This window comes from Euphorbia lathyris, chromosome 8 (assembly GCF_963576675.1).
Source record: "Euphorbia lathyris chromosome 8, ddEupLath1.1, whole genome shotgun sequence".
Classification (NCBI taxonomy): Eukaryota; Viridiplantae; Streptophyta; class Magnoliopsida; order Malpighiales; family Euphorbiaceae; genus Euphorbia; species Euphorbia lathyris.
Window position 1 is genome coordinate 33666407 of NC_088917.1, and position 72089 is coordinate 33738495.

A 72089-nucleotide genomic window follows, 5' to 3' on the forward strand; every position below is an offset into this window, starting at 1 on the left:
ATTTATACTCAGCAAACAATAGATCATTCAGCATGTTAATTCACTCAGGCATGAGTCTATATTAAGAGCTGGAATTTACTGAAGAGGATTAAACATACCAATGGCTTCTCTCAGTATGCTGAACTGTTCACGAGCCAGTGGCTTTGTGAAGATATCCACAAGCTGCTCATCCGTTGGGACGTAGGTCAGCTTTATCTCACCCTTGAGTACATGGTCTCTGATGAAGTGATGTCTTATGCTGACATGCTTCATTCTGCTGTGTTGAATTGGGTTCTTTGATAGATCAATTGCACTTTTATTGTCGCATTTGACCTCAATTGTCTTTGTTTGAACACCATAGTCTTCAAGTTGTTGCTTAATCCATAGGACTTGAGCAACACAGTGACCAGCAGCAATATACTCAGCTTCAGTGGTAGACAAGGCTACTGACGCCTGCTTCTTGCTGAACCAGGATACAAGACAGCTTCCTAAGAAATGACATCCTCCAGAGGTGCTTTTCCATTCTAGCTTGTCTCGACCATAGTCAGCGTCAGTGTATCCAACGAGTGTAAAGCCATGAGTGTTGGGATACCATAAACCTGCGTTCACTGAGCTTTGCAAATATCTAAGGATTCTTTTTACAGCTATGTAATGAGATTCCTTAGGGTTAGATTGATATCTAGCACAGTAGCATACTGAGAACTGAATGTCCGGTCTACTTGCTGTTAAGTAAAGTAGAGAGCCTATCATACCTCAATACAATTTGCTGTCTACCGACTTAGCATTCTCGTCAGCGCAGAGGACAGTGTCAGTGCCCATAGGAGTGGATATTGGCTTGCAATTTTCAAGATCATATTTCTTCAATATCTCCTTGGCATATTTAGCTTGACTGATGAAGATGCCATTTTTGCCTTGTTTGATTTGAAGTCCAAGGAAGAAGTTGAGTTCTCCCATCATCGACATTTCAAACTCAGTCTGCATTTGCTTGCTAAATTCCTTGCACATTGATTCGTTAGTAGCACCGAAAATAATATCATCAACATATATTTGAGCCAGCAGGGTATTTTTACCCTTTCTCTTAATGAATAAGGTTGTATCAGCTTTGCCCCTGACATAGTTTCTAGTCAGCAGGAAACTGGTCAGCCTCTCATACCAAGCACGTGGTGCTTGCTTGAGGCCGTACAGAGCCTTTTTGAGTTTATAAACGTGGTTTGGAAATTTAGGATCCTCAAACCCTGGAGGTTGATTAACATAAACTTCCTCGTTTATAACTCCATTAAGGAATGCACTCTTAACATCCATTTGAAACAATTTAAAGTTCATATAGCTTGCATAAGCGCATAAAATCCTAATAGCCTCTAGCCTTGCCACTGGGGCAAAGGTCTCACCATAGTCAATACCTTCTTGCTGACTGTGGCCCTGAGCTACAAGCCTTGCTTTGTTCCTGACTACATTTTCTTGCTCATCCAGCTTGTTGCGGAAGACCCATCTTGTTCCAATGGTCTTCTGACTCCTTGGATGTGGCACTAGCTCCCATACATCGTTTCTTCTGAATTGGTCAAGTTCCTCTTGCATTGCGCTCATCCAGAATTCATCTTCCTCAGTATCAGCGAAGTTCTTAGGTTCCTGAACTGAGACGATGGCTACATTGCTGAGGTACCTCCTGAGTTGGTTTCTTGTCATCAGGGTATTCTCAGTGGCATTAAGGATTGCACTCTCTGAGTGCCCTCTTGGAATCCTTATCTCCTTGGGTAGATTGATGTCTTGTGCTGTCTGTGTTTCAACAATCTCTGCAGGTGAAGATTGGTCAGTGAAAAAAATGTTTGGTTCACTTTTACCTTTGGTCAGCCCTTGAGGGAATGACTCAGCGGCTGTATCTTGATCAGCGGGTGCTGAGTGTGGATCATCCTCGGTCAGCGGCAGATATCTTCCTGCAGGGTTAGTTTCGTCGAACTCAACATGTACTGACTCTTCTAAAACTTGAGTTCGTTTATTGAAAACTCTGTATCCTTTGCTGTTTGTTGAGTAGCCTAAAAAGATAGCTTCATCATCTTTTGAGTCAAATTTAGCTAGGCTATCTTTGGTGTTTAAAATAAAACATTTACAGCCAAAGGCACGAAAGTATCCAATGTTGGGCTTTCGTCCTTTCCAAAGCTCGCAGGGGGTTTTCTTTAGTATAGGTCTAACTAGAGCCCTATTAAGAATATAGCACGCTGTGTTAACAGCTTCTCCCCAAAAGTACTTTGGAAGCCTATGCTCACTCAGCATTGTCCTGGCTATTTCAACCAAGGTTCTGTTCTTCCTTTCAACAACCCCATTTTGTTGAGGCGTCCTAGGAGCATAAAAATTATGGTCAATGCCGATGGCTTCACTGAATTCAACAAACTGTTGGTTTTTGAATTCTCCACCATTATCACTTCGGATGTGAGCCAATTTTAGGTCTTTGTCATTTTCAAGTTTTCTAACCAAATTTGAAAATGTCTCAAAGGTCTCATCCTTGCTACTCAGCAAGATGACCCAAGTGTACCGAGAGAAGTCATCTACAATGACCAAGGAAAATCTTCTTCCACCCAGACTCAGCGGCTGGACTGGACCGAAGAGATCCAAGTGTAGTAATTCTAACGGACGCTTAGTTGAGACAATGTTTTTGCTATGAAAAGATTGTTTGGTTTGTTTTCCAGCTTGGCAAGCGTGGCATAGTTGATCTTTTTCAAATCTAAGTTCAGGCAGTCCCTCAACCAATTGCTTTCTTGCTAATTTGGCCAGGAGGTCTATGCTTACATGACCAAGTCTTCTGTGCCATAGCCAGGAATTTTCTTCCTTTGAAACTAAGCATACAGTTTTTGAAAACATTTTCTCTAAGTCTAGCATAAAGACATTATCAATCCGAGGGGCAGTTAAAATTAACTCATTTGTTTTTCCCTCGTATATTTTACATCCAGTAGCATCAAATATAACTTTTCTCCCATTGTCACATAGCTGAGCTACGCTGAGTAAGTTATATTTGAGTCCGCTGACTAGGGAGACTGACTCAATAGTAGGATTACCTCCGATGGTTCCTGACCCTACTATCTTACCCTTTTTGTTGTCTCCAAAACTTACGCTTCCTCCTCGTTTACGCTCAAACGTGATGAACTGAGTTTCATCACCAGTCATGTGCCTCGAGCATGCGCTGACCCATTGTCACATAGCTGAGCTACGCTGAGTAAGTTATATTTGAGTCCGCTGACTAGGGAGACTGACTCAATAGTAGGATTACCTCCGATGGTTCCTGACCCTACTATCTTACCCTTTTTGTTGTCTCCAAAACTTACACTTCCTCCTCGTTTACGCTCAAACGTGATGAACTGAGTTTCATCACCAGTCATGTGCCTCGAGCATGCGCTGTCAATATACCACATCTTTGACTTCTCAGCACACCTCAGGCTTACCTGCATTGTAACTAGTTACTTTTAGGTACCCAATTCTTTTTGGGTCCTTGCTTGTTAGGTTCAACAGGTAAAGCATCATATTTTATTTTATGGCAACATACATGGACAGTATGGCCATTCTTTCCACAGAAGTCACAGCTGACTTTTCGTTTAGGATTTTTCACTGACTGGTCAGCACGCCAGTGTTGAGCGTGCCAGCACACCTTTGTGGTGTGTCCTTTCTTCCCACAGAAGTCACACTAGACATTCCGCTGGGGATTCCATCTTTGCTGACCAGTACTTCGGTACTGAGCATTCAGAGGAATATTTCTTTTGTTTTGAACCTTTAGTTGGTTCTGGATATTTGTGACGTCCTTTCTCAGTTTCTTTTAATCTGATTGGACTTCAGAGACAGACTTATGTATGATCTCCATGTTATCATGCAAAGTTGAGTTGTCCTGAAGAAGGAATCTGAGGTCACTTAGCTTGACCTCTTCAACCTCGTCACAGCGCCTGCTGAGTGCCCTAATTTTCTTATTACACTTTTTGACAAGTGTATAGAGGTCACTCAGGGCATTACCCATTTCGTTTCTGAGCTGGGGAAGTGATATTACCTCATTTGATTGCTCCTCATCATCAGATGCAATGGAGGGGTCAGCATGCTCAGAGACGCACGGCTCATCAAGTTCGTCAGCCATGAAGCATATCTTTGCTGACTCGGTGGCCTTAGCTTCTGTTGATGAAGACTCATCACTGTCGCTCCATGTTGCCACCATTTCCTTTTTGTCATTCTTCTTTTCTTTCCTCGGCGTGGGGCAGCTTGACTTGATATGGCAAGTTTGATGACATTCAAAGCATGTAATGGGCTTTGAGTTGTCCTTCTTGTATTTGCTGTCGCTGGACTCAGCTTTATACTTATCAAACTTTCTGTAAGGCTTCTTAGAATATTTGTCATTCTTTCTGAACAGCCTTTTCATCTTCCTTGTGAACATAGCCATCTCCTCATCATCTGTTGAGCTCCCATCAGTGGAGTCAGCTTTCATGACAAGAGACTTCTGCTTCTTGTCTTCAGTCTTTTCCTTCACCTCGAAGTTTTTCATTGATATCTCATGGGTCAGCAGCGAGCCGATGAGCTCATCATATTTGTAGGTGGTTAAGTCCTGAGCTTCCTCAACATCGGTCTTCTTTGCTTGCCAGTCTTTAGGAAGACTTCTGAGAATCTTCTTGACTTGTTCTTCCTCAGTGAAGATCTTCCCAAGTCTCTTGAGCTCATTTATGATGTTTGTAAACCTTGCATTCATGTCAGATATTCCCTCATCATTGTTCATTTCGAACAGCTCGTACAGTCTCATCTGTTGGTTCACCTTGGACTCCTTTACTTTATTGGTTCCTTCGTAGGTGACCTCCAGCTTCTTCCAGATCTCTTGCGCCGACTCACAACCTGAAATTTTATTATATTCTGCAGCATCGAGCGCATAATGAAGCATGTTTATAGCCGAAGCATGATTTTGTAGCTTCTTGAGATCATCCTCTGTCCATTTGGCCTCAGCTTTAACAACTGTTTGGTCAGCCACAACTTCGACAAGTACAAATGGACCTTGGACTATGGATAGCCAGGCACTCATATTTGTAGCCTGAATGAAATTTTTCATCCTACTCTTCCAGAAGGTATAGTTAGACCCGAAGAATATGGGAGGCCGAGTAATGGACAACCCCTCAGGTAAGATCTGAGTTGTTTGGTTTCCTGGGAGAAACCGAGTGCTGTTTTCGCCCATAGTGGGGATCAGCTCAAGGTGGTTAAACCTTTTACAGTGAGCTTTTAGGCTCTGATACCACTTGTTGGTCCCTTATAAAGTTACAAGTATAGTTCCAAGGGGGGATTAGGAACTATTTAAAAAAATTTTGATTAGGGCAGACTTCTTTTTCGTGAGAAAAAGGTTTTAACAGCGGCGCTGAGTGAATAGCAAGATACTGGCTTAGTCAACTGGTGACTAGGTCAGTTTCTTTACTTGAGTCAGGAAATAGCACTTAGAGTCTATTCCTGAGCTCAGATATTCAATGCGCACAACTCAGCTTGACCTCCTTACTTGGTCAGTTTTTGTTTAAGCAAGCAATAAATAAATAAAGGAGTTTAAGGTTAGAAAGATATTACTCAGCAGATTTATCCAGGTTCGGCCTCTAAGCCTACGTCCTGTCCCCGGAACACGTTCCGAGATTTCGAATTCTCTACTGAGCTCTTTAACGGTAGAGCATCAAACCTTTTACAATCTTAGAAACTGAGTATAACAAGAGTACCTTCCTCTATACCTCTACTCAATCCTAATCTCTCGCTGAGTACTATAACCGAGTACTCAACCTCTCCTTTCTAATCTCTAGAAATGATAAGTGTTTGTCCTAAATAACGATTGCTAAGACACCTTAGATGATTGAATAATCACTCTAGACTTTTACACAAAAGATATGAAATTTAGTGTAAGATTGCTTTGCTTTTTCTTGCAGAACTTTGCGTAGGATTTTGGTCAGCGTAATGGCTTGATCAAGTTCTGTATCGAATGAAGCAACTGAAGGGCTCTATTTATAGAGACGTCTGAGGCATCGGTCATTTCGAATTTTGAAATAACCGTTGGAGGGAAACGGCTTCCTGTCGTTGTCATCCTGTCTTGCTCAGAGCTCTCGGCCAATCAGATTTGAGTATCTTCTGTCCTCGGTCAGCTTTTGGTCAGCTCGGCAGAATGTCTCTCCATTTATGGTAAGGTCAACTAGACAGCATTCTGTGTCTTCTGAACTTTGCCCAAAGTGGAAACACTTTGTCTGGAAGTTGTTCTTGCTCAGCTGTTGTCTTGTACTCTTTGTTGTATCAACTCAGCAGCTTCGTCCTGAAGTTGTTCCACGAAGGTCTTCTAGATCCTTCTTCCGCTGAGCTGCGTTTTGTACAAAACGACAGCGTTTTGACATACGCGGGCCGAGTTGCCTTAAACTGTTTGACTTGGGCTTTTGACTTCCGTATTGGGCTTTGGGCCTTTTAATCTTTGTGTCTTATAAACAATTTAACTCAACATTGAACAACCACATTAGTAGAATAAATCAAAGCATTTAAACTTAGTGTGTTTAGAATATGTTTTAATTACACTTAAACAATTTTGTCAAATCAAAATTATGTGGAAAGGTGTTTCAACAGAAGTTCTGTGAGAAAAGCAAAGCAAATCTTACACCAATTCCAATCTTGTGTAAAAGTCTAGAGTGATTTTATTCATCTAAAGTGCTTAGCAATTGTTGTTTAGGACAAACACTTATCATTTCTAGAAGTATAGAAAGGAGAAGCTGAGTACTCGGTTATAGTACTCAACGGTAGTAATAGGAGTGAGTAGAGGAATAGAGGAAGGTACTCTTGTATACTCAGCTTCTGTTGTAAAAGGTTTCGTGTTCTACCTTTAAAGAGCTCAGTAGAGGATTCAAAAAGCTCGAAACGAGTTCCGGGGACTGGACGTAGGCGGAGAGGCAGAACCAGGATATGTCTGCTGAGTAACATATTTCTAACCCTTAACTCCTTTATATATTGCTTGCTATAAAACTGACCAAGTAACGAACTCACGCTGAGTTAAGTGCATTGAGAATCTGAGTTCAGGAATAGACTCAAGTGCTATCTCCTGACTCAAGAAAAGAAACAAACGTAGTCACCAGTTGACTAAGCTTGTGTCTTAAACTACTCAGCACTGTTGTGTAAACCTTTTCTTAAAGAAAAGAAGTCAGCCTTAAGCGACAAAAATTTAGAATAGTTCCTATCCCCCCCCTTGGAACTAATCTTGTCACGTTACACGGGACCAACAAGGCCGAGTCATCCCAAACAACTCCATCATACAAGACTGAAGCTCCTCCGTACCCGCCTCAACAGTCACCATAGCCCCATCTACGGGGATGCCCAAAATCTTCCACACATCATGCAACAGAATGCCCATCTCACCAAACGGCATGTGGAATGATGACGTGTCTGGCTGCCACCGCTCCGCAAAAGCCGCAATTAGAGGCGCATCGATGTGGGCATACATGATACCTGGTAGATGGGACAACCCAGATAACTCTATACGCGACTGGATCTCCCTAAAAGCACCACTGTACCATACACACAGCTTTCCACAATAGACTGAGCGTGTCTGACACCTGAGGATGCCCCTATCCTGCCCGCTCTAGATAGCATAGGCAATATGTTCAAGAAAGCTCGGGATCACAAGACCATCAGATGGACTCCCGGGGACCGGGGTCTTCACGATCCAGTCATCCTCTCCAGCACTCCTCAAGCGCTTGCTGCTACCTGAAATTACAGTAAACTCATTTCAGAATATTCGTATATTTTCTACCAATCACGAATAAATCACATAATAATAACTAAATTTAAAATTCTCACCCGAAGACGACCCTGCTGCATCAGCAAAACGTCTGTCTCGACACCTCTTCACTGTCCCAGGAGGTACTGAGACAGAATAAGCACTCTGAGGAGGCATAAACTCATCTCCGTCCATCTCCACATTATCTGCCATCTCCTGACATCCAACACGCTCGTTGTGTGCAGTCTGTGCCCTCTGGGCGTCCGCCATCATTCTCTGCTCCATCCGCAGCTTCTGGGCAGAGGCAGTAACAACACGTGAGGATGTATGCATGTGTCCAGAACGCGCCATAGCAATATCAGCCTGTAAAAAAAATTAAAATATACAAGCAAATAAAACATTTTTTATTTATTATACTCAATTTCTCGTTTTTTTCGATTTTTTAATATTTCGGACCTGCCAACGGACGGCCCGAATTAATTTTTTTTGAAAAAATATTAATTCGGGCCCGTTTTTGGACTAAACGGATGCCCAGTCCGTTTGGCCGCCAGCCCAAACGGTTGCGGCGCACGGGTCAGCCCCAGGGCCGACCGATGCGCCGCAATCATTTGGCCCAGCGGACAAACGGACTGGGCATCCGTTTGTCCGTAGGGCCAAACGCCCCGGCTCCACCGTTCCACCATTAGGTGGAATGGGTGGGGCACCACGTTCCACCGTTAGGTGGAACAGGTGCGCCATGCGTTCCACCTTACAGTGAAACGCATGGCACGGCCGTTGCCACCATGGGCGGAACGGACAGTTCGTCCGTTCCGCCCATGGTGGCAAAAGCATGGTACACCCGTTTAGCACAAAAAATTCGAGTTCCCCCTCTGATTTCGGAGGCGGAACTCGTGATTTCGATCAATTTTTTTAAAAAAAAAAAACTTACCGGAACCTTCATGAAGCCTTTTCCCTTTCCTTCCCTTGGTGACATATCGTTTTAGGTCGTGTTTTTTTTAAATCTTAAAAAGCTAGAGAGGATTTGAGAGTTTTTGATTTTTTGTTTGAAATTGTGAGGATGGCATAAATGTCAAAAGGGAGCGGTGAAAAGTATAATAAGGGCGATAAATAGCAGCTCACTTCAAAAAAACATCCACCAAATTGAACCGTAACTTTTTAAGAGAAGTACAGATTTTAACCCTAAAGTTTTTAAGTTTGGCCAATTTTAACCTTACATTATCGAAAATTTAAAAAAACTAATTTGACTGTTATTTAACTTCTTCCATAGGTCAAATATATCTAAAATATTGAGTGTTATTAAAACAATTACAAAAAAAAAAAAAAAAAAACTTGATAAAATGCTAATAACTAATAATCACAATTCTTTCGTTAAACTCACTGCCACCATATATAAGTTAATCACAATTTTTTCATCAATCTATATAAAATATTTACCGTATTACTAAAATTGATCTTAGTTGGAAATATTAGAATTAAATTTACACCATTTTGTACATTAAAACTAAATCTACACTTCGCTTAAAACGAAAAATGATAGGAAAAAATTTGACCATTATCCCAAAAAAAAAAAAAAACACTACTTGCTCCTTTACACGGAAAGGAAAATTATTCCATATAAAAAAAGAATCACTTCAAAAAAAATTAATGACGCCAAATTTCCTTGCCTAATTGCAAAAAAAAAAAAAAAAACATGCCCAGCAACAAATAAATATTGAAAGAATTCTACTTTATACGAGGTGCAATACATATTCATGATAGTTCTAAATTTTGTCTGATTCTTCTTGAAGAACTTGAGAATAATTTCCATAGATCAGAGACTAAATTTACAAAAATGCAATTCCTATATTTCCTTTCCTCTTTCTAAATTCTTTACACTAAAACAATGGCATTTACGAGCCTAGGCACTTAATCAGAAATTCATATGTAGGTATGGAAATGTACTGAAAATTAGCTAAAAAAATCTGGGATCGACACCTTTGGAATGTGCATAGTTACTAAAAATCCTTGGTCTAGACCACAGAATATTAAATATTCTCAAGGCAATAGAGCTTTTAACTGCATCCGGAAAAGATCTCCTAGTGCTCCACGAATGTCCATCTGCAAGCAAATGGCAGGATGTATTAGCTTTCCAACAAATACTACACCATATGGTTTCATATCTAAAATCAAGATATTTCAAATAAGATTGTCAATTTTTGACACGATAACACTATTTATAAAAAACACTCATGTGGCACTATTATCATTTTTGTTTCATTTATATCATATATAATCAATCATGTAGAAATATAGATCACAAATACGATTATGACACAATAACTTGTTTTGACACCCACAATTTCAAAGGGAAATGATCTAATTAAGCTTTTCCACCCGTAATGGATTGAAGATATTCATCACTCAGTTCAAAGCACACGCTTATATATGCTTGGTGACTCAACACTACCCATGCAAAACAGAGTGCCTGAATTTCAGAAGCATTGGTTGCATTTTAATTGTACCAACTGAAGCAAATCTGCTTTCCCTACATATCTAGAACTGGGAAATACCTGATCACAGCACACAAGTTTTGTGAGCAAAGGATAGAAGTCTCTCAAATGTCTTGTAAAGATCTGGTTGTTCATAAAGGACATGCTTTTAAGCACCTGAAACATCAAAACAGCAAATCAATCTTTTGAAAACACTCTCATCATTCTGTCGACATCTTAAATGAGATCAAGGAAAATGCATGTCCACAGAAATACAAATGAACAACTTGTGTGCCCAAAAACCAGTGATATGCATGAGTCAAAAACTCAAGAGGATTACAAAGTGGACTTTGCTTATTAAGCTTCATTTTATAGATCAAACCATGATCAGAAAGATTTCTACCAAGCAAAATACCAGTAGAATTTGGGACTTCCTCTGCCCCCAAACAGAGAAAGAAAAAGAAACCCAATTCTTTCGCATACCAAAGGAACATTCTAATTGCTTGAAGCCTTGAGCTTTAAAAAGAGATAAACAATCAACAGCTGGGAGGAACTCAAGTAAGATGACGATGTTGTTCAAACATTTTCCAGTTACAGCACTGATGGTAAGTTACATGTGAAAAAAATGAATCTAAATGGCACTGCATCTTCAGATGCTGATATGAAATCATACTCCCTCGGTTTTTTAATTATAACTTTTAAGGTTGATCAATTTGTTCATTTTTACATGTTTTATATTACCTATGCACTTTTGGCATTTTCCCCCCTCAAATTTGCCCTTGTTTACACAAAGAGAGAGATTTAGTATTAATGTAAACACTCCTATAATTAGGCCATAATAATTAAGAAAGAGGATTTGGCATGAAAACTAGAGCTTTAGAAGAAAATTATTAAGGGTAAATGAATCCATTTAATAGCTTAGTTAACACTTTGTTGGTCCTGAAGAAAAACCTTATACAACATACAAAAAAATGGAGTATTAATCATCTAGTGAGGTGGCAATGAAGAGAAATATTGAATGGGGTAAAGAGGCAATACTTCTTTAACAGCAACACAATCATGCGATATACACTTCAAAAGTCAGATACTGCAATATTATCCAAACTACACAGGCAAGTTGGACTCCCAAAATATTTGAACATATAGGAGACATCTATACCTTAACAATGATTGGCGAGCGTAATTCCAGAACTCGATGCACATCCATATTGGTAGTCTCCCCCACAGTGGACTGGAGATCAGATGCTTCCTTCAGTATCTGTTCACAGAAAGAAACCAATTTTTCTTCTGCTATTCCTTCAAGCCTCTCATCTTCTTTGAAGCTTGAACCATTTTGAGTTGAAGTGACATTAACATCCTCAGATGCACTGGAATCCAAAACTTGCTCCTTGGAATGAACATCTGAAGTTGTTTTCTGTAGCACATCCAGATATATGGTAGTCCCTGCTAATTCTTGACGAAGAAGGTTTAAAGGAGGCCTGTCAAAAAAGATGAATTACTTACCGTACAAATTTCTTCCAAAAGTCATTCTTTAAAATAAAACTCCAATACAGGAAGGAAGGGGCATAATTGTGACCAACCTCTCAACAGGAATGTGATGCATTTGCATTCTGAGATTTGGATATGAATTGTATGAAGCAGCAAACTCCAATGTGGATAATAAAATATCCATTATACCAATCTTTTGAGATGCTCCTAGCTTGCTCCAATACTTTTTCTGAAAATGTTAGAATGAAATTGTAATTAAAAAAGAAATAAACTAACATGGTACACAAGATACAAATATCTTCCACTTTTACTCCCTCAGCCTCACCCCACATCACATGCATTAAATAAGACTAAATAAATCATAGTGATATGGATTTGACAAGACTTCTCTAATAGATGGACTCTCAGGCTTGAAGGAACAAAATCTCAAATTGAGAAATCAATTAATTTGAATGGAAAGATCTGATATTGCTTGTAAAGAGATGAAATAAAAGAGCAGAAGCTGCAGCATCAGCATATAGAAGAAATCGATTAATACCTGAATGCTATCAATAGCACCAAGAAGTAACAATTGAGTGATGCACTTGCCCCTAATAGTTGCCATCAACGGACTCTCCTCATCTTTGGGATCAGATTCCGAGGCATCAGGGACCTAAATGGCATGGAGTTGAGACAAATAAAGATTCTGAGAATGGTAGAAAAGACAAATATATGAAAAGCTACAAATGGTGACAGTTGTGTGCATTTATCATTAGGTTTATCTGTAAAAAAAATTATACACCTAAAAGTTTAACTGGGCTGTAAACAAAGTCCGTATTAGCAAAACTATTTAAACACACAAGTCTCTATGCAGTATTATTAGAAAGCCTTTAGCATGTACAAGATCAGGCTTTTTAACCCTTCTATGATGAGTGATTAGTCTCTCCCTTCCATATTATCTCTTCAGCAATTTATCTATACTCTTTGTATGTACAATGCAAGGTAAAGAACATACAAAAAGAAAGCAGCCAACCGTATCAGAAGTGCCAAATCTGAAAATAGAAGTGATAAGAACAGAAAACAAATACAGAGAAGAAGATTGAAACTACCAAACAGTAGACAAATGGACTATTAGATTGAAAATAGAAGCTGATCTTATTAGGACTCCTAAATTAATTTCAGCTTCTGGACTTTTGATTTTTTCTTTATTAGAATTTAGAGGGAAATAAGGTAAGAAGTACCTTAACTGGAGAGGATGGTACTGACACATCAGAAGCACGGGCTTTTGATTTGGAGGTAAAAGTCCTCATGAAGAGATTATCCATCATGTTCCCCATTAACTTCTGACCCAAAGTCTGACTCCTTTGCAGACCAGCAGCTTCAACAGGTTTATCAGTTTTTCCTGATGGTGAAGGAAGACCTGCAAGAATAAGCATATCCAGCTTGAACATGATAGCATAGATGGCATAATAATCAGCACTATATACAAAATGCATGCTCAAGACAACTTGTGATAATAGTCCATTTGAACAGTATTCTATCAATTTATACAAAATGCATGCTCAAGACTTGTGATAATCTAAAAATTCATCAGTGCCTTGACATTCTCATCTTCTTCCTAAACTGGGAACCTAAGCCTCACCCAACTCCAGAAGCTAGCCTCCTGAGTTACTGTCCCAATCTTTTTAATTTTTATGAAATTCTATTTTCTTCTTTTGTCCACCTTATGAATGTCGGTTTTGTCCACATTCATAAGATGTCGGTGGCAGAGATGCGTATGTTGAGATGGATGTGTGGTCATACGAGAAAGGATCGGGTGAGTAATGAAATAATTAGGAAAAAAGTAGGGGTTACATCTATTGAGAATAAAATAAGGGAAAACCGACTAAGGTGGTTTGGCCATGTAAGACGAAGAGCGCTTGATGCGCCGGTTAGGAGGACTGAAGAGTGGCAAAGGGATGTAATGGTGAGGGGTGGGGAAGACCTAAGCAAACTTGGAAGAGGGTGATCAAGAGTGATATGAGTTTATTGGGGATTGAGGAAAATATGGTAGTGGATAGGAGGGAGTGGAGGGAGAGAATTTATGTCGCCGACACGACTTGATTTCACGGTTTTATATGATGGTTCATGTTAGCCGACCCCGAATAATTTCGGGACTAAGGCTTTGTTGTTGTTGTTGTTGTTTGTCCACCTTAGGCATAAGGTCATGTATTGTATACTATGATAACACTAGCCATAGTGCTGCATGAACTATGCTCTCTATTCAATCTTAAGATCAGGCAGACCAACCTTCTGATCCATCAAGATTGCTCTGTGACCCCAATTCCTGTCTATGATCAACATCAGAGAGATTGTTATCTCCAACATCAACTGTCATGACCTCTGAATCCGTAACAGGCACTGCAGTGGTTTTTGGGTTCTCGAAGGTCAAAGCATTAAGCAACTCAAGAGGTTGTGTTGTGTATGAAGCATCCCTAATGACCCAAAATAAAACTGATTAGTCATAAATTGATTACGAGAGATTTTCACCAAACTAAAAAAGAACCAAGATAATACCTTATGCTTTTCAATAATGTGTCCCAGTCACTCTCACTAAACTGGTGACCTCCAACTTCTATGAGATGTACTAATGCACCCAAAGAGATGGAAACCACAGTCTGATCTGTCTTTTTCGCACAGTCAAGAAGCAAACCGAGGAGTGGAGGCAACATGAAGGATACCTCCTGCAGAAGAGAATCAATTTCAAAAGACATGATATTTCCTTTGCATTGTCAAAATATAATTTTCTCAAACTGCTAACCGTTAATATTTATAATCCACTGAAAAAGATATAAAACCATGAGGAAAAATTGGGTGCAATCCTCGCACATCCTTCTCATAATACTCAAGTCTAACATCCTCAAAAGTACCATCAGTATTCCCACCTTATTGTTCTATTACCGAGAGAGAGAGAGAGAGAGAGAGAGAGCATAAAAATCTCATTGTTAAGCCTCTAACTTTGAGGTTTTGTTCTATTACACCCTTGAACCTTTTATTTGGTTATTTAGCCCTTAAGCTTTCATTTTGAAGTACATTGAGGAAGTTTTCAACATATCATCACTGCTAGAGAAGTCTTCAATATTACATAAAATAAAAAAAATTGAGGACTCTATGATTTTAGATAAGAGTGACACATAAATGAAATTTAAATAAAAAAATTGAGGGTAAACATAATTAAAAATAGAATTTTGAGGATTTAATGTAACAAAATTGAAGTTTGAGGGTTCAATAGAGCAAAATCAAATAGTTCAATGGCTTAATAGTCAGTTCATTTTGTTATTAGTGTCCCTCAATTTCAAACATCAAGCTTTTTAAATTTCTTCATAGGAAAGAAACAGATGGAACATTGAACTTTGTAAACTTAAACTCAAGGACTAATCCAAGTATAGATCTCACAAAATCTCAAGTAAAGGAGCAACATAAGTTATATTGAGAGCATAATGGCCCGTAGTGATTTTGAGAAAATATAACAATCAATTATCCTTGAGAAGACATGGTTTTGTTAGTGGTGGACTCGAGAAATTATTCAACATTCAGATGGAACAAGCATTGAGAACGCATGGACCAGTAACTTAAAATTTAGTGAAAAGTGATGGTTTCACGTTGTTGCGGTTACAAATGTAAATAGCATATTTGTTACAGAAAATAATTAGCTTAATCATAGGGATTATTAGCATATCATAGGCATTCATTACTTTCCTTGTTTAGCTATAGACACTTGTATAAGTACCTGTATGATTCTAATAGAAGATATAAGACTATTCTCTTTCAGTATAGTGTTTCTACATGGTATCAGAGCTTCCCTTGTGAGTTTTGTGTTTGTTCAAATTATTCTGCTTCTTTACAGCTAACATAGTGAGCACACAATTGGGGACCTGAGGTTCCAATCTTATTTTAGTCACACCACCCACCCCGGAAGGATGCCCTTGCTCCGAGCTGCGTCTGCATAAATCCGGCGACCGTCTGACACGCGAGTGACTCTCACATGCCACCACAAGCAGCTGATGCGCTGGCAAGTAATGGCGCATCCTTCAACCTCCAGTTGGTTCCTCCTACTTCGTCTCCCTCCGTATAGTGAGAATATCCGATCAATTTCTGGTTTTGGAAACGTTTCTTTTGTGGATTGGCAAACCAATAAAGTTCTCTTTTATTTTTCAGGCCTCCATCTTTTGTTTGGCTACTAAATTTGTTGAGCTTCTGGATCTGTTTGGTTGTTCATTGTGTTCTACTTGGGTTTCAGTTGTGTGGGTTTTTCATGTGAAAAACATACTGCCTTCCATTGGTTTTTTTTCTGACTGTTGAGGTTTGGGAATTGTTGATATGTCAAACGAGAATAAAGTCTAATACTTGCCATGAATTTGCTAAATACCAAGACACGCTAGCTTCACAACATTTTTCTCCGTCTATTGCTGTCATTGTCGAGTCAGGTAACTCAACTAAGTGCACATTTCATCATCTTCAAAATGGGTCATTGGTTCTGATGTCACAGATCATATGTCAAGTAATCCTAATATTTTCTCTTCTCTATCTAAAATGTGGCCATTACATGTCACCCTAACTGATGGAACATCTTTGTCTATCATTGGTTCTGGCACTGTCACCTCAATTCCTTCAGTCTCTCTTTCGTTTGTTCTTTATGTACCTAGGCTTGTTTTTAATTTGATATTTGTGAGTAAACTGTACTATCTCATTTTTGTCCCGACCATTGTTTGATTCAGGATCTTCTGTCGAAGCAGATTATTGTTAGAGGACGGAAATCTGAAGTCTCTAGGTGTTGGATACCTAACACTCCTAGATCTATTGCCTGTCCCAATATCTCCACTTCTTTTGATGAACATTGTCGGTTAGGGCATCTATATCCACCTCTTTTCAAGAAATTGCGTCCTCGGTTTCAGAATTTATCTAATTTAGATTGTGAGTCTTGTCAGTTTGCAAAACATCATTTATCTTTTTCCCCACAAGTAATTAAGAGGGCAAATTTGCCTTTGAATAAGTACATTCTGATGTTAGGAACCATGTCTTGTTGCTAAACCTAGTTTCAAGTATTTTGCTACTTTTGTGGAAGGTTATTCTCGAACCACTTGGCTTTATAATGAAACATTGTTCTGAATTATTTTCTCACTTTTACAGCTTTTTGTGGTGAAATTAAAACTGAATATAATGTTTTGGTCAATGGTTGAAAAAGTGTAAATAGCATATCTATCACAACACACAGTTAGCTTAATCATAAGGGATTAGCTTTCCTTGTTTAGTTGTAGACACTAGTATAAATACTTGTATGCATAGTTGTTAGAATCGTACGAGTCGCACGATTCAGGAAAAATTCGAGTCGCATCTATGGTACGACTCGGAAGCTTCATGAATCGGCCGAGTCACCCTATTCGGTCGATTCAGGCCACCATTAAAAAAAAATCAATTTTTAACAACTAAAAAACGTACAGCAGAAGAAGGTGACTATTCACTTTACAAAAACAAAAAAAACGTACAGAAGTTATGAAACACAAATAGTTCCAATTAGATGACTCTTCACTTTACAAATTCCAAAACCTTCCCTCTTCTTTTCTATTTATTTGTTATTATCTTCTTCTACTCTCTATTCTTTCTATTTTCTATGTTCTGTCTGTCTCTATTTTCTTTTATAACTTGATATAATTTCTGTTTAGACATTACAATTGCATTTTTGGACTAATATTTAAAGTTAAATATGGTTAATATTTTAAAGATAAATCATGAATGCCTGCGGAGAATTCAAAAGGGTGGAGTCAAAATGGCATTAAGCAAGATGAAGTTGAAGAAAGCAGTAGGACCTGATGGCATCCCTGTTGAGATTTGGAGATGTTTGGGAGAAAGAGGAATCGAATGGTTGACGACGTTCTTCAACAAAATTTGGAGAAACAATAAGATGCCATCAGAATGGAGGAAAAGTATCTTAATCCCTTTGTATAAGAACAAAGGCGATGTCCAAGATTGTGCCAACTATCGGGGAATCAAATTAATGAGTCACACTATGAAACTTTGGGAGCGAGTGATCGAACAAAGGCTAAGGAGGACGGTGAAGATCTCGGAAAACCAATTTGGCTTTATGCCGGGAAGATCAACCATGGAAGCCATCCATCTAATGAGACAATTAATGGAGCACTATCGAAATAAGAAGAAAGACTTGCATATGGTTTTCATTGACTTGGAGAAAGCATATGATAAGGTACCAAGGGAAGTACTTTGGTGGGCCTTGACAAGGAAAGGCATTTCACGGAAATATATTGACATCATAAAGGACATGTATGAGGGAGCATGCACGAGTGTACGTACTAATGTTGGGAAGACTGAAGAGTTTCCTATTACGATTGGAGTGCATCAAGGTTCCGCACTAAGCTCATTTCTTTTTGCCATCGTTATGGATGAACTAACAAGTTCACTTCAAGATGGTATACCATGGTGCATGCAGATGATATTGTGTTTGATGAGACGAAAGAAGGAGTGGAGAGGAAGTTGGAACTATGGAGACAAACTCTAGAATCTAGAGGCTTTAAGTTGAGCCGAAGTAAGACAGAATATTTCGAGTGTAAGTTTAGCGGCCATAGGAGTAGGGAGGCAGGGACAATCACCCTAGATGGGAGAGTTGTTCAGGCCTCGGATTGCTTCCGGTATTTAGGATCTATTATCCAAACGGATGGAGAAGTAGATGGAGATGTTGCTCATAGGATTAAAGCTGGTTGGTCGAAGTGGAAGAGTGCTACGGGTTTCCTTTGTGACCCCGGCATGCCTAATAGATTGAAGGGAAAATCCTACCGGATGGCAATTAGACCAGTATTGTTATATGGTACGGAGTGTTGGGCAGTGAAACACTGCCACATCCATAAGATGTCGGTGGCGGAGATGCGTATGTTGAGATGGATGTGTGGTCATACGAGAAAGGATCGGGTGAGTAATGAAATAATTAGGACAAAAGTAGGGGTCACATCTATTGAGAATAAAATGAGAGAAAACCGACTAAGGTGGTTTGGCCATGTGAGACGTAGAGCGCTTGATGCGCCGGTTAGGAGAACCGAAGAGTGGCAAAGGGATGTAGTGGTGAGGGGTAAGGGAAGACCTAAGCAAACTTGGAGGAGGGTGATCGAGAGTGATATGAGTTTACTGGGAATTGAGGAAAATATGGTAGTGGATAGGACGGAGTGGAGGGAGCGAATTTGTGTCGCTGACACGACTTGATTTCACTGTTTTATATGATGGTTCATGTTAGCAGACCCCGAATCATTTCGGGACTAAGGCTTTGTTGTTGTTGTTGTTGTTGTTGTTGTTGTATAGCATTTTGAATTTGATCCGAATCTTAAGATTCGATTCGATTCACGAGTCCTGATTTGCAAAATGAGATTTCGAGTCATGAGTCAAATCTCGATTTAACAACTATGCTTGTATGATTCTAATAGAAGATATAATATTATTCTTCAAAAAAGAAAAAGATATAATATCATTCTTTTTCACTGTAGTTTTTCTACACACGGAAATTGACACTTTTAGCCAGATAAGTCGTGGCAGAACAGTCAGTTTCTTCAAATTGACTAAAGAATTTGGGATGCTAAGTAATATTTGTGTTTTTTTTAAACAATTAAGAAATATTAGTTTTTCCAAATGCAATAAATTAAGAGCTATTAGTTGTGTATCATCAGAAGAATCTGAAACAAATTACGACCTGTCTTTCATAATGAGGATAGCAAGTACGTTTTTAAATACCACAAACAGTATAGAAAGATTTGTTAAAATAAGAAGAAAAAGCAGCTCATATGTACCTTGTAAAATGTGTTAAAGAGGTTGCACAGCAGCTGAAGTGAATGAATGCTCGTTTCTCGAAACCACTCCTCGTCAGATGAGACTAAGCTTTCTTTTCCAGCATGTCTCACATGATCAAAAATGGGAAACAAGACACGGTGGAAAATGCTCTCCCAAAATGATGATGAAAACTTACTACCTCTCTCATTCAATAAATCAAACAGAACTTCTAGTGCACAGCTTCTGACTTCATGTCTTGTATCTGATGTTAAATCTGATAAACCAGCTAGCATTGGAAACCAATAATGCTCAGTCACATCAAAAGTGAGATCAACATTATCATCAATGGGTTTCAGAGTTCCACCAGGTATACGGCCCTAAAATAGCAAACATTTAAAACAATTGAGTCAATCAAACAACCAGTTAATGGAAGAAAATAAAGTCCCCTGCGAAACAAAAGCAATTGCAACACTTGAGTCGTTTAAGAAAAAACTGGGAGTGTTCCAGTTAAATGTTTCGCAGGGGAGTGTTGATCTAATTTTTCAGAGTTCCACCAGGTATACGGCCCTAAAATAGCAAACATTTAAAACAATTGAGTCAATCAAACAACCAGTTAATGGAAGAAAATAAAGTCCCCTGCGAAACAAAAGCAATTGCAACACTTGAGTCGTTTAAGAAAAAACTGGGAGTGTTGATCTAATTTTTCCAATTAAAATGCTGTTTCAATGCATACAGACAAAGAGGGAAGGAAAAGGTGGAGGAAAATAATTAAAATTTACATGAAATTCATCACGGGCAGACAAGTTAAAAGGAATGCAGGTAGGGGTAGAAGAGCATAGGAACTCAAATGCTTTTCATGGGGTGTAGGCTTAGTTGGATTCTATTTCAGATTGTGGTTCGTTTAAGGGAACTCAAATGCAGTAGGAACGCATATTATATGTCAATGAAAAGAAAGATACTAAAAGGCAGTTTAAATTATCATAAGACTAGAAAAGATCAGTCAAAGTTTTAGTTCTGAAAAACTAAGCTAATTGACAAACAAGTTGGTAGAACAAATATGGAAATTTATAAGCTTTTTCTAATAACAGGGCTTCTAATCATCTTTTTAACACATTTTTTTACCTATTAAGCAGTATCATGTTCATTTTCTTACATTTCAATTTCCTGCAAATCCCCCACACACACAGGTGAGTGGCTCCAACTCTTTCCATTATCTACCACTTGATAATTTAGGTTTTTTTTTTTTTTAATTTATCCATCTATAGATGCTCCTTATCATATTACTATATCTATCCTTGCCTACACACTATCTTGCTCTCATAAGTAGGATATAATCAGATTTGTGTACCAAGTGATCATTTAAGATTTCGAATAAATACTTGCAAGATTTTTTCCCCCCTTTTATGTATATTTTTGCATGCCAAAACACAAACATACCACAACTCAGATGAAAATTGGACAACAGAACCAGACGAGGTTAGCAATCTTATTACGCTGGATCGAAGCAGTATGTAGTCATAAAAAGGCTTTTAAGGGGTATTCTGGCGGTGCTTTATTTTGAGTATTTTGTTCAAAATTTGTCAATTTTCCAGATGATGGCCTTTACTTCAATCATCCCAAGGTGGTTACAAGCAAAGTACAGTTACTTATTAAAACTTAAAAGCAAAGTGACCATCAAAAATCAATTAATTGACAAGAGTATTAGCCTTCAAACAAACCTCTGCCAGACGATCCTCACATATCCGAAGAAGAGCAATAGCCTTCAAACTTATACGGTGAGATCTTTTGTTGTTAGCAAACCTTATAAGACAGTTAACACAGTCCATGAAACAATCTCCAACAACCTGATCAAAGTGTTCCAAGACAACTGCAAATGCCTAAGGTATTAGATATGCCAAAATAAAAAGAATAAAGAAACGTGAAATGAAGATAAGCAACCACGTTACAAAGATGAAATCACTTTCCTACCCTGCTCAACATTTTCAAAGGCACTTTCCACAATAGATTCCAGTTCATCATCTGCAGCTGCCGTGAAAATCATAAAAACACTACGCCATCCAGATTTTATACTTCCAACTTTTGATTTAATCATCTGCAGTGACACCAGAAATTTAATAAGGCAGAATGTACAACATTAATATAGAAATTGTTCAGTTTAACAATCATTTCGAAAAAACAAAATCCAGCAAAGCAGAGTTGGCATACTTGAACAATACAGTCAACAATCAGTCTCCTTATAGAATCACTTCGACTATTCCGCATAAGAACAACAAATGGTTTCAAAATGTCATTCTGGAAAGTGAAATTGGAAAGCTCATCTCGCTCCAGATACTTCATACCAAGCTGCCGTAGAGAATCAATGGCATACATGGCAATTTTCTCATCATGGTGGCTCCCCGCAGAAATAAAATGATTCGCAAGGACAGACCATATTTGAGCCCAGACCTAGAAAACATATCAAAAGAGAACTTTCTAGTCAATAAAATACAGAATGGAATATATGGCAAGCAACAGAATATCATTCCAACATTCCCAGTTCAGAATATGCAACAATATATGAACCAAAAACGACAAAAATAGAAGTTTGACAGTGGAAACATAAATGCCCAGAGAGACAATTTTAATTTAAGCACAGTTTAAGCCCATTGAGAAGTGACACGTCATCTAGCCATTATTTACATAAATGCATGGAGACCGGAGTTTGTAAGACTTCAGTGAACTGGCAATCTAGCATTACCTGGCAGGTAAGTTTCTTCAATCAATTTGACCAGCCAAAAATGATCAAACAGAATTAGAAAGAACATATATGAGATCATACAGAAATGATCTTGAGGTAACACAGAAATCAAAAAGTGAACCACTGTACTAAACCGGTTCTTGGTCCAGTTCCTGACCTGATGAGTCTGGAGTCTGGTTCCAAGACTGTATGACCAACATATGCAACGATGTTGTATTAAAGACATCAGAGAAACAGATAAGCCACAGTAGCAGCCTAGCAGATGGAGAAGTAGCAGTAGCTAATAGCCACAATACCAGGAAAAGGCACGTGTATATCATCTAATATACTACACAGTGCACTTCCTACCAAATACTTAAATATCCATATCAAGGTCTCAAAATTATGGACACATCAGAAAGGGTATGTATATCAATTAATATATCAATATCGTTTGAAAGAAAGCATGGAAAATTGTAGAGATTTAAAACAGAAATCTGAGATAAATCATAAAATATCAAGATAAAGAGTTATAAGGTGATATATCACACAAGCAAATTGCTAAAAGCAAACTTGTGTTTCAGAGACAATATTATTTAATTTACATATGTTTAATGAATTAAGGATCATCGTATGAGATTACTTATAAATTGCTTCTAACATTATGTAGATATTATTATTATTTTTTAATTCTAATGGCCACTCAAATAAAAGATAATTAAGTTGATTTTCCTTGATTTTATTGATTTAAAAAGTGTATTTAACAAGTTAAAGGGGTTATAAGCACTCACAGTCCCTAAACTTTAGGTAACATTTCACCGAAGTCCAAAAATTTAATTTGTGCCACTAATATCTTATGCTTCTATTTTGCTTTCAAAAAAATCCTCTTTGACCATCACAAGCCACTTTTCACCGGAGTGTTTACAAGCATCCTAGTTTGTTCATCTACTTTTACGTCATCATAGTTTTTTACAAGAAAAAAAAAAAGAATTAAAAAAAAAACGGAAATCCCCATCTTTATTAAATTGAGGTACCCTATAAAAAATTGAGCTTTTCTGCTTTTTTTCTAGGGTTAATTCAAAAAAAAAAAAAACTTTTGATTACACTGGTTTTTTTTTGTCAAAACCATGGACCGTGCTTGTTGACATTGCCAATTTGGCCGTTAACAACCTCAAAATGAAAATTTTCAGGAATTTAATGAAATTCTAAGCAACTTTAATTCTTCAGCTTTTTAGTTTTGAGGTCATTTAAATGTTGTTTGGTGAGGAGAGAGAAAGTTAATGTTTGGAAAATGTGGTTCCATAGTAAATGTGATACTAAACAACTTTAATTCTTGAAAGCTTTCATTTTGATGTCGTTAACAGCCAAATTGGCAATCTCAACCCAAAAGTCCTCGATTTTGCAAATGTTGACAAGCGATTCTGGTTTTGACAACAAAAAAACCAGTCCTCAACAGTTTTTTCTTTTGGAATTAACCCTTCTTTCTAAGTTTCTATCATTTTTAATTCTATTAGTTTTTTCGTTTTTTATGAGTAACAAATTGTGATGACATTAATATTATTTGCAAACTAAAACACCACATAACGACTTCGATAGAAAGAGCGGACGGTGATTATCAAAAAGGAATTTTCTAAAACCCGAAATTGAAGCGTAAGCATTTTAGTAACGTAAATTAAAGAATTCAAGGACAATGAATGCTTTTTAACCCCAAACTGAAGTAAGCTGACTTTCACAAATTAAGTGTAATCAATTACACAATCAAATGAACAAAAATAACATCTATTATATATATATATATATATATATATATATATATATATATATATATATAGAGAGAGAGAGAGAGAGACACACACACACACAAGGAGAGATTTAATATATAGAGAATTTTGAAAATTCTTTATTGAATAAAAAATATTAATTGTTCTACAAGTCTTTTTGAACCGTAAAAAAAATAACAAAATGAGAAGACTAAAGATTTTCAAGAACCGGAATTCTACTAAACTAGAAGCAAAAGTAACATCTTATGGGAACATAATAGATTTCAAATATGTAAATCCTCTGAGTCTTTTTACATAAATTTAAGGCTTAATACATTAGGGGCCTGAACTTGGCCAAAAAAACTGATTAGCCCCCTAAACTTTAAGGTGTCTTGCTAGCCCCCTGAACTTGCTTAAAATGTCTCATTAGCTCCCTAAGTCCAAGTGGCAGAACAAGAAGAGGTTTGGACAAGTTAAAACATGAATAACTTTAAGCAAGTTCAAGGGGCTAATAGATCATTGTAATTACTTCAGGGGGGCAATATGTCATTTAAAGCAAGTTTAGGGGGCCAATAAATCATTGTAAGCAAGTTCAATGGGTTAACTAGACAACTTAAAGTTCAGGGGGCAAATCGGTTTTTCTGGCCAAGTTCAGAGGGCCCGTGATCATAGCTATTAAAGGCGCGCCTTTGCTGCAGGCCTTAGCGCCATGACACCCCCATGGCATGCCAAGGGGCAGTTGCCAAAGGCACACCAAGGCGCAGTTTGGTGACATAGAGGTAGTTTTATGGCTTTTTTGACGGTCACATATCTGGAACAAGTGTTATGAAGGGTTCCAAATGAGAAAAAAAAAAACAAATTTTAAAAGGATGAGAGATTATACGTTTGAATTAATTAGAAGAGGAAGGGACAGTTAGAGGAAGCGAGTCTTATTATAAGAGGCAGAAGTTTAGTAGAACAAAACACAGAAAACGTCAAACAGAAACAAAGCAGCCAAAGGGAATTCGAATTAGTGATGAATTTGGAGAGTTTTGATCAGGAGTAGAACTTAGTATTTCGTATTCAACTTTAGCTTTCTAACATGGGGTTTATTTTGCATTTTGAAATTTATTTACCCTTGAGAGTATTGTCATGATTTAGTATTCATTGCATTTTTATGTAAGTTTTATAATTTTTGTTTTCGTAAGTGCCAAAAATGCAAGTTTTATAATTTTTGTTTTTGTAAGTGCTTAGGCAATGAATTCTAAATCATGACAATATGCTCAAGGGTAAATAAATTTTAAAATGCAAAATAAACCCCATGTTAGAAAGGTAAAGTTGAATACTAAATCCTAAGTTCTAGTCCTGATCAAAACTCTCCAAAAATTCATCACTCCAGTTGAATTTGAATTCCCGGTGGCTGCTTTGTTTCTGTTGATTCGTTTTCTGTGCTTTGTTCTACTAAACTTCTTCCCCTTATAATAAGACTGTCGCTTCCTCTTCTAACTGTCTCTTCCTCTTCTAATTAATTCAAACCTATAATCTCTCTTCCTTTTTAATATGTTTTTTTCTCATTTGGGACAGTTCAGAACACTTGTTCTATGTAACTATAAAAAAAAAACCATAAAACTGCCCCTTGGCGCAAAATGGCGCCCCAGGCGCGCGCCACGCCATGGGGATGTCATGGCGCTAAGCCTGCGCCATGTGCCAAAGGCGCGCCTTAGGCACGCCTTTAATAACTATGAATATATGAATGACATGTGAAAATTGAAGACCATGATTCATACTAATAATAGTCAAAACTATCAACCCATCATCCGGAGTTTAAAAGTGATGACATCTGCAGTTTAAAGATGACTATTATACAGCAGGAACCACACAATTACTAAACCTATAGGGCTTACGGTAAGCAGAAAGCAGAAGTAGCTGAGACAGATCTGATGATATTGAGAATCGAAACAAAATCATCTAAACCTTCTCAGATCATACTAGAAGAAAATGAAAATTATTATGAATTATGGATATGGAGAATTGGCATAATCATTAGAGCAATGAAACATCTTCAATAAGCCAACTACAATACCCTACAACCCCTTCACTAAAAGATGGCATGAGAGCAGGTGGAAAAAAACATGGCTTGAATACAGCAATTATATACAACAGGAACATTAATGTGCAGCACAAATCACAACAAATACCATTCCCTATAACATGGTCACTTTTTCAATGCAATCACATAAAAGAATTTATTAAGCGAAGGACATACCAAGCGTATACGAGCCATATTGTAATAGCTGATCTCAACAAGCTTCTGCAAACTGAATACACGAGCAGGAGTCTGTTTTAACTCTTCAGCTGATACACCACAGAGTGCAGTGAAGAATTCCACAACTGAACCACTTGGTAATTTGACACTATTGACAAAAACCTGTTCAGCAGGTTTCCCAGCCAACTCTCTTAAGGACAGAAGAAGCGCATCCTTGGATATCTGATTTGATCCTTGCATAACAGTAGCAGCAACAGAAGGAGTTGAAGAAATAAATTCAAGACGAGAGACACATTCCAAAACTGCATTCCATGTGTCTTGGAGGCAATCAGCTTCTGAGTCACTCAATGAAAGTAAAGTTCGCAGTGCTTCTACATTTTTAGTTCGCATTTCCTTTGGTGCATGCAAAAAAGTAAATCTGAACAAACAAACGCACAAGCTCAATACCATGATCGTTAAAATTTAAGGTAATGATTGAAAATGAAAAGACTAACACAAGTGTTAGCTGATGAAAAAGCAAAGTTGGAAGCAGAGTGTTAAAAGTACTGAAGACATCAAAAGAAAAAGAAGGTAGAAAGAAATAAAGTAATGCTAAAAAGGGACCCTACCGGACCAAAGATGTTAAGAAAGCATAGCGCATGGTATCCATTCTCATAACACGTGTGATGTGTATTCCAGCTTTGAATCCCTCCATGCAGAGAACAACCCTTGGCTTATTCTCACCTTCCTCCATAGTCACAGAGAATGTAGCAAGTAATGGCCATCCTACAGCTTCAACCATAGGCCTTACAATGTCAATATGTTGTACAGTATGGAAGATTCCTCTGCTTGCTCCTTGCTTCCGGAAGATTGCCTGTGTTTTCTTAATTATAGTTTCACTCTGAGATTTGGCATCAGCTGATGAGATTCGTTTGGGGAGTGCCAGATTTAGAATATTCACAAGGCGGCCTCTCTCTTCACTTTCAGGCTTTTGTCTGCTTTTCCCAGTATCAGTTGTCTCATCTTTCAGTTTTATCTCATCTTTAACAATGGAATCATAAATCTCTTCAAGTACAGCTGTTGGTGCACAATCTTCAGGATCATTCATTGCATTCATACGTATAAAATCTGACTTGGACATTTTAGGCCACACCAATGGATTATGTGCATCAGTATTCAACATTATAACTGCATATGCAAGAACATATGCAGTATCTGCATTTTTGAAGAGACCTGGATTATCTGCACAATATCTGCCATAGGCAGAGCACAGGAATGACCGAATTACTAACTAAAAAGAATCGACAAGTAAAATGATTAATTGTTGGGTGCATGTATCATGTAAGGTCTAACCAGAGCTGCATGTTTATCAACCTGATAATAACTAAAAACTTGAATTTTATCAGAATAAAAACACAAAAGACAAAGTAAAAAGATTTTCAGACTTTGCACAAACAATCTAGTCAAATTCAATTGATAAAGTATAAACTGTTCAGCTACATAACCCATGGGCAGTACAAAGCAGAAAGGAATAACAGTAAGCTCTACTGGAAAAAGGGAGACATATTATGTTAAAGATGATATGTTAATTAGAGAAAAGCAGAAACTGATTGCATAAACTAATTCATGAAAATGGAGTAAAATAAAAGATTTTCCATGCATGACACAATCTTCCAGCTTGCACTAGACATACAATAGGGAAGGCTGATTTAGCAAGAGTAATCATGGAAGCTATTACACTTCAACCATGGAAAATTTAATCTATGCGGAGAATTGAGTAGTCATTTAAGTGATCAAGATCATAGAGAACTATAATAGTATATCTATAATTTGCACCCAGGTACCTCCTTACCTTTCTGCAAACTTTTCCATTAGTCGATCAATCTTTTGAGCTTCTCCAGGAAGTCGAAACCCCTTAAGAAACTCACGAAGTGCTGTATCAAATTTCATTTCTGAAAACTTCATGGAATCGACATAAGCATGCATGACAGCAAGGGGAAAATCCTCATGTTGACCTAAATAATCACCAATCATAGCCTGCAAATTCAAGAACTGTTAATCCAAATAGATCATATAAAAGATATACATTCATGAGATTACAAATTCCACCTTGTCCAAATTGGGAGTACTTCTTAGAAATTGGGCAACTGAAGCAGGACTATGTTCCAACAATTTATTCGAAACCAGATAATCTATGCCCTTTGCTGGCTTTCGGTTGAACTGCAAGGCAATAGAATTGTCAAGCTATTACCGTACTGAACTAAAATCAATAGGTCAAATAATTCTAGATGTTCACAATTCTTGCATTTGCATCATAGTAGCAAAGATCATACAAGATCAATCACCTCTGCAATAGCAGCTTCCATGGTAGATTTGTGAGCCTTGGCCTTTTCAAAGTTATTGGAAAAATCTTCCCTGTTCTTTACCTCAACAGAGTCGCCAGCTGAAAGTTCTTCATAAGACTGAACCTTTTTAATCTGTTTTGCGGAGTCTCTACATACCTTCTCCCAATCAACCAGTGATTTCAACACATTCACTAGACACTGGGAAGATCAAGGAAGAGAAATTCATTTAACATTTTTTGACAAGTCAGCAGCACGAAATGCAGAGAGAACCATTATGATTATTCAGCTAATTCTCAAAAAGAAAAGGCAACAGGTCAATCTACCTGAAGTGATGACCCTCTAACTGAAGTTGTCTGAGATACAGCAACAGAATTTGGATCTGGACTCTGAGTCCCTTGAGAAATTTTAGAGAGTGTAGTTACCTACATAATAAGGAAGACAATAATAAGGGCATATTAATTGCCTGATATGAATATATTTAGGTAACGTTAAGACTTAAGACTAAGGAATAGAATGGCATAAACTCAATAATACCATGCGCTCAAATAAGTTTGGTGCCTCAAGATCGCAGTCATAATTTACATATACATCAACAAGCATTTGAGGATCCTTACAAACTTTATCAAGCATCCTGCAAAAGTACATGGCATAGGATTATAACAAAATAATGGTCAAGGAAGTCTTATAGCCATACATTGGCACACAAAAACTATAATTTCAACACAAAAACAAAAAAGAATAACATTATTACCGAAGAACGCTTATTTTTTGGTTCATAGAACATTCTGAGCCATCCAATGATCGCAAAATAATCAAAGGAAAGAAGACTCCAATTTCACCCTGAAAAGATTTTACAGGTAACAAAGTTGAAATTTGCTGACAAGTATATGTGCATGCATATACATATTATCAAAATTATACACATACTTTAAGACTCTCTCTGAACCGCAGTAGAAGTATAGAGAAAATTCCAGTTGCATACTGCCACAAAAAGAAAAACACACTAAAAAACTTGAAATAGTAATATCACAGCAGAATTTAGTAAAACAGTTGCTGAATGCAAAAATGAGAGATTTTAGTAAACCTGAAATATGACAGGAGACTGTGAAACTGAAGCCCGTAACAAAGCATATGAAAGGTACGCTTTTACAGAGTCAATAAAATGAAAGTTCTTCGTAAATGCATGGCTAACTCCTTCCAACAAACCCTGAAAAAAGAGGTTGGAAAAAATTGAACATTCACAAGAAAACCATATGCACAAGAAATTGGCTCCAGTATTTACACAGTACTTTCATTGCTTCCTCATTTTGTACTTTGTAGATAGAGAAAAGGACAAGTCTAATATATGCCATATCTTTAGCATAGAATATGTTGTTGAATATAAATTGCAAATTTCTAACAAAATACAAGTATTTTTGGCAGCAAGTATACTCCGTGGTAATTTTTAGACTGATAAGATAGCTGAAAAAAATATCATTTATGTGCCACAATACTTCAAATAATTTCGTTGCTTCATCTTTTTATCTTGAATTGAGTTATGAATTAAAAGGCCAATTAACCACCTATGTTGCATGGAAACTTTGATTTTGAAGAGTTTCCACATTTCAGAGAAGTTGCGAAATTTGAAAAACTCTAATAAAATTGTATGAAAATTTTTGTGTCACGTTTCTGTAACTTAAGAAAATTGAAAACTCATCTTTTAGAATTTGGAACTTTTTTTATTGTTAAATTACAATGCATTTCCAGAACAGACCAGCACATAAACTGATCTCTTAATCAATCCATCATGTCAAATTTAAATCCTTAGTTTTTCTAGATCATCTTCTTCAAACTTCCAAAAATGGGAAAAAAAAAAAAAAAACTTCAATTTTTTTTCTTAAGTAACTTGCAAGTAATTTTGTTATTGTATATATTAAAAAATTTCATATGCATCCTTCCAAATTTTAGATTTATAGATATACCCCTATATGCATCCTTCCAGTTTTAGATTTGTACATATACCCCTATATTTTCATGCCTTTCTATTTCCCAGAGGTTTTAAAAAACTGTTTCCAGGTATCCGTTTTCGTCTCAATTTTCATGGAACATAGAATACCACTAAACATAACTAACGAAGCAGAAAAGTAACAACAGAGCAGACCAGATCTTGACTTTTATAGCCACCAGAAATCTAGGATAAACCTCTATTAAATTACACTTTAAACAAAAAATCAAAGAAACAGAGTAAGGGACCCATAGCTCAACCTGCAAGAGCTCTAGAGACAAAATCCTTGTCTTGGTTGTAACTTCATCATTATCTTCCTTCATACCCATCTAGAAACATTATATTTAAGTAGTTAATGGAATGCAATGAAAAGCACTTATAGCAATATGAATATTGTGCTGACAATTACCTTGCAAAGGGTGCGAAATACAAGTAAAGCATCTCGTTGTCCAATGGTCATACTCTCCAGGTCAATCCCTCTTAAGTCACGATAAGAGTGAAAGTTTAAATTAAGTTGAAAGATTGCAAAGCTCATTCCCACAAAGAAACTTTTGAAAAGGTAACCTATAATTTTTCTTCACGTCCATACCGTGTTATCTTTTTGCCATCTTCAATATGCACAGCTTTGTCGAGAACAGCCTCCAAACCCTGTATAACAATTTAAAAGGTATCATTTTGTGACCAAAAACACAGTGAATAGACAAAAAATAAACCTACACAATGAGACCCCCATCAACAACAAACAACAGTTTGGTAATTAGCTAAAAGTAGGGAAACAACTTTTAACAATATAACCAAATACAAGCACTATGATCACAGGATTTATCAAAATGAAAAGAAAAATATATACATATCTCTATATATATAATTTATCATGATAAGAAAGTTGAAACAGAGAGCATATGAAAAGACATACCTTGATATCAGCACCACCAGCAAGATTCTGAAGTTCCTCCACAGATGCAAGAGATGTCTCTTTGACATGGTTCAGTGCATCTCCCAAAGTCATCCCCTCCTCACTTGCGTCTGAAGTAGGACCACCTTCAACTTCTATATTTGATTTCTCTGTCAAAGTAGATTCCATATTTCCAGCAGAACCAGATGAAGTAGAGACCTGAGTTTGCTGTAAACGTTATTGGCTGATTAGTTAAGAACAATCAACTAATTTTCTCTCCTTTTCTAACAGGTTGTAAATATATATACACAATTATGAGAATTTGTTTTCCTTACAAGATCAGTTTCCATTCTCCTGAATACAATGTTGATCATCTGTGTCAGCATCGCCTTCGACGTGGCTTGATTTATGGGGCTCTTACTACAGATCCAAACCATAGAAAATAAGTGCTACTCCAAGTTGATATCACATTATCATTCAGGTAACTATGATATAAAAACCTGTGCAAGGCAATATTGTAGCATATTCTGATTACTCCCAGCAAAGGCTCTCCGTGTACTGCAGTTCAAACACGTGCTTCAGCAGCTTAACATTGCATTAGGTGAAGAATTTTACACAAGTAATAAGAATAATATTAAAATCAACATAGAGAATAAGAATACTAATAACAAGTCTCATTTTTTGGAGAAGTATATAAAAATGTGTCTTCACTTATTGTGCAAGAAAGTTTGCTTAGCAGATGAAGTGGTCAAGTTAAAATTGAATTGAGGCATATGATATTTACTGGAAAGTGCAAATTAGTAGACATTTCAAAACAAAGTTGAAGGATATTTTTTAACATGCCAAGATGATATCCAAAGGAGCAAATGTTCCCCAACTCATCAATTTGCTTCATATAGACCTATACATCTTAAGGAGCAATCTGTTACCCAACAGCTCCACTTGATGATTTTTTTTTGCTAGGTGAGATTTGGCCTTCAAATTTGACCCCGGTGCTAGAGAGTCAAGATTCAAATACAATATTCACATAATGGGTGAGAACTCCAGTCAATCAAGAATTCTTCATTGGAAGTCAATCAGAGATTAGTCGAGCATCTTATGGTAAGGTTGTGTTTCTTGTTAGAAACGTATCCTTATCATGGACAAATGTGTCTTTTCTTTGATTTGATGTTATTTAATTGGATTCTATTTTTAGTCATTATTTTGTTTTTTATGCCAGGTTTTGCGAATTAACAATCATAATCACCATGGTTTTAAGAATCCTATCCTTGTTTGAAAAAACGTAAATCGTCTCAACGTATGCCAATTAACACCATTTATCATGAGACATTTACTTAAGCATATCAAACAAGTATCAACCCTTGTCTAGTACAATACATACTAGTTATACTGCTTTTCTCCTATTCTGAAATAAATTCCTACATTATAATTTTATAGCCCACCTACCTTTCTAGGATATCCCCCTATAACCTATTGAATTTGAAATACTTTGAACTTGTAACCACCTGGCTCTCCCAGAAAACTGCAACCTAGTTCCTTTTAGTTATTCCAATTATCTTACCAAATTTCAATATTTAGCAAGCACATTAAAATCGAAAAACACCAAGAAAATTCTTTACTAGTTTCAAACTTATCCATATTTCATCAACAGCTAATGCACCAAAAAGTTCAAAGAGATATTAACAGAGCATATTTGTAATGCACGCATAAACGGAAAAGCAAATATCAGATTTCTCTAGTAACCATGAATGTTCAAAATTTGATTTTCCAAAACTAACATACCTCTAAACTTCGCAGATGCTACTGCTGTCAGAAGCACCTTTAGTACTTGCAAAATTGTACTACACACAAGAATAAAAAGATGAAACACATATCAAGAAAATCATACCTAGGATCAAATAAAACAATCACATAGATATACCTGTCAGGTGATGAATTATCAACACAGTTGCAAACCATATTCAGAATTTCAGTAAACAGTGGGACATGTTTACCACCTTCTAAACCAGGATCCCCCTCTAAATGATCATAGGCAATGAGTTTCTGTAATTTTACAAGTCATCAGATAACAAAGACAATGCAGCACCGGTAACATAGACAATTAATTTACAAAACACAAAACCTTTGCCTTTTTTTTATCCAATTTAGGCCATCGCACAAGTACATTATCCGGGAAAAAAAAACTAAATACTATACAGGTATATATCAGTATGGTAAATTAACATACATGAAGACAATCTAATGCAGGTTCCATGACTTTCAGATTCTTCGTCTCAAATGCAAGCCGAAGTGGATTCAAAACAAGTTCTACTTCAGCTCCTTCAAGCGTGCACCCAGCATTTGCTAAAGCAGCTGTAATGTTCCCATGGTTGCCCACTGGCTTAGCACTATGTGCCTCTTCAGGAGTTTGTGCTGCCTGTGACTGATCGGATGGCATTCCAGATTCTGAAGCTCCACCTTCAGATTCAACTGGACTGTAAATCGTGAGTGAATCCAAAGAAAAAGATAATGTTAGCTTATATTCAAGAAGCTCTGCATACTATCGTCTAAATTACCCCAGTACATTCTGAATTATATTACTAGAACTCAACTTTTCAGGCATCGAGTACAAGGTTAAAAGTTCGTGATCACTATGAAGCTCCAACTGATAAGAAATTATATCCTATATGCATGAAGAAATAAATTCATCCAAAGACTTAGAGACTATTCGGTAACTATACCAGTTAGAGAGAAACTACATAGTAATATTGACCAAACAAATCCAAAATTTAATTCAAATCCCCAATGGTTAGCTAACTAATTTTATGTGTCAAAATATACACACAAATATTCACCATTTTTATCAATTTGACCAGCCTTAAGTAGCCCTAGAGCCGAGTTTTTCCAAGTATATATATATAAAGTACAATTGGGGCATATCTCAAATACAGTCGGAGCTTGTGAGCCGGGAGAATATGCAGCAAAAGTACAACTAGTTTTGGTTCACACACACAGAAAGAGAGAGAGAGAAGCCAATAGAACAAAGGAAGGTTAATAGGGGAAGGCAGAAAAACAAGTTCAAAATGAATTAGGAGGGTCTTTCCAAATAGAAAACACTCAGCTTTAGGTTTTCGCAAGGTTGACCAATATTGATACACATGCTAAGCCATTAATCTTTAATGTTCAAATGCAGACCCCTCTAGTTTCAAGTTCAAAATGGATTAAGGAGGGTCTTTCCAAATAGTAAACATTCAGCTTTAGGTTTTCAAAAGGCTGGCATGATTGATATAAATGCTTATTATTAATCTTTAATGTTCAAATACAGACCCCTCATTTCCAGCCAATGTAGCTGCTTGGTTTGTTTCACCAGAGTTAGATTGCTGACTTGCAACTTTGGTGCCATCTGGAAAAAAAAAATGCAAGGCATAAGCTACCAGCTTGATAATTAAAGTTAGGGGAAGAAAGAAAAAGAAATGAAGCTTGAGACTGTTAAGTCCTATCATATATCCTAATACATGGAAAAGGTGACAAATAGACTAAACATTATCACAGCTCAATCATATTCTAGAAAGAGGAACAACTTGATACAATGCTTAAAGGATTTCAAGCTCACCCAAGAAAGAAAGAGAGAGAACCTGATCATTTATTTAAATCTCAGTTAAGTCAATCAATCCTCGAGATTACAATACACACAAATTTTGAAGCGAACCTAGCTAAATCAGTGGCACTTCACGTAGAAATGAATTAAAACATTATTAAACAAAATGCAGTTAACATTCATCAGAAACAGAGACATGTATGAAAGTTGAGATCCAGACACTAACCAATATAAGTTTGGATAGCTTTCTGAAGATCGGCATACTTCTTGCCAGAGCATTCCTTAAGCATGGACTCGAATGCCCGGCTAACGAAACCCCCCGCAGCCATTTCTACTCTGCAAGTAGTGAATAAAATCAAGTAGGGAACAGTTAGAGAAACCGGATTTGGAGATGAAATTATGGAAACAGAGCAAAACTATGGGCGAATCTGCCATTCGAAGAAGATTGAATCATGTTGAGAAGCTGATGGAAAATGGAACGAGGTGGAAAACAATTACCTTGTTTATGATTGAAGAGAAGGAAATATGAGCAGAGATCTGGAAATTGAGAAAGAAGGAAAGGAACTCAAGCTTAGATCTATCTCCCCTGCTTTTACTACAGGGAGTCGAGCGGAGACCGGAGAATGATTCCCGGATTTGATTCACAGAGGAGAAGTTAGTCTCGAAATGTAGTTATGTAGATTTGCATTTTTTACCCTTATGTTTGTTATTATTTCAATCTAGCCACGTAATAAAGGAATAATGTACAAATTTGGCGCTATAGTTATTAGCAGATTACTATAAGAAGATAACGGATTTAGCAACCATCTAGAAAACGTTGCGATATCAAATGAATATAAACAAACTTACATGGTATTTATGAAGCCCGAATCACCATCTTGGGTCAGAGCTTACATGGGATCATCATAGAGAACTAGTTCCGGATACGACCCAGTCTCACAGTCTTATCTTGGGAGATCTCTATCGACCCGTCAAAGATTAATTTGTTAGAGCAATCATGTCCAATCCCGCCAATCACGGACCAAGTAGACGTGAGGGATACCGAACCCTAATCTGTGGGCACATGTTCACCTATTAACAGGTGACACGTAGCACATCACCCTATAAGATTTATAACTGCTTCTCCATTTTCGATCACAGTATAAATATAGTAAGACATCCTCTAATATACTCACTTCATTCATATTCACTAAACTTATACGGTTCAACAGGTTACACGGCCGAATATTTAAAATCATGTAACTATTTCATTAACCCAATGAACTTATTACGATGTTATTCGGCAATAGTATTAAAATGGTTCAAAAAGCATAAACGATTTACCTCTTTGAAGCGATCTACAATTGATGTAGTGTACCACGGAAGCTTGAACGCACAACGAACAAGCTTGATCAACTTTGATTAGCAACCAATAATAGATTGTCTCTAATGAATTCCACATGAATGTCGAACGAAAAACAAAATTGAACACAAACCATTCGATTTTCAGTTAAGTAATTGAGAGAGAAAATTAGGGTTGGAGAACAAAAGAATTCGGCCAGTATTTTTTCTTACTTTGGCCAAAATGTACATTAGGTATTTATAGGTTTTTATTTTGTTAATTTATCTCCTAATCGCATTAGGTTTAGCTAAATAAAAAAGATAGAATACATTCTCAACAAAATTGGTGTCGGATCACCAAATCTCAACCCGATGGTATGTCCGAACTCAAAATCACTGAATTTGAGTTCAACTCCTTTGATGTTGAACTACATCTCTCTATGTTTTGGATTTGGTGGAGTAATCTCTCTAGTAAGCACACATAAATGAGTGGATAACATACACACCTCCATATCAGCCAAAAGCGCAAAAAAAAGCTTCCTAAACATCACCATTTGCTCTTTACTTTCCTCATCACATCTCAATCAGCCCTCATTATTATTGATGCCTTTGTATTAAAGCTAAAAGGATATTTGAATTTGATGTCTTTCACACTATCATCAGCTGCTACTCTCTTCATCTTCTTTGAATCCTTCTTAGAATCATCAACTTTCAAAAAAATTGAGCTAATTTTAGGGAAACAACTAAAGAAAATCACTTCGCAGTACGAAGTAAATTATGTGCATTTCCCTTCGCGATTGAGTGAAACTGCAAAGCATGAGTAAAAGTAAAACTGTGACTTCGCAGTTCACTCAATAGCTTCGCAGTTGCACTCAACCGCGAAGGGAAACACTACACTCAACCGTGAAGGGAAACACTACTTCGCGGTTGAAGCAATCTGCGATGATTTTGCTTCACAGTTTGTGACAACCGCGAAGCACACTCATAACTGCGAAGTAGTTTTCTAGCAAAACAACATAACACACTCTAACATATGGCTATTTCTAAGTTATATTACGTAAAATATATTAAAAAATAAAATGATCAAAACACTCTAAACACTCTAAACCCTAAACCAAAATCGAAAACGATAAAACGAACCAACAAAACCTTAACCCTATAACTAAATCGCGAAAAATAGTTAAATACTTACCTTCTTTCTGATTTTTGCCATTGAAATTGCCAAGAAACACTTTGAAATTACAAGTCACACTTCGAATTTGCACAGCCTATCACACTTCGAGTTCGTAGAAAGAAGAAATAAGAAAGAGGAAGAAGGAAGCTTGTCTCCCTTCTAATCAGATCTACTCCGTGGAGGAAGAATGAAGTTTGTCTTCCTTCTTCCTCCTCCTCATCTATGTTTTAAATTTAATTTTAGCCTTGCATTTACATTTTCTTTAGCTGTGTTGAAATTTGCTATCTTATCGAAGTTCTTTTTCGGCAGATCTACGTTTGTTAGTTATATTTTTTTCATTTATCTTTTTTTCGGTTTTAGCACGAGCATAAAAGGTATATCTTGTTCGTAGATCTATAGATCTACATGTTTGCACAATAGGAAAGGATTCAAATCCAAACGTCTGAAAGAGTCTAAATGATGAAGAATGGTTTGCAGCAGTATTTCAATGAGATTCGACTTTCGAAGAATATATGATTTCTATTTTCTTTGTATTAGTTGCACCTTGTATGGTTTTTATTGCTCATTGTAGTCTTTTTTTTCTTCCCTATGTGGATCTTATACTGGCTTTAGCCTATATGAGTGTGAAGTTTTATTCCTCCTAATTTTCATATTGTATATGCATCTTTACTTTTTCATCTAATGAAGTGATACATAACATTTTATATAAAAAAACTAAAACAATCCATTTTTTTGAATTTTTTAATTTATTATATGAATGCTGGAATTATTGGAATAATAAAACATGATTACTAATAATTAATTTTATATTTTGTTATTTAAACTTAATTAAAATTTATATTTTTAACCTAATTATGTATGACATATATAGGTATAAGTAATCCAAGATTGTTGCGTTATTTTACAAGATCTGAACTCTGTTTCGATCTCTTTTGTCAAACGGTCAGCAAACCTAGCAGCTCATTGATAGGGACGTTTTGTCCCTATCTTTTAGCGTGATTTACGGTATAATTTCGAGCTTAATAAACAAGTTTAATTACAAAAATAGTATGTTTTCGAATAAATTACAAAATAAAAATGAATTTTACATTTTTAGTTAATTTCCTTAATTTTTGATTAATTTCAGAAAAATAAACATCAAGCTAACTCGGTTCTCGAAGATCGTATTTTTCAGGTACAAAGAAGAAAACACTTAAGCACTAACTCTCGGATACGCGGGGCGTAAAACAAGACACGCAGTGCGTAGAACAATCCCCTCAACACACGGCAGTTAACTGAGCATTCCCACATGGTCAACATCAACTACGCGGGCGTAAATCATACTACGTGGAGCGTCTCCTGTGTGAATTGAAGACAAAAGTTCCAGGAACTCACTTACGCGGGGCGTAACCCATACCACACGGAGCGTACAAGGCATATTTCGAGCAAATAAGTTCTAGGAGCTCAACCATGCGGAGCGTATCCCAGTTTACGCGGGGCGTGGTTGAGTCAACAAGTCTAAATCTGATCCACGCGGAAGAAATTATCAACGATATGGGCTAATTTGGCACAGACGCGGGGCGTACCTCGTGAAACCTGCAAAAATAGTGTGAATTCTTGTTTGTAACTTGTGTAATTATGATTTTACCCCCGAGCTTGATGTGTATAAATAAGAGTGATTAGCACTCATTTCCTTATTCAGAATTTTACATAGCCAAACTCTACCACTTTGAGAGCTTGTTCATTTGTTCCGCCATCCCGTCGAAGTTCTGTTCCATCCTCCTCCACCAAGCTCGAGAAGTTCCACCTCCAAGACCTAAGAGACGGCCTTGAGTCCGGTTAGCTAGTTCCAAAGGCTGATTCTTCCCTTTCTACTTGCTAATTAGCTTGCACGCTTCTTATGTACTAGGCTTGGTTGTATTCACCTTTTTTCCATTCCATATTTATAATATATGATTTGCAATTCCCGTTTCTCTATACGTATTGATGTTTACTACTTGTTTTGATATTTGTAATTGATTATTGTGTAGGGGGAGTTCGATACCTGGCGCCCTTTGTACGGGTCATCTTTAGGGAACCATATAGGCGCTGCCCTACCGGGAGTAACATTCCGGAAACCATAGGAATTGACAAGCCATGGAACTTACGGGCCCTAGTTTCTGATCCCCAGCATTAGACATGCCTTGACTAGGAACCACGTCGTCTAAGTACTTCACGGGGTCCACCGAACTACACGTAGTCGTCTTTGCAAGAGTAAACCACCAATCGTATATGTTCGGAGTCTTTGCTTATCATATTTATATCTTATCATAACCCGTAGAGTTTTGGTTATACAAGTCTGTCTCGCCATAGTTTAGGAGTAGTTTGTAGTTGTCACCCAAACTAACCTAAAATATTCACCGCCTAGATAACGAATAAAACCAAGTAGTTTAATACTTGTGGTTATAAATCCCGTGGATTCGATACCCGGTCTTAACCGGATTATTACTTGATACGACGGGGTACACTTGCCCCTAACTAGTAGCATCTAGTAGAGTTAAAGCACTTAGAAAGATCATATCCATAACCATAGCACACTCATATCATATATATATTTTACCGCTCTACCTAGTTGCTCATCAAGTTTTTGGCGCCGTTGCCGGGGACTTATATTTTCTTGCAATATTAGACCAAAACGTTTTATTGTTAGTCTAGGCATTCTTTTTGTATAAATTGTTTATACTTTGTTTATATACTAACAAACATTCTTTCTTGTTTATATTTTTCTTTATTTCTATTTTCTTTAATAGTTTATGCACACCTGATCTGGGAGTGATACTCTCGTTCCCATTAATCTTAAAATTGAACGGACTCTTTGTAGGATTCAGAGAGAAAAGATGGCCAACATCAACAATGAAACCAACCCACCGATGAACAATGCCCCGAACGGAGGGGGAAACGACACCCGAACAATGATGGAGATCCTAGCTCCGCATCGACCACAAAATTGCAATGGAATCATCGCCCCCACCATCCCAGCCAACACATATGAAATAAAGACTAGCATGATCCAATTGATCCAACAACTCGGTCAATTCGGAGGAGAACTTCATGAGAACCCTAACGAATATTTTGATAAATTTCTTATGTGTGCTGATACTTCTCGGTAAAATGGTGTCCCGGTTGAGGCCGTACGTCTAAAACTTTTTCCTTTTTCTTTAACAGGCCAAGCGTTGGAATGGTTGCACTCATTGGAGGCCGGAACTATCACGTCATGGGACGAGCTCGAAAAGGAGTTCCTCTCTTATTACTTTCCACCTTCCAAGACGGTGAAGTTGCGCAATGATTGTCACACCCGACCCTAAACGACCTCAATCGGCATCGTGCGTGAAATAGAAAGATCATAATCAACACTTAATAGTCTCCAAATATCATAAATATCACACAAATCTCAGTAAGCAATTATCAACTACATAAATTACTTATACTCAAAATAACTATATATATACATATATTTTAATTTCCAAAATACATCATATAAAATTCATATTCTTAAAAATGAACATTTTATGGATTAAACCATAATAAAATAGTCAAATGGTACTTTTAACAAAATTTGCAACTTAAAATATCAAGCTTGCTATCATTTCTCAAAATACCATTTACTCAAATCAACCATAAATCAAGAAATACTTCATAAATCGTATCTCAATAAATATTTCACAAACCGTATCCATCCGAGAAATAATCCTCGTATGTATCAATCCCCACAATATAATATAATCGAGATATTTCATAATTTTCCTATCCCGCATGGTCTTACTCAACACTTCTTTGTCATACCCGATAGGTCTTTCAACTGTGTACACAGGCCGTATTTCTCACTAAATACGGACTTTAATTAAAGCCACATATCCGGATTACTCTTGATGGATACTAAAAATATTATAATTTCATAATATAATTTAAAATCAGGAATATATATATATATATATATATATATATATATATATATATATAGAGGAGAGATCAGGTGTGACACATTTCTTATGGTGTGACAAGCCTTATTGTGTGACAAGGACCAAATTGTAATTAACCAAAAGGATGTGGCAAATTTGTAAATAAAAGGAAATAGAAAATTGTTTTATTTTTTTCTTTAAAATGCATTTTCCCGACTTTTCCAACCTCGTTTTTTAAAAACTTTTATACCGTTGGACTCGTCTTAATTAAACGGTCATTTTAAGATCCATGAAGCTCAAGTAAAAAAAATTCCGGTGAACGGAATCCGGGTGGGCGTTTTCCGGCAAGCAAAAAAGTGTCCAGAAAATTCTCAAAAAATTCCAGAACATGTAAAATATTATTCTAAGAAACTTTAATTCTTGGGTCGAAACGAGATTTCTTACGGTTTAGTCTCAATAAAACTTTTTCCTTAATTGTATCCATTTTACATGCTTCAACAATTTGTTGGGTAAAAACTGTAAAGAATCTCGCTTTGAGCCAAGAATTAAAGTTTCTTAAAATAATGTTTTACATGTTTTCGAATTTTTTGATAATTTTTTGGATACGTTTTTTCTCCTACTTATGTTGTTCCAAATCAATGTACCATTTGTTCCAACATAATACTTATATTGTTCCAACAGAAAATTGTTTTATTTCTTTTCTTTAAAATACATTTTTCTGACATTTCTAACCTCGTTTTTCGAAAAATTTTATACTATTAGACTCGTCTAAATTAGACAGTCATTTTAAGATTCCTGGAGCTCAAGTAAAAAAAATTCCGGTGAACGGAATCCGAGTGGGCGTTTTCTAGCAAGAAAAAAAGTGCCCAAAAAATTCTAAAAAAATTCCAAAAAATGTAAAATATTATTCTAAGAAACTTTAATTCTTGGGTCGAAGCGAGATTTCTTACGGTTTAGTCCCAATAAAACTTATTCCTTAATTTTATCCATTTTACATGCTTCAACAATTTATTGGGTCAAAACTGTAAGGAATTTCGCTTTGAGCCAAGAATTAAAGTTTCTTAAAATGATGTTTTACATGTTTTTGAATTTTTTGATAATTTTCTGGGCACGTTTTTTGTCCTACTTACATTGTTCCAAATCAGTGTACCATTTGTTCCAACATAATATTTAAATTGTTTCAACAGAAAAATGTTTTATTTCTTTTCTTTAAAATACATTTTCCCGACATTTCTAACCTTGTTTTCGAAAAATTTTATACTATTAGACTCGTCTGAATTAGACGGTCATTTTAATATCCCTGAAGCTCAAGTAAAAAAAATTCCGGTGAACGGAATCCGAGTGGGCGTTTTCTGGCAAGAAACAAAGTGTCCAGAAAATTCTCAAAAAATTCTAGAAAATGTAAAACATTATTCTAAGAAACTTTAATTCTTGGGTCGAAGCAGGATTTCTTACGGTATAGTCCCAACAAATTGTTGAAGCATGTAAAATGGATAAAATTAAGGAAAAAGTTTTATTGGGACTAAACCGTAAGAAATCTTGTTTCGACCCAAGAATTAAGGTTTCTTAGAATAATGTTTTACATTTTCTGGAATGTTTTGAGAATTTTATGGGCACTTTTTTTCTCACCGGAAAACGCCCACCCGGATTCCGTTCACCGGAATTTTTTTTACTTGAGCTTCAGGGATCTTAAAATGACCGTCTAATTCAGACGAGTCTAATAGTATAAAAAATTTCGAAAAACGATGTTAGAGATGTCGGGAAAATGTATTTTAAAGAAAAGAAATAAAACAATTTTCTCTATCATCTCTTTCATTTTATTTACCAATTTGTCACCTTGCCATTTTTAATTATCATCAAAACTACGTAGTTTTGTTATGTCACATAAAAGCTACTTGTCACAACTTAAGTGAGAACCTTTTCCTAGGTGAGAACCACCCAAAACTACGTAGTTTTGGGTGTAAAATTTAATAAAAAATCGCTGCTGCTGCTTAGGGGGGTCGAACCCTGGCCTCTTGATTTCCACTCCACACTGCTTACCACTAAGCCATTTACTTTCCTTGTGTATTTTGCCGCGCGCTAATAAAAAAAAACCAATGCCCTTGTAGCTTCTATTGTTTAATATTTGATGCATGCACTTATTAATATTGATTAAATTCGCATAATAATTATTAATAGAAAAAAACAAATGTGCATAATAATTGATTATTAAAAGAAAAAAACCAAGAACATGCTCTAATTTCTTATTTTTTTTTTTTTTTGGTAGGACAAGGAAAAAAAAAACAAACAAAATGAAAGCCTAACCCGGGATCAGCCTAGGATGGCTGACCCCAACCCTATCCTCAAGCAGAAGGGACAAAATAGAAGAAGGAGGAATAGAAAGGGTAGAAACACCTAACATCCCCCCATGCCCAGCTGCAGCCAAGCAATCCGCCACACGGTTTTGCTCCCTAAAAATATGGGAGAACCTAATAACCTCAAAAGCAGGACGAAGCCTCAAAATGGCTTTGATAAGGTTCTGGCAAGAGAGATAAGAAACTTGGGAAGCAGAAATCCTATTGATAGCCTCCAAATTGTCAGATTCCACCACCAGCTTCTTAATTCCCATGCGAATGGCAAGCTTAATACCTGACATATCTAACTAGGGTTTAGATACAAGAGAATATAAATACCCCCCTCATTGTGATTTTCGAAACACACAAGCAATCCAGGAGATAGAATTTTTGACCCCCCCCCCTAGCCGAGGACGAGATATTCACCGCTTCCTACCGATTCAATTAATTTTCATCTCTTTCTTTTATTCCTTGATCTTGTGTTGATTTGTTAGAGGCAATCTATTCTTGATTGCTTTTCATACGGTTGATATCTAACTTGATTTGGGTTGTGTTTTGTCTTGTGTTTGGGAACTCGGAGTAAGAGTTGTGGGCACTTCGATTGCAACGGTAGATAGATCTTCATTAAGGTATTTCCTTCTATCCCTCTTTATATGAAATAACGATTAACGGATCTTAGGTTAATGGAAAAAGGTTAAAAAAATTTATATTTCCGCTGCTATACGTTAGCCTTTAATTCCATCAGTTGGGAGAGTTCCTAGCTGTCTCTCCTATTGTTGTCGGTTTAAATGAGCCACTTGGTGACTCAAATCCCTACAAAAACACTTCATTATCGGCAAGACAGGTTAGAATGTCCTTTAACAAGGAAGTTACCGATTGGCCTTGCACGTTGTTGGGAGGTTGGGCATTCCGACCACCGGGGGCGTTTTGGGATTGCCCTAGCCCGTGCTCCCTATATTCTTGGTGAAAATTGGGTGGGGGCCTCAATACGTTATTGTTATTACCGTATGACAAATTAGGATGTTGGTATCGAGGTCTCCACCCGTTATCATTATTATTGTGGTGGTTAGGATAGGAGTTTGAGTTAGAGTTATACCTTTGGTTACCTCCTACGTAACTTACGTTTTCGGTGTCACCGATAAAAGGGGTGCCGGTGTTGCAATTTTTTCCGTCATGATCACCACCACAATGGTTGCACATCAAGACCTGTGCATCTTTGCTGAGGCTCAATTGTGCTATTAAAGCGTCTAGTTTCTTGTTCATCTCAACCATGGAACTCTTTGGAGCCTCCTTTTCCATGGCGAACGCTTGATGTCTCGGGGGTTCGGCAAGCCGATCTTCTTGCCATTGAACGCTTTTTCTTGCGAGCTCATTGATGAGTTCATATGCTTCGCTTGCCGATTTCCTGAATAGGTCCCCACCTGCTGCGGAATCCACGGTAGCACGATTCGTAGGTGTTAAACCATGATAAAAAGTACTTACAAGATCGTGCTTGGGGATGTCGTGGTGTGGGCAATTTCGAAGCAATTTTCGGAACCTCGCCCAAGCTGCGTGAAGGGCTTCGTACTCGAGTTGCCGAAAGGAAGTGATATCATTGTCACATCTGTGTCCTTAATTTTAGTTATTATACCCTAACATTAGGTTATATTATGGTTATTTATTGATTGGAGAGTTAATTGGATATTATGGATATAGTTTGGAGGCCAATTTCATATTTTAAGTGTAAAATTAAAAGTTTAGGGTAAGTTTTAAAAGAAGTTAAAGTTTAGAGGGACCAAAATGAGTATTTTCCCTCATTGGGAACATAAATCCTACAATTTGAGAAGCCAATTTCGTGGTTCAAGGCTGTTGATTTTATTACCCCAAAAGGAAAAAAAAATCATCTCCATCATTTCCATTGTTCTTCATTTTATCCCAATTTTACCTAGTTTTGATCATACTTTGATATCTATAGATTGAACCGTCGGATCGAGCTGATTCTTTTACAGTAGTTTCTAGACATCCTAATACACATTGTCACGGTGTGATTTGAATTTGGATTTGGAATTTTCTATGATGGATTCGTTCTAAGCAGATTAGAGGGGAAGATTTGAGGTTTTAATGTGTTTTTCTCTCAATTAGTGCTAAGTAAGTAATTATCAACTACCCTTTTGAGTTTTTATGTATATATATGTATATATAACTCTATATTTTCCAGAAAATTGAATTTTTATGGTGATTTTTGACATGCATTTGATTAATTGGAGTTTCTATGAATTAGTTTTTAACATGAGTTTAAAGTTAAGTTCAAAGTAATTATATATGTATTTGCATGTTAATTTTAACCTATAATATATATTAATGTATACATGATTTGAGTTTTGTTTTGAAGAACTTGGTATATTTGATTAATATTTGTGTAAGATTTGATATTTTGAAGAGTAGAATTTAAAGAAAAGAGTTTTGAGAAACTTTATTGAAATTGCTTTATGTACAAAAGTATATGTCTATATATTAAGTGATTTTCAATAAATTTACTTATCAAAGTAAATTTTAGTTTTAATTAAAGATTATTAAAATAATAATTTTGATGAATTTATGATTTATTGAAATAAAGTATATATATGATGATTGATGCCTTTAGTTTTAAGAAATTGAAGTTATTATTGATAAATATATCAATAAATTATTTATTGGTAATTTGGTTCAATAATGAATTATGATTTAATATTTTGGAAATGGATTGAGTAAAGGTATTGAGAAAGTTCTATGATGTTGATTTATATATATATATAGGAGATGGCTCTTGTGAGAACCCTTTCCTAGGTGAGAACTCACCTTAGGTGAGAACTACCCAAAACTACGTCGTTTTGGGTAGAAAATTAAAAAAAAACGCTGAAAAACACTGCTGCTTGGAGGGGTCGAACCCTGGCCTCCTCCCTTACACTCCACATTCCTTACCATTGAACCATTTACTTTTCTTGTGTATTATGTTGTACACTGCTTAATAAACCAATGCCCTTTTAGCTTCTATTATTTAATATTTAATGCATTCACTTATTAATATTGATTAAATGTGCATAATAATAAATTATTAATAGAAAAAAAAGAAATTTGGATAATAATGAATTATTAATAGAAAGAAAATGTCCATAATAATGAATTATTAATAGAAAAAAATCCAAAAACATGCTCCAATTTCTTATTTATTTAATTCCTTTATATTTTTGTAATTTATGTTATATAAGAAAATATATTTTTTAAAACATACGTTAGAACATATATTTTAAACTTTTAAAACACGAACTATGAAGTTTAGAACGTACAACATATTTTTTAGAACATACGTTATGTTTTCTAGAACATGTGTTATGTTTTTTCGAACATGAGTTATAAATTATATTATAGAACAAATGAAAAAACGATCCAGATATCTACTAATTTTTTAGAACATTATACTTAATTTTTACAACACAAACTATATATTTTTTAAAACATACGTTATAACATATATTTTAACTTTTAAAACACGAACTATGAAGTTAGAACGTACGACATATTTTTTAGAACATACGTTATATTTTTTTAGAACACGTGTTATATTTTTTCGAACATGAGTTATAAATTATATTATAGAACAAGTGAAAAAACGATCCAGATATCTACTGCTTTTTTTAGAAAATTATACTTAATTTTTGGAACACAAACTATAAACTTTAGAACATATGTTATGTTTTATAGAACATACGTTATGTTATTTAGAATGTGAGTTTTTTTTTGAACAAAAAAATGGCCCATATAATTACTATTATTTTAAGACATTATCTTAATTTTTAGAACACAAATTATAAAGTTTAGAACATATGTAACAATATTTAGAACATCGTCTTTAACAATTTAAAATATAAATTACAAAAATATAGAGGAATTAAATAAATAAGAAATTAAGATACCCAGCGGGCATCCGGTTTTGGTTGCGGGTGTGCCGGATCGGCAGCTTGGGTCTGATCTGGATACCCAGCGGGTTGGCGTTAGTGCGGTGGAGCCCAGTGCGCCGAGTCTTGTGGCGCCTGGGTCTGGTTTGCATCCGGCGGATCCTTCCATGCCGACGGCTCCGGCCACTCTATCCTCACAGGACATTCACGCATTGGCGGTTTTACTTGCTGAGCATTTTGCTCAGAAAGATTTCTCCTTGACAGTTCCTATCTCGGGTTCTGTTGGCCAACAAACCCTAGCTCCTCTGAAGAATGGGGGATCCACCTCCTGGAGGGATAAGGTGTTAGGGGTGGTTGAGGAGGATCCCTTGATGGATGAAGACACTTTGGAGGAGAATTCTGATGACTTCCTTTCCGACTCTGATGTGGAGGATGGAGAGCCAGAGAACCCGTTGTGTCCTAGAATTCGTCTCTCCTCGGAGGACAAGCGTGTTCTCAGGTCACAGTGGAAACTGACTCTAATTGTCACTGTTCTGGGAAAAATGATCAGTTTTAATTAATTTGCCCAGAGAATCCAAGCCCAATGGGCTAAGGTTGGGAAAGTGACCATCACAGATCTTGAGAATGATTATTATGTCATCAAATTTACAAAGGCGGAGGATTTTAATGCTGTTGTTAATGGGGGTCCCTATATTATCTCCAATCATGTGTTGGCTCTGAGACCTTGGGTCCCTAACTTCGATCCCCATGATTGCTCGGTGAATCAGATCCTTACTTGGGTCAGATTCCCAGGCCTTCCGTTGGAATATTACAGTGAGAGATTCTTGAACAAGATCGGTAGCCTGGTTGGAAAGGTGCACCATGTTGATAAGACTACTATTGGGGCAGTTAGGGGCAAATTTGCCAGGGTCTGTATAGATATTGACCTCGCTAAGCCTCTTCTATCTCAATTCTGTGTTCAGAATAAGGTTTTTCATATTGAGTATGAAGGTATACACAATATATGCTATGAATGCGGTATTTATGGCCATACCTTTGAGGGGTGCCCTAGGAAAAGGATGGTGGGGGAAGAGTTAGTGCAACCTAGTATGGGTAGGGTTGAGAAGAACCTAGGGGAAGAAAGGAGTTTTGGCCCTTGGATTCTAGCCAAGAGGAATGGGAGAAGGAAGCCACGTGCTAATGCTAGTTCCAGTCAGTCTCCAGATATCAGTCAGAAGATGACTGCTCTCCAGATTGTTCCTGAGATCAAGGTCAAGCCACCGGATACCAAAAAAGGGAGTGAGATTGGTGTGGTGTCAGCTTCTGGTTCGGGGTCTAGGTTTGGTGCTCTGGCCATGGAGGAAGAACAAGGCTCGGATCCTTCTGATGAGCAAATTGATTTAAGTATGCCAGGTCTGGAATCTGCTGAGCCTGCTTCTAGTCTGGGTAAGGCTTCTAATCCCCTCTTTGTTCCCAATGTTGAGGATGAAAGTGGAGGCCAGTCTCTTCTTTCAAAAGGGAAGTGGTTGTTTAAAGAGGGTAGTAGTCTGACTCCTCCTACGGAGGTCCCTATTGGTAACACTATAGGTGTGATTAAGATGAATATGAAGAAACCCAAACCTAAAGCTAAATCTAGGAAGTTCCCTAGTAGGGTTGATTCTTGGGACAAAATGGGGCCTTCTGGTTCTTCTGCTAGGCTCTCCGGAGCCCCGAATAAGTACCTGAATTAGGGTATGGGCTTGTGTCGGTTGCTTTCCTTTCTGATGGATTTCTTTGTTTGGAATGTTAGAGGTGCGGCGAGCAAGGCAACCCGCATTCATGTTAATGATCTTATTAGACAATTTAACCCCTCTTGCTTTGTTCTTCTAGAAACCAAAGTCAGTGGTTCTAAAGCAGATGAGGTGGTTAGAAAGTTTAAGAGTTGGAATTGTGTCAGATCGGAGGCTACTGGCCGGGCTGGGGGGATTTGGCTTTTTTGGAAGCCAGGTCGAATCATGATTGATATTATTACATTGGACAGACAATTCATCCATTGTAAGGTTTGCTTCCCTGGGAATAGACCTTTCTTTGTTACCTTTGTTTATGCCGATCCTGTTTTATCTAATCGAAAAAGACTGTGGGAGATTCTTCATTCTGTTAGCTCTATTATGGTGGAGGCGTGGTTGGTGGCTGGGGACTTTAATGACATTGCCCTTTTGAGCGATCAGAGAGGAGGGGGCAATCATTATGTTAACCGGTGCCTGAATCACAAGCAAAATATGGATCTTTGTGGTCTTTCGGACCTGGGAGCTGCCGGTCATAAGTTTACTTGGAAAAGAAATAGTGTGTTTATCCGGCTGGATAAGGTGTACGCCAATGTTGCGGCTATCTGTAGGTTTCCTGAGGTTAGTGTGCTTAATCTCCCTTTTCGCCACTCTGACCATTGCCCCATCCTCATTAGGATGGTTAAAGGGAATCGGCTTAAAGGTAACAGACCTTTTAGGTACCTCGTGGCTTGGGACTCTCACCCTGAGTTTAAGAAGTTCGTTAAAGATAATTGGCAACCTCACTCGGATGTCCTTCTTGCTGCTGAGGAGTTCAGGAAGAATGTGGCTGGGTGGAATAAAAACACCTTTGGCCACATTATCAGAAGGAAAAACAAGCTTTTAAGAAGAATGGAGGGCATTCAGCGTTGCTTGGAGGCCCGTTTCGACCATAGCTTGAGTGGTCAACTTAGATCTCTCTAAAACGAGTTGGAGGCTGTGCTTAGACAGGAAGAGCTTCTTTGGTTCCAGAAGTCAAGGAAGGCTTGGATTAAAGATGGGGACCGGAATACCAGATTCTTCCACCTCTCCACTATCATTAGAAGACAGAGGAATAGGATCGATGCTATCAAGGATACTAATGGTAGTTGGGTTTTTGAGGAGGAGGACATTCGGCGCCTTGCTCTTGACTTCTACCAAGATCTGTTCAGAGAAGAAGAGGTGTTCTTGGAGAGTGCCTTCTCTGAGACGTCCTTTCCTCAGTTAGGGGAGGATGCTATTAGGGAAGCTTTCCATCCAATTGATCTCAAGGAAATTGATTTGGCCTTTGCCAGTATTGGTTCCACGAAGGCTCCTGGGATTGATGGCATCCCTGCTAGTTTCTTTCATAAGCACTGGAATACTGTAAAAGAGGGGATTTACAGTTTTGTGTTAGGAATTTTTGCTGGTTCTAATGATATTAGGTTGGTTAATAAAACCCTCCTTGTTCTGATTCCTAAGGTTGATAAACCCTCCTCCTTCCTTCAGATGAGACCTATCAGCCTCTGTAATGTTTTGTATAAAGCTATTACCAAGATTGTGGCGAACCGGATCCGGATGATCCTGCCAGACATTATCAGCTAGAACCAAGGGAGCTTTGTTCTTGGCAGACAAATGATGGATAACGTTGTGATTGCCCAGGAGGTTGTCCATTCTATGAAGATTAAGAAAGGGAAGAGAGGGATTGTGGCTCTTAAACTAGATCTGGAGAAAGCCTACGATAGGCTTAACTGGAACTTTCTTCTGGATAGTTTAGCCAAAGCTGGTATCCCGGAGAGCTGGAGGAATTTGATTGAGAAGTGTATCTCCTCCCCTGTTTTCCAGGTTATGATTAATGGGGACATGTCTGAAGAGTTCTCTCCCTCCAGGGGTATTCGACAAGGGGATCCTATGAGCCCTTTCCTGTTTGTCATTGCCATGGAAAGACTCTCTCACCTGATTCAAGAAGCAGTTAACAAGGGGAGTCTCCACCCTGTCTCCATCAATAGACATTGCCCTCCTATTACTCATTTGTTCTTTGCTGATGATGTGATGCTTTTTGTGGAGGGGAGTGTGGAGCAAATTAAGATTGTGATGGATATCCTCAAGTGCTTTTGTGAAGCCTCTGGCCAGAAGATTAACATTCAAAAGTCCCGTATGCTTTGTTCTAATAACATGGATAACGGCTTGTGCAGAAGACTTAGTGAAGTCTCTGGCATCCCCCTGACCCAATCTTTGGGTAAGTATCTCGGGGTTCCTCTTCATAGTGAGAGGGTCTCTAAAGCCTCTTTTAAAGACATTTTGGATAAAACTAAAGGTTTGTGCGCTAGCTGGAAAGCTAATTCTCTTTCCCTTGCTGGTCGCCTTACCCTTATCCAATCTGTCAACTGCGCAGCCCCTAACCACATCATGCAAGCCTGTAAACTTCCTGAGCCGATTCTTAACGACCTTGATAAGATTAACCGGCGGTTCTTGTGGGGAGAGTTAGGTGAGGGAAAAAAGGTCCACCTGGTTCCTTAGAAAGAGGCCTGCCAGCCTAAAAACAGGGGGGGCTTGGTATAAGGCATGCGAAGGATAATAATAAAGTCCTCTTAATGAAGCTCCTTTGGAGGATGTGGCAATTCCCTTCCTCTCTTTGGGTCCGTCTTCTGTACGGCAAATATAGAAAAGACAAAATCTTTGGTGGTCCGAAGGAGAGGGTTGTCACCTGCTCCTTCCTCTGGAAAGGGCTTAGTGAAGTTTTTGCTGAGTTCTGTACGGGGATTGGGCTGGAGGTGGGCAATGGTAGATCCATTAGCTTCTGGGAGGACACCTGGATTGGTGATAAACCCCTTATTGATGTGTGTAGATCCCCTCCGCCTAGTAATATCCGTCACTGGAAGGTTGCTGATGTGGTGGATTCGGAGGGTGACTGGATCTGGTCTAAGTTTGACTCTTTCCTTAGTTTGGAAACCCTCCTGAAAATTAGAGGAGTTAAGGTCAGCAACCTCGAGGAGGATAAAGACAAACATTGTTAGGCTTTGTCTAATAATGGCATCTATTCTTGTAAATCGGCCTATGAAGCCTTTTCCTCTAGTAGGGAGTATCCTCCTTTGGAGATTTGGAAGACTATTTGGGCCCTTAAAATCCCTTATCGAATTAGGAGTTTTTTGTGGTTAGGGGTTAAAGACAGGCTGCTCACCAATGTGGATAGGCAGAGGAGGCACTTGACTGAATCAGGAACCTGTAGTAGATGCAGGGGTCATATGGAGACACTTTGCCATGCTCTGAGGGATTGCCCTAATAGTCAGAAGATTTGGGAGGGGGTTCTTCCTGCCCATACCCTTCCTCCCTTCATGGCTCATTCTGCAATTGACTGGTTCTCTGAAGGCGCTAAGGGGAAGTTATTGGCCAATATGGAGCACAACGACATTTTCTTTGCTCTTATCTGTCACCATATTTGGAAATGGAGGAATGATGAGTTATTTGCTAAGAAAACTACCTTTATTCCTGATTTATTAAACTTCTTTTCCAAAAAACTTTCGGTTATTTTGCAAAGTTCTAAAGGGGAGCCCCTGGGTAATCCCTCCCCGGCTAAGGTGGTCCACTTGGTTGGTTGGAGTAAGCCTATTGAAGGGGTAGTGAAGTTGAATACGGATGGCTCCTGCCTTAGCAATGGCAGAATTGCTGCTGGAGGAGTTCTTCAGGATGCTGGTGGAGCTTGGCTGGCTGGGTTTACCCATAACTTGGGATTGGGCTCGGCCTTTTCTGCAGAGCTTTGGGGGTAGGTTACTTAATAAGAATTTAATTCGGAATAAAATTCTTAATTATTATCTATTAATATATCTAAATATAAAGATAATAATAATAACCTTATTGGATAATAATAGGAGTAATTTTAATATCATTAAAACTCCTAATTTAATTATCCTTTTATTAATTTAATTCATAATCCTAATCTAATTAGGATTGATAAAATCAAATTAATTATTTATGTATTTAATACATAAATTTCGCCCCCCCCCCCTTTTAGTTACTGGGCCCTATTGGGCTCAGTTGGGCTTCCATCAATTAATTAACATCTGTTTCTCTTTTGGGCTCCAAGTCTTATGTGTGACCCATTAGGTTCTTATTGCTTATAGCCGTATGTAACTATTAAATTAATTTTCACAGAATTATATTTAATCTTTACATAACGGAATGAGTACGCGAAATGTGATTAGCAAATCTGAAACATTCCCCCAGAGCTATAAGAAGACAGGTTGATTCTGTCGTTGACCTTTTTGTATTAGTTACGGTATAATTCAATCCTTTATCAGCTACATCATTGAACTGAATCTTATGACTATGGATGATGTCAAGTCACATATAGCGAGACGTTCGTTTTACTTGTACAGGCCGAGTCAACTCCAATTAGATAGGTTAAGTGAAATCTGTATTTCAAGTCTTAAGCTATCACCTTGCAAGGATTTAGAGTCGAGTCTTCCACAAGCGATCCATGGGTGTATCTCCCATTTATCGGGAGTGATAAATGTTGAATCCAATGTATAATTATCCTGCAATTACTTCCTGTGACACCCAACGTTTGTCGTTCACACCCTAGAGTCATCTCTATTAAGGATCGTGTTACAACAGGATCAAAGTATCACATTCCGTAATCCAGAATGACCAATTAACATTCCTTTGAGTCTGAGGATTATTTATACCTATTAATACCAATGAGATGAACAGGTGAGAAGGATGAATCTACCCATCCTATTATCTCAATTCGGGTCCCCAATCCTAATGAACTCCTTTTCATTGGATCCAAGTAACTGTCCAGATATCTGTATATATGAAGCTTGTGAGATCAGCTTTTTGTCGGGACAAAAGTCATTGTTACATGCAAGTCTCAACAGTGATATGTCAATCCTAAACATATTACTTGACTTGGGGTGGTTTTAAGTTTATTAGTTTATTATAAAGTTTCGTCTCACTTCATGCTTGTATGAACACTTTATAATCACTTTAAAACAAACTTATGGATTTCCTTTTATTAGACTTTATTTAGTTCTTAAAAGGGATTGCCTTTATACAGTTATGAAACCAGATCTCATTAAAACAAATGATATAAAGAACACTTCATTTATATTGAGTTTATCCTAGAACAATTGTCTATAGGACACTAAACCCCAACATACTCCCACTTGGACTAAAGCCAATTGTTTCTACAACTTATCCCAGTAGAACTAAGATGACGATCATGTACTTTCTGGGTTAAGGGCTTTGTCAACGGATCTGCAACATTTTCCTCTGTAGGTACTCTTTCTATTCTCACATCTCCTTTTGCCAAAATTTCTCTTATAATGTGGTATTGCTTCAGGTAATGCTTGGATGCATTATGAGACTGTGGTTCCTTTGCTTGTGCAATGGCTCTATTGTTATCACAGTACAGTGTAATGGGATTTACAATGTCAGGCACCACACCAAGTTCTGTAATGAACTTTCTAATCCAAACCGCTTCCTTTGCCGCTTCCGCAGCAGCGATATACTCCGACTCGATCGTAGAGAAAGCTACGCTTCCCTACTTGGAACTCTTCCAACTGACCGCACCCCTATTTAAGATAAACAGGTATCCTGATTGGGACTTAAAATCGTTCTCGTCTGTGAGATGACTGGCATCTGAAAATCCTTCTATTTTCAGATCCCCTTCTCCGTACACTAGAAACATGTCCTTAGTTCTTCTCAAGTACTTAAGGATGTTCTTGACGGCATTCCAGTGCTCGTCTCCCGGATTACCTTGGTAACGACTCGTCAAACTTAACACGAACGCTACGTCAGGTCTAGTGCGCATAGCATACATAATCGAACCGATTGCGCTGGCGTACGGGATTACAGCCATGCGCTTCTTATCATCTTCGGTTTTAGGACATTGATGATTGTTTAACTTTACTCCATGTACCATGAGTAAGTTACCTCGTTTCGATTCAAGCATGCTAAACCGCTTTAGCACCTTTTCAATGTATGTAGCTTGTGAAAGACCAAGCAGTCTTCTTGATCTATCTCTGTAGATCTTTATACCAAGTATATAAGCTGCTTCACCAAGGTCTTTCATGGAGAAGTTACCTGATAACCATACTTTAACCGACTGTAGTAGAGTTATGCCATTTCCCATTAATAATATATCGTCCACATATAATATCAGAAATGCTACAGAGCTCCCACTTGCTTTCTTGTAAATGCAAGCTTCTTCGCAATTTTGTTCGAAACCAAATTGTTTTATGGTTTCGTTAAAACGCTTGTTCCAGCTTCTAGATGCTTGCTTGAGTCCATAAATGGATCTCTGAAGTTTGCAAACTTTGTTTGCATCCTTTGATATGAAATCTTCAGGTTGCATCATGTATACATCCTCAAGCAGGTTTCCGTTTAGGAAAGCTGTTTTCACATCCATTTGCCAAATCTCGTAATCGTAGTGAGCGGCAATAGCAAGCATTATTCTGATTGATTTGGACATAGCCACAGGAGAGAAAGTTTCGTCATAATCAATTCCTTGCTTCTGACGATATCCTTTCGCTACTAACCTAGCTTTGTAGGTGCTAACCTTTCCATCCATGTCAGTCTTCTTTTTGAAGATCCACCTGCACCCAATGGGTTTTATCCCTTCGGGTGGATCAAGCAAAGTCCACACTTGGTTGGTGTACATGGAATCCATCTCAGAATCCATGGCCTCGAGCCATGCTTTAGAATCTGGACTAGTAAGAGCCTCTTCGTAGATTTTGGGTTCGTCGTCTAACACGGGAACCTCGTCATCATCTCCCACTAGAAAACCATATCTAACTGGGAGTTCACGAACTCTTTGTGATCTACGAATAGGTGGCACTGGAGTCTCATCTAATGGGACTGTTTCAGGTACCTCAACCGCTTCTGTTGTTTCAGTCGGTGTTTCTTCTTCTTGAACTTCGTCAAGTTCAATCATGCTTCCCTTTTCGGTTTCTTCGAGAAACTCTTTCTCCAAGAAGGTTGCGTGCTTGGATACTATTACTTTCTGATCATCTGGATGATAGAAGTAATACCCTACGGTTTCCCTGGGATATCCAATGAAGAAACATTTATCAGATTTAGAATCTAGTTTGTCGAACGCAATGCGTTTGACAAATGCTGAACAACCCCATACTCTCATGAATGAGAACACGAGTTTCCTACCAACGAACAATTCATATGGTGTGGAACTAGCGGATAGTTGGTACTCGATTTAGGGTGAAGAGGGCAGTTTCTAAGGCATAGCCCCAGAATGTCTTTAGAAGTAAAGCTATGCTCATCATGGATCGTACCATATCTAGTAAGGTACGGTTCCTCCTCTCCAATACACCATTGTGTTGTGGTGTATAGGGAGGTGTCCATTGTGAGCATATCCCACATTCAGTTAGATAATTCAGAAAATCATCTGAAAGATATTCGCCACCTCGATCGGATCGAAGTATCTTTATTTTCTTTCCTAATTGATTTTCTACTTCATTCTTGAAGCATTTGAATTTCTCAAAAGCTTCTGACTTGTGCTTCATCAAATAGATATAGCCATATCGGCTATGGTCGTCTATGAAGCTTATGAAGTATCTGAATCCTCCTCTTGCTTGGACTGACATAGGACCGCATACATCTGAATGAATAAGTCCTAGAGTGCCTAATACACGCTCACCTTTATTGCTAAAGGGTGTCTTTGTCATTTTACCTTTTAAACATGCTTCGCATGTTTCCAATGATTCAGGATCAATTGGATCTATAAGCCCATCTTGATGTAGCTTTAGCATGCGTCTTTTGTTTATATGGCCTAAACGACAATGCCACAAGTAAGTTGAATTATCTAGCTTATGTCTTTTGGTATCAATTGCGAAAACAGAAATTTTGTCATCTAGCACATAAATCCCATTTTGTGATATTCCTGAAAAATAGAATATCGAATCTCTATAAAAATCGCAATGTTTGTCTTTTATTGAAATATGAAAACCGTCGTCAACAAGACGGCTAATAAAAATAATGTTACGAGACATTTGTGGAACATACAAGCAGTTCTTTAATTCTATTACAAGCCTAGAGGGCAAATTCAAAACATAATCTCCAATTGCGAGGGCGACAACTCTTGCTCCATTTCCTACTCGCAAGTTTATGCTTCCTTTCTTCAATTCCTTAGTCTGATTTAGTTCCTGCATATTTGTACAAATATGAGATCCGCATCCGGTATCAAGTACCCAAGATTCAGACTGTGAAATTGTATTTATTTCAATATAAAACATACTAGATGTTGAAGCACCGCCTTTTCCCTTCTTGAGGGAGGCTAGGTACTCCTTGCAGTTCCTTATCCAATGCCCGTCTTTACCACAAAAGTGGCACTCTCCTTTGGGCTTCTTCACTTCCTTTCACTTAGCTCTAGTGGGCATGGCTCCTTTACCTTTCTTGGGATATTTAGGATTGGGAAAATTCCCTTTCCTCTTCTTTGATCCCTCTATGACAAGAGCTAGAATAGCCTTGTCTTTCTTCATATTGGGCTCAACTGACTTGAGCATATTTGCAAGCTTTTCAAGAGAGGTTTGCAAGTCATTCATCTGATAGTTCATGATGAAATGTGAATAACTCTCTGGGAGGGATTGAAGAATTAAGTCTATGCTTAGTTCGTTATCCATCGCGAATCCAATACCAGAAAGTTTGGTAATGTAGCCAATCATCTTGACATAATGTGTCATCACAGATGTGCCCTCTTGCATCCTGCAACGATATAGCAACTTGGATATCTCGTAGCGTTCGCACCTAGTCTGTTTCCCAAACAGCTCCTTAAGGTGCATGATGATGGAATAGGCATCCATTTCCTCATGTTGCCTTTGCAATTCCGGTGTCATCGATGCAAGTATGATGCATCCCGCATGATCGTCATCAGCTTTGTGCTTCTGGTAAGCATCAATTTCTTCGATGGGAGCATCATCAGCTGGGATAGGGGGTATCGTTGTATCAAGTACATACCCTATCTTATCGAACTTCAAAACAATTTTGAGGTTACGAAACCAGTCGGTGAAGTTTGAACCGTTCAATTTGTTATCGGTAAGAATGTTTTGCAGATTGGTTTTAGTCATGATTTTAAGAGTGTTTAATTAAACCTGAGAGTGAGAAAGAGTAAACGTATGTTATTCATTTGCTTTAAAGTATATCAATCTAAAATTATAGGCCTTTTGTTTATTTTAGATTGCTCCCACTATTTTGCCAAATTAATAGCCCTCCATATTAATTCGAAAAATTTCACAAATCCTTTAGTGAGCTAGGATCCTAAGTCCTGAGATTTCGCCTTGAGTTTGCTCAACAAGCTAGTCTCATTTGTTAGGTAGATTCATGTAATCAATCACATCTTTAATGTGATTCCTAGGTTATTGGGTTACTAACCACATTAGTAACTAATATGCTATTCATATTAATCCCAACCATATTGCCCATTAGTTTATGACAACATGAGTTTGCTCATCCAATTATCATAATCTAATTTAAGTATTACCCCATATTCATGAAAAATGATTTTCGATAATTCAGGTGTTATCGTAAGACCCTGAGCTTGAGTTTGCTCAACAATCCAAAGGCCCCCAGTACTGCCGGCTGAATTATAATATTAGGGAGGGGCAACCGATTTTAATAACTTGCTTATTTACTTAACTTTTAATTAGTGAGGGATTTTTATTTTAAGTCTCATAATCTAACTTAGTCTTGATTTGCTTTAGCATACATCAGACACATACATTGGCGTTATGGACATATTATCTAAATTATTCCGTCGAGCCAGAGACGGAATAAAAGGCCAAACCTAGGAAAATACTAACTATTACATATTTCTCTTTAGGTCCTCCGTCTTCTCCATGGCGCCTTGAAATTACATATTAATTTCTATTCTACTAAAGAAAACTTCAATTAAATTGAAGGGAATCAGATGAGAGGAGAAATTACAATAGATAGTAGAAAGGCAGGACTCGCAGTCCCTATTTCAAAAATATCAAAAGACTAAAAGAGGGTCCAAATATGTCCATAACTCCAAACATGCATATACTCAATTAAATAAATTTAATTGGTTGATTACATAAGTATTTTATGTAATATTTAGGTTAATCATATTAACTTATCAAATGAACTTTCATCCAATTCTACTTCTAACAGTTTCGTATCTTCTATATTAACCTTTAGATTAATACAACTATACAAAACGTTAATTATGCATGTCCCAATTATTTTGATTTTAATTCATTTAATACTTTTGATTTACAAATAGGTAAAACAAACTTTTAAATAAATTTTCATTCGATAATCAAAACAGAAAACTATTAATTTCTGAAACATATATATTTAAGTATATTTAAAACTAATTTTAAACGATTTAAAATTAAGTGGGTCTCGGGCCGGGCCCGAGGTTGGGCTGCTGCCGTTCAGCAGCAGCCCTAAGCGTCTGACCCGCCGCTGCCTTGCGGCAGCGGCGGCCAGGCGCCGCGCGCGGTTGCTGCCGTGGGGCAGCAACCGCGCGACAGCAGCCGGGTTGCGCCGTGAGGCGCGACCCGAGCTGCTGTCATTTTTTTATTTTAAATATAATTATAAATATATATATATCAGTTTTAAAACGGTTTTAAAACGATTTTTAGAAAATAGGAAAAACTATTATAGATTTTCCGTTTTATCTTTAGAATAAATAAAACTGATTTTATCAATCTAACTATAAAACTAATAGATTTTGTTATAATGATTATCAACCAAAATTATTAGGAACATATGCATAATCTATTTTAATTAACAATTAATTAAAACTTATTTATCTTTAGAACTAATTAATCAAAACAGTTTTGTTAATTAACCTAACTATAAATATTTATTCAATCTGATTGAAAAACTTCTAAATTTTCATATATGAAATAACGGATTTAACGCAGGCTCTGATACCACTGATTGAATTAAAGGCTAACGTATAGCAGCGGAAATATAAAATTTTTTAACCTTTTTCCATTAACATAAGATCCGTTAATCGTTATTTCATATAAAGAGGGATAAAAGGAAATACCTTAATGAAGATCTATCTACCGTTGCAATCGAAGTGCCAACAACTCTTACTCCGAGTTTCCAAGCACAAGACAAAACACAACCCAAATCAAGTTAGATATCAATCGTATGAAAAGCAATCAAGAATAGATTGCCTCTAACAAATCAACACAAGATCAAGGAATAAAAGAAAGAGATGAAAATCAATTGAATCGGTAGGAAGCGGTGAATATCTCGTCCTCGGCTAGGGGGGGGGGGTCGAAAATTCTCTCTCCTGGATTGCTTGTGTGTTTCGAAAATCACAATGAGGGGGGTATTTATATTCTCTTGTATCTAAACCCTAGTTAGATAGAATTAGGTTACTTAATAAGAATTTAATTCGGAATAGAATTCTTAATTATTATCTATTAATATATCTAAATATAAAGATAATAATAATAGGAGTAATTTTAATCTCATTAAAACTCCTAATTTAATTATCCTTTTATTAATTTAATTCATAATCCTAATCTAATTAGGATTGATAAAATCAAATTAATTATTTATGTATTTAATACATAAATTTCGCCCCCCCCCCCCCCTTTTAGTTACTGGGCCCTATTGGGCTCAGTTGGGCTTCCATCAATTAATTAACATCTGTTTCTCTTTTGGGCTCCAAGTCTTATGTGTGACCCATTAGGTTCTTATTGCTTCTAGCCGTATGTAACTATTAAATTAATTTTCACAGAATTATATTTAATCTTTACATAACGGAATGAGTACACGAAATGTGATTAGCAAATCTGAAACATTCCCCCAGAGCTATAAGAAGACAGGTTGATTCTGTCGTTGACCTTTTTGTATTAGTTACGGTATAATTCAATCCTTTATCAGCTACATCCTTGAACTGAATCTTATGACTATGGATGATGTCAAGTCACATATAGCGAGACGTTCGTTTTACTTGTACAGGCCGAGTCAACTCCAATTAGATAGGTTAAGTGAAATCTGTATTTCAAGTCTTAAGCTATCACCTTGCAAGGATTTAGAGTCGAGTCTTCCACAAGCGATCCATGGGTGTATCTCCCATTTATCGGGAGTGATAAATGTTGAATCCAATGTATAATTATCCTGCAATTACTTCCTGTGACACCTAACGTCTGCCGTTCACACCCCAGATTCATCTCTGTTAAGGATCATGTTACAACAGGATAAAAGTATCACATTCCGTAATCCAGAATGACCAATTAACATTCCTTTGGGTCTGAGGATTATTTATATCTATTAATACCAATGAGATGAACAGGTGACAAGGATGAATCTACCCATCCTGTTATCTTAATTCGGGTCCCCAATCCTAAAGAACTCCTTTTCATTGGATCCAAGTAACTGTCCAGATATCTGTATATATGAAGCTTGTGAGATCAGCTTTCTGTCGGGACAGAAGACATTGTTACATGCAAGTCTCAACAATGATATGTCAATCCTAAACATATTACTTGACTTGGGGTGGTTTTAAGTTTATTAGTTTATTATAAAGTTTCGTCTCACTTCATGCTTGTATGAACACTTTATAATCACTTTAAAACAAACTTATGGATTTCCTTTTATTAGACTTTATTTAGTTCTTAAAAGGGATTGCCTTTATACAATTATGAAACCATATCTCATTAAAACAAATGATATAAAGAACACTTCATTTACATTGAGTTTATCCTAGAACAATTGTCTATAGGACACTAAACCTCAACACCAACCAATACCGAGCAAAACCCGCGGGCTAAGAATAGAGAATCCGAGCAAGCAATAACTCTTCTTAACAATCACAGCTCGGATCCATCGGGCTCCAGTCGGATGTTTACAATAAACGCCGAGAAAGTCGAGCTACTCCGACTATAAACGTAGCACCGGTTTGCATTCTCCAAACCCTTGTTTATATGTACCATATGTGTTTCCCATTTATCTTCAAACTCATTTTTTTGCATGTTTTTGTTTTATTTCAATCTTAGCACTTTGAACTTATTTCTTCTTTCAAGTTCGTTTCGTCAATTTTTTAGAACCTCAAAAAAAAAAACCCACTTTCAATCCAAAATGGATATGCGGGGCGTACACCCTAGCTATGCCCTGCGTACTTTTAGACCTGTAAGATTTCCCCATTTTAATTGTCAAAAAATAGGTCACGCGGGGCGTGCACCCTAGGCACGCCCCGCATATTTTTAGAACTGTAGGTTCCCCCCTCCATAAATACACAAATAATAGGTTACGCGGGGCGTGTCCCTATTCTACGCCCTGCATACCATTGTGGAGTTGCGGAAGTTCAACTTCCCATGCCACCTTTTTCTTCCATTTTTCTACACCCTAACACTCTACCCCCTCTTCCACCACTCACATCACTCTTCCCACTTTCTCATTTCTTTCTCCATTTTCCTACTCCACCTCTTCTCACCTCCAATCACTTTCATTCATTTCAAATTCAAAATCTCTTAACCTCCCTCCATAATTAATTTTTCATTTAACCACCACCTTAATTACTCATTAAACCCCATAAAAATTAAAAACCATTAAAACTACAAAAACATTAAAAATAACACCCAAAAAACGGAAAAAATAGTTCAACTACCGTCTTCCACGCGGGGCGTACCCCCATGCACGCCCTGCGTACCATCCATCCTTCCACTAGTTTTCGATCAAATACCAAAGTACGCATGGTGTGCTCCCATGCACGCCCCGCGTGCCTTGGCCCTATTAGACCAAAATTGGTCAAGAGGTGGGATACGCGTGGCGTGGCCCCTTCACACCCCGCGTACCCCCTAGGGAATCCAAAAATTCCCTAGATTCCCACCCCTTCCCTATATATTCCTTACTATTTCCCTCACTTCCTCCCTCACATTCACTCCAACTTCCTAATTCCCTCATCATCTCACTCTCCTTCCTCTCACCATGACCCGAAGCAAAAGAGCCACCGATATTCACATCCCATGATCCACTCGCGCCCGCTCTTCCTGTTCTAACCGAACACCATCACCACCACCACCCCCCGAGGATGAAACCCCACCACTCACCCTCCAATACCGAGCCCCTTTTCATATTCTCATCGAGGGTGAGGGGATAGCCTACCATAACGTTTCCCGCTCCAAAATCATGCCACTTCCCTATATCACCCTCGATGCCCTCGACCACCACAACATTGGTCGCACCTTCGAGGACCGTCTCTGTGCCCTCGGATGGCACGAACATTTTAGTGCACGCCACCGCGTGTACCCTACCTTGGTTACCGAATTCTTCACTACCCTCGCGCCCACCGGCCTCCACGGCAGTTATGTCCTCGCCTTCCGCCTCCAAAACCGGCCGTTTTCTATCACCACGGCATGGATCTGCACTCACTTCACCAAACAAGGTGAAGATACCGGTCTCACCCGATGGCCCCCCGAAGTCGCTCCCCACGACTTTTGGAAGTCCATTACGGGGCGGGACGACTATCACGTCTCCAACCTCCATCCGGGTAGCATCCGCAACCCAGTCCTCCAACTCCTCCACCGGTTCATCAATATTAGTTCTCGGGGAAGGCCGAGGCCACTAAGGTCAACAAACTCGAGCTCCTCGCCCTCTAATGTTGTGAGAATAGGCTCACTTTTGATCTCTCTCTCCTCGTGGAAACAATGCTTCAACAAATGAACACGAGAAGGCATGCCGGGATCGTGTTAGGGCACTTGGTCACTATTCATGCCTCCTCCGCCCTTGGCCAAGCGGCCCTTGACCTCCTACCCCACTACGACCCTCATCCTTTGGACAAGAATGCATTTCGAACCCTCAACCACAACCCCTCGGGTCCGGGTGAAAGTTCGGGGGCCGCTTAACAACATGAGGGCGGGGAGTGGGACTCGAACTTTGACCTCAATTTCAGCCCACCAACCGGTCCCTCATACTCCGCCGACCCCGACTTCCAATCGTTTTATGTCCGGTTGGACCTTTTGAAGGCGAATCAAAGGCAAGAATGGGCTCACTTCAACACCCGGTTCGACACTCTTGAAGCCCATATTGCCACCCGCTTCGACACCCTAGAGGCTCATCGCCTCATGGACCAAACCGCCCTTGCCACACGCTTCGACTCGCTCGAGGCCCAACGGCAAGCGAACCAGGATAACTTCGAAGCCTTCACCAACACCTTCTTCACACACTTTAACATCCATGGGAACCCCGCCCCCTCCTCAACCATAGTTTTATTTATTGTTGTTTTCCCGTTTTTTACGTTTCGTGTTTTCTTTTATGTTTTGTGTTTCTATTGTATTTTGTTTCCTTTCTCTACTATATATATCTATTTTATTACGGTTTCTAATTGTGTTTTGATTATTTATTTTCCGCCTTTGTGTTTTATTTTTCCACTCTCTCGCTGTTTACGTTTAGGATTGTGTCGGTTTTTCCTTAATAAGGTTCACGCGGAGCGTATCCTATTACACGCCCCGCGTGAAATATCTTCTTTGGTACATCCAGGCGAGAAACTCAAATTATGCGAAGCACCCCTCTAGGCACGCCCCGCGTAACCAACCTTCTGCCCGGAAATGGCTTGAAACTCGAATCACGCGGAGTGTCCCACTGGGTACGCCCCGCGTATCCAAGTCTCTACCCAAAAATCACACAAAATACACTTCCTACACGGAGCGTCCCCTTGGGTACGCCTCGCGTAAAAACAGACCTATGCGGTCCTCATTTCTTTTAATTCACCATTTATTTTTCATTTTGTTTTTGTTTTCTTTTCTTTTCCGACGTTTTTGGAATACACGTCATTTTAATTACGCGGAGGGCCGTGCAATCCCGCACTTACAGTTTGTTTTGCACCAACAAAAACAAAAAAATAAAAATAAAATAAGAAAAAATAATTGAACTAATTTATTGGCTCATAAATTTTCCGACACACTACCTTCTTCGGAAAATAATTAAAAGTTCTGTTAGTTGTCGTCAAAAGTAAATACGTCAAAACACAAAGGATCGTTTTAATTAAGAAATTTAAGTCTTGATTTCGAAGTTATGGAATTTATGCAAAGCCAAGATTTGTACTAAACAAAAACATTGAGTCCTAACCCACAAGTTATCTCTACAATGAAACTTAAAAAGGCAATAAAAATGAGATTTTTGAAAAAATTTACGAGGACTTGAAAGTACACAATCTAATCCGAAATTCATGTGAGGTATTTTTGAGCCCAAAAGAGTTCGTACGAGAACTCTATTTCTTTCACAACATTTCGAGAGCTTTGACTTCACTCAACTCATAGAGTTTGCATCTAATACCGGGTTAAGTACACTTATTTTGGTAAGAAGGGCAATAAATGATAAAACGGACCCACTTAGGTTAATTCCTTTCTTAATTATTTTCTCGTTTTCATAAACCTTTAGGAAGCCCCCTCGAGCCTATTAACCGACTTCTTTGCTAACACCCTTTTAACATTTAACCCTTTTTCCTCTTGTTCAAATACCAATAAAAGCAATCGCATCGGAACTACCCAAAACAAACCAAAGCCTTGGCAAGAAAGCACAACAAATCTTTGAAATCGTTTTTGTGTCGCTCTCAAATAAAAAGAAAAAGAAAAAAAAATAAATGAAGCAAAAATAGAGAGCAAAAAGGCATTCTCAAGCTCCACCCGAGCAATTTCAAGTTATATTTTACAAGCTTGCTAAAGCCAAAGAAATAAAAAAAAAGGGCGATGCAATCATCAAAATGGTGTTTGGACTAGAGTTTCTAAAAATCAACCACTTACCACTAAAAAGCCACCCACATTACAACCCCCCTCCGGTTCATTTTTAATATTGCCCAAACCATGATATAGGTGGAAAAATCCGGATGAAAATGCAAACTCAAGGTGACTTCGAGTAAGTATAAAGAAGAGCGCAAAAACATCGATCCACCAAAGTTTAAGCGTAAGAGTGAAATCCCTTGGTGAGGTACAATCGGGTTCTCAAAAGATGATCAATCCCCGTTAATATTGCCTACTAAGTTTGATTATGGAGGTTTCGAATAAGTTTTGGTCACTCATTCGCTTGCATAAATACTTGTCGAAAACTTTTCGTAAAACTTTAGCTTTGAAATCATGCACTTGGTAAAACCAACCAGAGGTTTGTTTCTCAATTGTCTCAATCCCTTGTCTTTCGACTTCTTTTACTTGAGGACAAGTAAAACTTTAAAGTCCGAGGAGGTTGATAGGGACGTTTTGTCCCTATCTTTTAGCGTGATTTACGGTATAATTTCGAGCTTAATAAACAAGTTTAATTACAAAAATAGTATGTTTTCGAATAAATTACAAAATAAAAATGAATTTTACATTTTTAGTTAATTTCCTTAATTTTTGATTAATTTCAGAAAAATAAACATCAAGCTAACTCGGTTCTCGAAGATCGTATTTTTCAGGTACAAAGAAGAAAACACTCAAGCACTAACTCTCGGATACGCGGGGCGTAAAACAAGGCACGCGGTGCGTAGAACAATGCCCCTCAACACACGATAGTCAACTGAGCATTCCCACATGGTCAACATCAACTACGCGGGGCGTAAATCATACTACACGGAGCGTCTCCTGTGTGAATTGAAGACAAAAGTTCCAGGAACTCACTTACGCGGGGTGTAACCCAGACCACGCGGAGCGTACAAGGCATATTTCGAGCAAATAAGTTCCAGGAGCTCAACCACGCGGAGCGTATCCCAGTTTACACGGGGCGTGGTTGAGTCAACAAGTGTAAATACGGTCCACGCGGAAGAAATTATCAACGATATGGGCTAATTTGGCACAGACGCGGGGCGTACCACCATCTACGCGGGGCGTACCTTGTGAAACCTGCAAAAATAGTGTGAATTCTTGTTTGTAACTTGTGTAATTATGATTTTACCCCCGAGCTTGATGTGTATAAATAAGAGTGATTAGCACTCATTTCCTCATTCAGAATTTTACATAGCCAAACTCTACCACTTTGAGAGCTTGTTCATTTGTTTCTCCATCCCGTTGAAGTTCTGTTCCATCCTCCTCCACCAAGCTCGAGAAGTTCCACCTCCAAGACCTAAGAGACGGCCTTGAGTCCGGTTAGCTAGTTCCAAGGGCCGATTCTTCCCTTTCTACTTGCTAATTAGCTTGCACTCTTCCTATGTACTAGGCTTGGTTGTATTCACCTTTTTTCCATTCCATATTTATAATATATGATTTGCAATTCCTGTTTCTCTATACGTATTGATGTTTACTACTTGTTTTGATATTTGTAATTGGTTATTGTGTAGGGGGGGTTCGATACCCGGCGCCCTTTGTACGGGTCATCTTTAGGGAACCATATAGGCACTGCCCTACCGGGAGTAACGTTCCGAAAACCGTAGAAATTGACAAGCCACGGAACTTACGGGCCCTAGTTTCTGATCCCCAACATTAGACACGCCTTGACTAGGAACCACGTCGTCTAAGTACTTCACAGGGTCGACCAAACCACCAATCGTATATGTTCGGAGTCTTTGCTTATCATATTTATATCTTATCATAACCCGTAGAGTTTTGGTTATACAAGTCTGTCTCACCATAGTTTATGAGTAGTTTGTAGTTGTCACCCAAACCAACCTAAAGTATTCACCTCCTAGATAACGAATAGAACCAAGTAGGTTAATACTTGTGGTTATAAATCCCGTGGATTCGATACCCGGTCTTAACCGGATTATTACTTGATACGACGGGGTACACTTGCCCCTAAGTAGTAGCGTCTAGTAGAGTTAAAGCACTTAGAAAGATCATATCCATAACCATAGCACACTCATATCACATATATATTTTACCGCTCTACCTAGTTGCTCATCACTCATTCTTTAGCAAAAGCTGTTAGTTCTAGATCTAGCTGGGGTGAGTGGACATGTCCACCACCATTCCTTACCGATATTCTTTCATTTGATTTAATTTAATACACATCATTCTTTTTTTTAAAGTAATGATTCATTATTATCGCAAGTTAGTAACAAATTCATATATTTAATAGTAATTATATATTTTTCTTCAAGAAAAAAATAGCATATATTATATAAGCAAATCAATTAATTTAGTAATTAAAATTAAATTTTTAGTAGTAATTAAAAATTATTTATTTAATTAATTAATCAGTTATTCAGATACAGTAACTAATATAATACATAATAAATATTTTTTTGAGGAATAATAAATATGTTTATACAATAGTAAATTATATATTTTGTATAAATAAACACAAAATGCGGTAAAAATCAATATATTTTGTACTATAATTAGCCAATAATATAAAATTGAATTAATAAAAACACGTCAAATTGTCATAAAACGTGAAAATATTTTCTAATACCAAGTTTTTCCTTTTTTTTTTTTGCTACTGGTAGGAAGAAAAGAAACAAGATTGAAAAGATTAGGGATGAAGCTGGTGAGGGGCGCGATTGGGTGATGGTGGATTACTTCTCTTCTTTATTTCAATCTTCAAATACTTTCTCTGTCGAAATTTTGGATTGTATTCATCCTTGTATCTCTATTGATCAAAACGCATAACTATTGGGAGAGGTGTCTGTTGATGAGGTCAAAAGGGTCGTGTTTAGTATGCATCCTGATAAGGCTTCGGGGCCAGATGGGATGAATCCATGGTTTTTCCATTCGTTTTGGTCGTTGGTGGGGGTGGACGTTGTCAAAGTTTGCAGGGAATTTTTTGCCACTAGTTCTCTGTCGTTGGGTTTGAATAATACAAGTATTGTACTTATACCCAAGAATGAGCAATCGGAAACTATGGGTGATTTTCATCCAATCTCCCTCTGCAATGTTCTATATAAGATAATTACAAAATTATTGCAAATAGAATGAAGCCTTTACTAGATTTGCTTATCTCTAAGTTTCAAATTGCATTTGTTCTCGGTCGGTTGATCACTGATAATATCCTAATAGCCTTTGAAACAACGCATTTTCTTTGAACAACTAGGAGGAATGGTCATTTTGTTGCCTTGAAGATAGACATGAGTAAAGCGTACGATCGTCTAGAATTGGGGTATGTTAGAGCAGTGTTAAGCAGATTTGGCTTCAGTGATCATTGGGTGGATTTGATTATACGCTGCCTGGGAATAATTAATTATCATATTGTAGTTTATGGTTAAGAGCTTCGTCCTATAATTCCTTATTGTGGAATTCGCCAATGTGATTCACTTTCAGCTTATATCTTTATTATTTGTGCAGAGGGGCTGAGCGCACTGATTCAAGCGAATGCAAGGCAAGGTTTTTGGCATGGTTGTAGTGTGAAGTCATAGGCTCCTATTGTCAGTCATCTATTTTTTGTAGATGAATGCTATTTGTTTTTTCGGGCTAATTTAGAGCAATGTGAAGTTGTCCAGGAGGTTTTGTAGGAGTATGAACTTGCCTCGGGCCAAACCATAAATTATCAGAAGTCAACAATCTTGTTTAGTCGGAATGTACAACCTGATGAGAAAAGTGCAGTATGTGGGGTGCTTGGTGTGGCGGAGACTCAAAATCAAGGAATATATCTCAGTCTTCCCTCTTTAGTGGGGCGCAGTAAAACAGAGGTTCTTCAATTCATAAAGGATCGAGTTTGGAACTGTATTAATTCATGGCACCAAGCTCATTTCCCGCGTAGGCAAAAAGATATTACTGAAGACGATTGCTATTCCTAATTTCGCTATGAATGTTTTCTTGCTTCCTAACTGTCTTTGTCTTAGAATTGAGTGTATGCTAAATGGTTTTTTTTATGGTGTAATAAAGGAAAAGGCATAAGATGGCTCAGTTGGGATAAGCTTTATGATGTTAAAGAGATGGGTGGGTTGGGCTTTCAAAGGTTGCGTGAATTCAATATAGCTATGTTGGGTAAGTAGGTATGGAGGTTTGTGACTCAACCCAATTATTTGGTTTTGCGCATTTTTAAGGCTAAATACTTTAAAAATTGTAGTTTTTTTTGGAAGAAGTTAATAACCCAGGCTTTGTTTGGAGTAGTATCTTTCAAGCGAAAGATTTGCTGATTCAAGGTTGTAGGAGAAGGGTTGGAAGTGGTGAAGATATTAAGATCGGTCATGATCCTTGGTTGATTGGTGGAATTGAAGGGAAACCACCTACGATTCTTCCCCAAGAAATTGCAGATGCAAAATTTTCATCTCTTTTTGAAGTTAACTGTAGAAGATGGGATGAAGAATTCATAAGAGATGTCTTTAATGAGTAAGATCAAAACCTTATACTTAGTTTGCCGCTTTCTAGTAATTGCGTTCAAGACATTTGGTCTTGGAGTTTAGAGAATGATGGTTCTTTTTCTGTGAAGAGTGCTTACAAATGGTTATGTAGCGGGACCCAACTGGTTGGTAATAGTATGTGGAAGAATATGTGGAGCTTGAAAGTTCCCCCTAAGGTGCGGAATATGCTTTGGCGTGCTTGTAGAAATGTTTTGCCTATATTTGTTGTGCTTACGGAGAAACGTGTGGCTGTCAATCCTGTTTGTGCTATCTGTAATTTAGATTTTGAGTCTATTTTACACGTGTTTAGAGATTGCATTCACGCTCAGTCTATTTCGAACGCATCTGGTTTGGGTTGAGTGTTTGGTGGTGATTTTCTTTGATTTTAAAGATTGGTTCGAATTCATTCTTGCGAATTTTAGTGTTGAGAATTATTGTTTGTGGACTATGATTGTGTGGAATATGTGGCTGAATAGAAACAATTCTATTTGGAATAATTCAAGGAATTATGCAGATGTTTGTTTTCGTCTAGCATGCATTGGGTTGAAGGAGTGGCAAGATGCTCAATCAAATGGGATGAATGTTTATGCCCAGGTTGTTCCAAGTGGGGCAGGGTCTGCTCAGGGTGCGAGTCGCTGGTTACGGCCTCCTCCAGCTCGCTTTAAACTAAATGTGGATGCCTCTATTATCTCGGGGTCAGGTCTATTGGGTTTAGGGGCGGTGCTACGAGACTGCAACCGCAAGTTTTGTGGAGCTTTTTCTGAACTTGTGCGGAGTGATTTATTGCCTCGTGTAGAGGAAGTTATGAGCATTCGGGAAGCTCTAAGTTGGCTCAATGGAAAGGGTATCAATGGTTGTCTTGTTGAAACCGGTGCAGAGGTGGTGGTTTTAGATCTTAATCAACCTGCCTTCAAGTCTTATTATGGCCTTGTTCTCGATGACTGTAATAGGTTATTCATTTGTTTAATGATGTTAGTATCATTTTTCTAGTCGTTCTGTGAATAGTGTTGACCATGAACTTGCAAGAGCATCCTATTTTATGTTAGGACCGATGGAGTGGCATATTAGTCTTCCAGATTTCATTGTTCAATCCTTGTATTCTGATTCTATTTAATATATGGTCTTTTCTTTTCAAAAAAAGAAACACAACCAATGATACTGCTCCTTTAAAAAAAAACCAATGATACTCCAATAGAAAAAAAATCACAAATATAAAAAAGGAAAAATTATAAAACTGGGTCAAATGGGAGGCTCATTTACATATTTAGACCAATTACCCAAACCATTACCTATCTATACTATATATCTGTGACTTTCCCAAAATACCTCAAACCTTTCATCTTCCCCTTCCTTTCTATCGATTTCATTTCCCCTTCATGTCTAGCGTTTCATCTTCCCTTCCTTCATATTGTGCGAATCACTAAGAAATTCTTCATCATCCTGTCTCTTCTTCCTCTCTTTGTCTCTCTGTTTTTGTGAAGGCATCGTTCTTCATCTTCTTGTTTCATCTTCGTCTCTTGGTTTCTTTCTTCTTGTGCGAATCGAAGGCATC

General features: G+C 37.7%; 1 protein-coding gene across 2 annotated transcripts; it reads right to left on the reverse strand.

Annotated features, from left to right (window-relative positions):
* Nucleotides 1-9418: 9418 nt before the first annotated feature.
* LOC136202903 (brefeldin A-inhibited guanine nucleotide-exchange protein 5) lies at nucleotides 9419-35610 on the reverse strand. 2 transcript variants are annotated; one of them, XM_065993885.1, is made up of 34 exons: nucleotides 35452-35610; nucleotides 35180-35289; nucleotides 34683-34758; nucleotides 33604-33850; nucleotides 33298-33419; nucleotides 33159-33217; nucleotides 31877-31934; nucleotides 31712-31796; nucleotides 31398-31595; nucleotides 31071-31129; nucleotides 30891-30960; nucleotides 30742-30810; nucleotides 29582-29704; nucleotides 29425-29478; nucleotides 29249-29337; nucleotides 29032-29128; nucleotides 28821-28919; nucleotides 28498-28695; nucleotides 28262-28372; nucleotides 28005-28189; nucleotides 26782-27405; nucleotides 26174-26591; nucleotides 21658-21897; nucleotides 21421-21544; nucleotides 21171-21319; nucleotides 19473-19829; nucleotides 14203-14369; nucleotides 13936-14120; nucleotides 12888-13066; nucleotides 12206-12319; nucleotides 11760-11896; nucleotides 11339-11657; nucleotides 10261-10356; nucleotides 9419-9808 (listed from the first exon to the last, which is right to left on the reverse strand). In XM_065993885.1, the coding sequence occupies exons 2-34, from the start codon at nucleotides 35280-35282 to the stop codon at nucleotides 9746-9748; spliced, it is 5274 nt and encodes a 1757-aa protein (XP_065849957.1). In that variant the 5' UTR covers nucleotides 35283-35289; nucleotides 35452-35610; the 3' UTR covers nucleotides 9419-9745. The 2 variants fall into 2 exon arrangements, with proteins under 2 accessions (XP_065849957.1, XP_065849956.1); XM_065993884.1 differs by having other exon boundaries at nucleotides 31398-31604.
* Between the last annotated feature and the right edge of the window lie 36479 nt (nucleotides 35611-72089).

What these genes read in the sequence shown, in the direction of transcription:
- LOC136202903 (XM_065993884.1), bottom strand. Translation starts at nt 35,282, where the DNA reads ATGGCTGCGGGGGGTTTCGTTAGCCGGGCATTCGAGTCCATGCTTAAG. An exon ending in GATAATTCATCACCTGACAG is followed by an intron (nt 33,218 to 33,297) that starts GTATATCTATGT and finishes TCTTGTGTGTAG; the next exon opens with TACAATTTTGCAAGTACTAA. An exon ending in TCTTTAACACATTTTACAAG is followed by an intron (nt 14,370 to 19,472) that starts GTACATATGAGC and finishes TCTCTTCTGCAG; the next exon opens with GAGGTATCCTTCATGTTGCC.